Source organism: Dreissena polymorpha, chromosome 9, assembly GCF_020536995.1.
Source record: "Dreissena polymorpha isolate Duluth1 chromosome 9, UMN_Dpol_1.0, whole genome shotgun sequence".
NCBI classification, from domain to species: Eukaryota; Metazoa; Mollusca; class Bivalvia; order Myida; family Dreissenidae; genus Dreissena; species Dreissena polymorpha.
The window spans coordinates 52633841-52692501 of NC_068363.1; the positions used below are offsets into that span (position 1 = coordinate 52633841).

The window sequence follows — 58661 nt, forward strand, 5'->3', positions numbered from 1 at the left end:
AAATTACAATTTACTCATTTATACTTATGTAATTTGTAAAATTCTAAACATCTGAACAATTATATTTGACTCCTTTTCAAAGTTAATAGCATCCCTGATTTGTGTCATGTGACATTACTATTTATAATTTGTATATATTTTTTTCCTATACCCAACTCTGAACATGTTGCAGGGTTTTTTATCCCAGATTATAGGCATATGGTGGTTTTTGTAGTGATAGTGGTTTGTTTTCTGAGTTTGTTTTTCTTTTGATATACTATTGGTAACTTAATTTGTTTTTGGGTTGAAATCAAACTGTTCTGTTTTTACATGTAGTTTTCCTTACTGATTTACACCAAATCCACGGTGCCTATACCACATGACTTTTTCGGATCTGTGTTGGGAGAATAAAGCTCGACCCAGTTAACATTTTTAAGGATCTGTTTTTAATTATTTCACCATTTTTAATGCAATAAAGTAGAGAGCCCGCTCATTCTTAAGAGTTTTCTATAGGTATCATGATCTTTTTAATCAAATAAGTATTTTTCAGTAAAGTGCAACCGTGCGTTTGAACTGTTAGAAAAATGTCGGATCAGTGTGAGGGACTTCATATTACAAACGCGCGGTTGCACTTTTCTGAAAAAATACTTATTTGATTAAAAAGATTATGATACCGTAAGAAAACTCTCACGAATGAGCGGGCTCTCCACTTTATCCCATTAAAAATGGTGAAATATTAAAAAAGACATCATTAAAAATATTAATTGGGTCGCGCTTTATTCTCCTAACACAGATCTTAAAAAGTCACGTGGTATAGGCACCGTGAAATCATGTGCAATTTATTTGTCTATCTAAGTCAATAGTTCAGAGATGTTTGTAGTGCATTCACATGCAATGGTATGCTCACCCTTTTAATGTTTTCTACCATGTGTTCAAGTCTTCCATGTTTACGGATTGTTACATATTTGGGGATGAATAAAAAATAAAAATTGCTTTCCGAGTTTTATTTCCTTTTACCTTTGTGGGCTGAGAAACAAAATAAATCTATTAAAAACAGAAAATTAAGTATACAAAACACAGATATAACAAATTCAAATGTTTACAGACTGATAGGGACATAATAAAGAAAATTTCCTATTTTAAGTAATATATTTTTATCTTTCATTCAATTATAATAGCTGAGTTACATCTTAAGATCTGCCTTCATTCACTGATAACATCTAAGTTATCATTAGATCTGCCTTCATTCACTGATATCAGCCGAGTTAAATCTTTAGATCTGCCTTCATTCACTGATAACAGCCAAGCTGTTTTTTTAGATCTGCCTTCATTCACTGATAACAGCAAAGATGTATTTTTAGATCTGCCTTCATTCACTGATAACATCTAAGCTGTATTTTTAGATCTGCCTTCATTCACTGATAACAGCCAAGCTGTATCTTTAGATCTGCCTTCATTCACTGATAACAGCCAAGCTGTATCTTTAGATCTGCCTTCATTCACTGATAACAGCCAAGCTGTATCTTTAGATCTGCCTTCATTCACTGATAACAGCCAAGCTGTATCTTAAGATCTGCCTTCATTCACTGATAGCATCTAAGTGATATCTTTAGATCTGCCTTCATTCACTGAAAACAGCCAAATTATATATTTAGATCTTTCTTCATTCACTGATAACATCTACATTATAACTTTAGATCTGCCTTCATTCACCAATAACATTTATGTTATATCTTTAGATCTGCCTTCATTTACTGATAACAGCCAAGTTATTATTAAGTTCTTCCTTCATTCACTCATAACATAAATGTTATATCTTTAGATCTGCCGTCACTCGTGTATAACAGCCAAGTTATATATTAAGATCTGCCTTCATTCTCTGATAACAGCCAATTAATATCTTTAGATATGCCTTTATTCACTTATAACAGTCAAATTATATCTTTATATATGCCTTTATTCACTTATAACAGCCAAGTTATATCTAAAGTTCTGCCTTCATTTACTGATAACAGTCAAGTTTTATCTTTAACTCTTTCTGCATTCTTTGATAACAGCAAAAGATGCCTCACTACAGTTTAGTCAAACAAAACAATTGCTAGGCAAAAATAACCTTGACAATGCAGCAGCATACTTGAATGATCATCTTCTATAATTTAGCTTTTCTTTGGAATGTAATACTGCTTCTTAATACATGGATCTACAAATTTCAACAACTGTTTTTGGCAGGTGGAATTGGTAACATAATATCAAAATATTTCTTTATTTGTCCTCGGTGGAGATGTTTTCTATGTAATACAAATAGCATTATCATTTATGCACAAACAAAAAATATTTATAATCTAACATATGTGTTCATGGAATTCAAAGCATCTATATTTGGTTAAACCAATAACAAAAGTTAATGCATACAATGTGTAAAAAAATCCATCCCATTCAGTAACTAAATCATGTAAAAAACAGTAAATGTTAAAATGTGTTCACTTGTGTTCAGTTAAATTGCCAATGTGATTTTACAGGAATATACTGAAATTATATTCATACGCACAGCAAATAAAAAAGTGACTAGTTTTACGCGTAATGGACGGATAATCAAACATCCTGAATAAAAATAAAATGTTCCCAAAGAAACAATCATAAAGGTAAAATAAATTATACTTAAATATATATATATATATTATTTTACAGATACAGATTTTTAGTAATAAATAAAAGTAAAAGCCATCTGTAATATCATTAGAACTAATTCTGCTGAATAAAATTATCAAAAAGTACACATTGTAAATAAGATACGGGTGCAACCCCATCCTGCTGTTGTAACACAAAACTATTGTTAGGTTTACAAAAACTGCATCCAAATATCCAAGTGATTAGATTAAGATGATGATTAATATATTTTTGAAGTTCCATCCCTCCAGACTCTCAAATAGGGCCATACAAATCTCAATACACATAATTGAAAGGTTTTTAGATTTAAGAAATAAAATCCGCTAATTTAAATTCATATTGTGAGACAAATAATTATTGGTTTGAAAAGCTGGAAATATAAAGCAAAACCAGTAACTTTGAAATTATTAATTCCTATTTACAAACGTTAACAATCATATCACAGTTAGTTTAAGACCATAATTATGTACACCAATATATATATACACACGACAAATGTTTACCATAATTCAAATATTTTACTAGACACAACTAAACATTAATGTTACTACACCTACACCAAAGGAACATAAACAAAATTAAAGGAACTTGTTCACAGATTTTTGTATTTTGACGAAAAAAATCATAAGTTATGTTACTAATGAAACTGTAATATTTTGAATAGTTTTAAATAATTATAATAACAAGACTATTGCTAAGCAATATAGTCCCCTACCGGCTCCACCATTGTCAAACATTCGACCATTGTCAGATTTTTTTATATTTGTTGCCATAGCAACCAGAATTTTTGATGTAGGAATAAAATGAAATGACGTGCATTATGTCCATAATGCCATCTACCCATGTTTCAAGTTCCATGAAAAAATATTAAGAACTTTTAAAGGTATCGCAGGATCCAGAAAACCACCATTTTCAGCAGTAGTTCTAGTCTATTTTTTGCCATAGCAACCAGAATTTTTGGCGTAGGAACAAAATGAAATGACGTGCATAATGTCCATATTGCCATCTATCCATGTTTCAAGTTATATGAAAAAATATTAAGAACTTTCAAAGTTATCGCAGGATCAAGAAAAGTGACTGACCGACAGACAGACAGACAGACAGACAGACAGAGCGCAAACCGTAAGTCCCTTCCGGTGAAACCGGTAGGGGACAACAAGCAATTTTTTTTTTTAATTTGGATGCCCTGGGGATTAAACCCTCGCTAACTCACAAATTCGCTATCACACAACAAAGGCTTTCACATTTTAAATTTTTGTAATTCATGTTTTTGCTAAATTATCAATGAAAAGCATAACAAACTCTTTATGATTTTTAAAATACTTCTTTTTTGAATCTAAGACAATTTTTTGAAAATTGAAATTTTGAAAAACTGTTCAAAAAGTCCCTTTAATAGTGCTTAGTACTTTCTGTGCAACAAAGTATTAAAAGTTTTGTACAAACCTGTACTTATATTTGTTAGAGAACCAGATGTTAGGAAATGAAAACATGCAACACATATTTCATTGAGATCAAAGAAAAAATGGATAAAGTGTTAATAGCATTTGAATATGTTAAAATTAATGCTTACTATTATTTATTTCAGTATCAATTTCAAATTATGATTTTACAAATAACCAAAGGTGATTCTCAAAACAAACACTGTTGTAAGTTAAATGATAGGGAATCATTTTTAATTCTTTCTGTCTTGTACTACTGCGACTTAATCATACTCACTCTTTCAGTGTAAGAAATACACTGTCAGTATTATATAAAGAAACACAATAAATAAATGCTAAATTATGATTACATTAACAATATAATTTCAAGAAATTAATAGGTAAAAAATGTGATATGTTGCACTATGATGCATATTCACATGTGTATGAGTGAGCACTATTTACACCAAAAGGGTTTCACATTTACACCACAAGGTTTTCACATTTACACCACAATTAATACAGAAGAGCATCCGAGCCCCAGTCTGACTTTTACCAACAACACTGTACCCTAAAACACCTCACTCATTTATTAACTATGCCTCACATGTGAAAAAATATTAAATTTTGTCAAACAAGAGACCTGTTTTAATAATACTGGTAAATTAATGTTTATGGCACATACTTATAAATGAAAATAAATATTAAGACAGTATGATTTATTAAATATACTCAATAAGTGATAGCATAACACATCCTGTACAGAATTGTGTGATTGAATTTGTTATTTATATTGAAATCCAGTGTAATATTCACCAGAACCTTGATATCCATTAAAATTAGTGAATTAAAATATATATCCGTCAAGAAATACGCAATCAAGGGTCTGGCATTATTAAATTATCAGTCTTACATTTGCTATTTGATGTAATAGAAGTTCTCAACAGTGTTAAATTATTCAAAAAAATATTCAGTTATGACTTTGTAATATGCCTTATGTTGTATTTCAGTCTGTATGTTTCATAATAGCTGTTAATAAAGAAAGAAATTTGAGAACTAAAAATAAGTATTTTTCAAATAAACAAGAGCTGTGTTTGTGAAACACATTGACCTCTAATGCGCCTTGAAGCAGCATGGCAGCTATTTTAGAAATAAGGTTATATTTTGAATGTAAAGGTCACAGTGACCTTTGACCTAGTGACCTCAAACCATATTTGATTGTAGATCTCAATGAGATGCATGCACATGTGAAGTTTAAAGAACATAGACCTAAGAGTTTTCATTTTATGAGCAAGGTTAAAGTTTTGGGACAGACACACACATACAATGACAGACAGACAGACAGGCCTAAAACAATATACCCCCTGATCATTTGATCTGGGGGCATAAAAACAACTTTTAAAATGTTAAACAAAAACTTTTAAATGAATCATTGTGAAATGTTTGCCTGATGGTCTGAAACAAGTAAACAACAGAGATGCATACATGGCTTTTGCTTTAGTTTACAAGAAACTCATTCTCATTAAGAATCTCTACGAACTTTGTGACAATCCTTATTTATGTGATCTACTAAAACAGTCTAAATCCATAAATATTTTGTTCTTTTTTAAAAATATCTCTTCATTAAAAAAAAAAAAAAAATGCAATATTCTTTTTTAAAGAAAAAACAAATATCATCTGAGCTGTAAACCTTGCTCATACTTTGATAAATATATAAAAAAAATATGTTAAAAAAAAAAAAATGATAATTTTTTTTTTCATTTGCTTAAAGCAGTTTGCCAATAACATTTTGTTAAATGAAGATATCCACAGCACTTAAGGCATAGGTGTTTGTTAGGCATACTACAGTTCAGTGTCTATGACAGTCTGAAGCCTCGATCTCTTCTCTTCCTTGAGCGGTGGAAGCAGTCGCTCTGTGGTCACCACAGTGTCTGTGGAACGCATGCTGGCAGTGTAAGGCGCGAAGGACACACTCTCATGGCTGCCGCGCAGGTTTGAAAGGTCCAAGGGCGGTACACGGAGCTGGCGCCGGGATGCAGGCATCGACAAGGGGGTGTCATCATCCGGACTGGAGGCCTTAGAGCTCTTCCTGAGGGTGGTAGGCGTGAGAGGCAGAGCCCTAGGGGAAACATGTACAAACTTACCGTAATTTCTCTATGTTTTCTGACACTTAAAAATAAATGTGTTTTTTTCGTATCCGAAAATTTAAATACAAAAAATATTCAAAAATTACAGGTGTCCGAAAATTAAGAGACAAAAATTAAGGTGTCCGATAATCATAATTATAATGAAATAAACGCAAAAAATCAATGTACAATAATTTTCTTGTGATTCAATCTTTTTCTGCCTCAAAAAACAAGACTATTGTCAAGCAATATAAGTCCCCTACTGGCTCCACCATTGCCAGATTCCAGATTTTTTATATATATATTTGTTGCCATAGCAACCAAATTTTTTTATTTAGCAACAAAATGAAATGACATGCATAATGTCCATTTTGCCATCTATCCATGTTTCAAGTTTCATGAAAAAATATTAAGAACATTAAAAGTTATTGCAGGATCCAGAAAAACCATCATTTTCAGCAGTATTTCTAGTCTATTTGTTGCCATAGCAACCAGAATTTTTGACGTCAGAAAGAAATTAAATGACGTGCATAATGTCCATATTGCCATCTATCCATGTTTCAAGTTAAATGAAAAAATATTAAGAACTTAAAAAGTTATCGCAGGATCCAGAAAACCACCATTTTCAGCAGTATGTCTAGTCTATTTGTTGCAATAGCAACCAGAATTTTTTACTTCAGAACGAAATGAAATGACGTGCATAATGTCCATATTGCCATCTATCCATGTTTCAAGTTTCATGAAAAAATATTAAGAACTTTAAAAGTTATCGCCTGTTCCAGAAAAAACACCATTTTCAGCAGTATTTCTAGTCTATTTGTTGCCATAGCAACCAGAATTTTTGACGTAGGAACGAAATGAAATGACGTGCATAATGTCCATATTGCAATCTATCAATGTTGTAAGTTTCATGAAAATTTTTTAAGAACTTTTAAAGTTATGGCAGGATCCAGAAAAGTGTGACGGACGGACGGAGACAAAACCATAAGTCCCCTCCAGTGAAACCGGTAGGGGACTAATTAATACAAATTCACAGCTTTGCCAACTCTTGCCTGAAATGGTTTAAAACAAAAACGTAAAAGCAGAAAACATTCTGCTTCCTTAATAGTACCATCCTGTTTCGAATGCTGATAAGTGAATCAATTACTTTCTACCTATACATGGTTATTAACCCAATTACACGAATGTAATGGTCCATTTCCCTCGGGCATGAATCTTCAAGGTTTTATGGCCTTAATCCCTTTGTAAAAATCCATGATCGAAGTGTCACAAGATAAACAGGGCCGAAGTCAGTAGAAGAGTGCAATAAAATATACGGTACTAATTATTTTTGCTAAAAAAGAGTGTGTCCGAAAACTTAGTAACCGAAAACTTAGAGTAATTACGGTACTTATAAAAGGGCACTTATGAGGACATGGCTTGGTAATTTATCAGTATTAAAGGAAATCTTGAAAAACAGATAAGGTGGCCATCAAGTAAGTTGAGGGTGTGTAACATTTGACCTACCATAATTACTACAAGTTTTCAGACAGTTAAAAATAAATCAATCTTTGGTATCCAAAATTATATATTTTTAAAATACAGGTGTTTGAAAATTTTGAGACAATAAAAATATTGCATTGACCATCAGGTACGGGCCTTGGAGGTCTTCCTGAGGCTAGTTGTGGAGAAAGGCAGCACCCTGTGGTGGATGTGGTGAGATTTACTTAGTTTATTGCGCCTCATTCTGTGAAAACTGGACTAAATGCATGTGCACAAGTTCCTTCCCAGGTTAACCTGTCCAGTCCAAACTGGCTTATTAGGGACACATTTTCCACTTTTATGGTATTTTTGGTCAAAAGGACGTCTCTCCTCTGTGACAATCCAGTAGTCTCTGATTAGCCTATGCATAATGCACATGCATTAAGCCCAGTTTTCACAATATTAGACTTAATTGTAAGCTATAGGAAAAATTACGTCTTTTAACTAAAATTGGGAATTTGGTGTTTTTGTTTTTGCTTAAATTGTTGATTTTTTAAATAGAAAAAAATATATGATTTTTTCCATTGGGAATGAGTCCATTTACCGGACCTGAATTTGAATTTTAAAAACTCTGAAAGGATTAAAAAGGCATATTTTATACAAATAAATTAAAGGTGTGTGATATTAAACCTACCCAAGCTTTTCTTAGGTTAGCCTGTTTAACAATACTAAGTGCAGATGATGTAACTTACAACTGCCCTTACTTGAATCACAGGTAAGAAGAGAAATGCTGTCAAAAATATTTCTGAGAAAATGTCACACATGTTATATGGCTAGTAAGTAAAAATATCTTACATGAAAATTTTAATTTTTATCGTACAAAACAAAAACATTAGGACTGCAAGAAGAGTCATTTAAAAATGGTTTTTCTGCCTTATACAGCCAGCATAGCTCAGAACCAGCCTGCACATCCGCGCAGTCTGGTCAGGAGCTACCCTGTCTACTAAAGAGTCAGTGTAAGCACTGTGTACTCACCTGAAGTCTGTGTACTGCAAGCTGCCATCGCGTGCAAACCTGGCGTTCTCGTTCACTGTGAACAGGGTGGTGGTGTTGAGCTCATCTTCACTGAGGGCCCCATCAACATGGTCAGTGTGGCGGGGCTTCTTCTTCCGAACCTGTTCAATAAAAGCCTTGTTCTGAGAAAACTGGGCTTATTGCATGAGGGTTCGGTGTGGTCCGAGATAATAAGGGACAACAATTTCCACCTAAACTGAATTTTTGTTAAGAAAAACTTCCTATAAACCAAAAATTCCATTAAAGGGGAAAGTGGCGTCCCTAATTAGCCTGTGTGGACTGCACAGGCTATTCTTGTATGACACTTAACACACAAGCCTAAAGCCCAGTTTTCTGAGATAGAGGTTTGTATATTTAGCTCGAATTTGTTGTTGTTTTCAAAAGCATTTCAATCATATCCCAGCTGTCACTTTTCCAGCTCACAATTTTCCTGGGTCATCTGGGTGCCAGTACAAAGTGCAGATTCTGAATCTATAAATTAACAACTGTAATGGTTGAATAAGGGGTAGGAAGAGAACGGCTATAGAAAATATTTCATGACCAATGCCTTGACAAGTTCTATGACCAGGATGGGGATCAAACCTGCGCAGACCCAGCTGGCTCAGTTGGATAGTTTATGAAAATTAACATACAGGGAAATATGGCATGGTGACATGAAACTTCAGATTAAAAGCATACTGGTTCACACTAATGAACCTTACACAACAGAACACAGTACCAAACAAGAGTGCCAAACTGTCACAAGATACGACCATTTGAAGGTTTTGGACAACTTGATAACTTTACCATGACCCATATTTGAACTTTAACTACATATCATCTAGACACAAACTTCTGACCAAATTAGATGGGATGAAAACTACTTCAACAAGAAACTGTCAGAGACGGGTGATGCTCCCCAAAGGTTTTTTTTGTCACAATATTGCACTATATATTCAGATAAAAGGAAACGTCTTGAGGGGCATAACTTTGCACAAAATAATACGATGGATGGTTTAGCAACTTAAAAATTTCAAAGGGCCATAACTCTCTAAATAAATCATCTAACCAGAACCCACTAATAACACACGCTTCTCCTTGAGGTAGTTAAGCTTCCCATAAAGCTTCATTGAAGTCCAGTCAGTAGTTGGGGAAAAATAGCCCTGACAATAATTGCACTATATGTACAGTTTATAGAAAATTTCAAAGGGCCAAAACTCTGTGAAAAATAATCCGACCAGAACCGGCTGATAATATGCACATCTCCTGTTGGTAGTGAAGCTTCCTATCAAGTTTCATTGAATTCCCGTGATAAGTTGCTGAGAAATAGCTCAGACAAGAATTGCACTATAAGTACAATGGAAAATTTCAAAGGGCCATAACTCTGTGAAAAATCATTCAACCATAACCGGCTGATAATATGCACATCTCATGTTGGTAGTGAAGGTTCTCATAAAGTTTCATTGAATTCCCGTAATAAGTTGCTGAGAAATAGCCCGGACAAGAATTGCACTATATGTACAATGGAACATTTCAAAGGACCATAACTCTGTGAAAAACCATCCGACCAGAACCGGCTGATAATATGCACATCTCCTCTTGGTAGTGAAGCTTCCCATAAAGTTTCATTGAATTCCGGTCATTAGTTGCTGGAAAATAGCCCGGACAAGAATTGCACTATGTGTACAGTTAATGGAAAATTTCAAAGGGCCATAACTCTGTGAAAAATCATCCGACCAGAACTGGCTGATAATATGCACATCTCTTCTTGGTAGTAAAGCTTCCCATAAAGTTTCATTGAATTCCAGTCATTAGTTGCTGAGAAATAGCCCTGACAAGAATTGCACTATATATACAGTTAATGGAAAATTTCAAAGGGCCATAGCTCTGTGAAAAATCATCCGACCAGAACTGGCTGATAATATGCACATCTCCTCTTGGTAGTGAAGCTTCCCATAAAGTTTTATTGAATTCCGGTCATTAGTTGCTGAGAAATAGCCCGGACAAGAATTGCACTATATGTACAGTTAACGGAAAATTTCAAAGGGCCATAACTCTGTGAAAAATCATCCGACCCGAACCCGCTGATAATATGCACATCTCCTCTTGGTAGTGAAGCTTCCCATGAAGTTTCATTGAATTCCGGACATTAGTTGCTGAGAAATAGCCCGGACAAGAATTGCACTATATGTACAGTTAATGGAAAATTTCAAAGGGCCATAACTCTGTGAAAAAATCATCGGACCAGAACCCGCTGATAATATGCACATCTCCTCTTGGTAGTGAAGCTTCCCATAAAGTTTCATTAAATTCCGGTCATTAGTTGCTGAGAAATAGCCCGGACAAAAAGTGCACGGACAGACACAGGGACAGACACACGGACGGACTGACGGAAGGACGGACGGACAGACGAAGTGGCAACTATATGCTCCCCCAAAAATAAATTCTGGGGGAGCATAATAAGAGAGCGGACACCATACCTTATGCTTGAAATGCACTAAGTGACCTCGTGACCTAGTTTTTTACCCAGCATGACACATATTTGAATTTAACCAAGATATCATTAAAACACAACTTCTGACCAAATTTGGTAAAAATCGGATGAAAACTTCTTCAATTAGAGAGCATACACGATGCTAAATCCTTGAAATGCACAGAGTGACCTCCTGACCTAGTTTTTGACCCGGCAAGACCCATATTCCAACTTGATCTAGATATTGTCTAGATACAACTTCTGACCAAGTTTGGTGAAGATCGGATGAAAACTACTTCAATAAGAGAGGACACCATGCTAAATCCTTGAAATGCACTGAGTGACCCCCTGACCTAGTTTTTGACCCGTCATGACCCATATTCGAATTTGACATAGATATTGTCTAGATACAACTTCTGATTAAGTTTGGTGAAGATCGGATGAAAACAACTTCAATTAGAGAGCAGACACCATGCTAAATCCTTGAAATGCACTTAGTGACCCCATGACCAAGTTTTTGACCCAGCATGACCCATATTCGAACTTGACCTAGATATTGTCTAGATACAACTTCTGACCAAGTTTGGTGAAGATCCGATGAAAACTACTTGAATTAGAGAGCGGACACCATGCTGAATCCTTGAAATGCATTAAGTGATCCCCATGATCTAGTTTTTCACCCGGCATGACCCATATTCGAACATGACCTAGATTTTGTCTAGATACAACTTCTTGCCAAGTTTGGTGAAGATGGGATGAAAACTATTTGAATTAGAGAGTGGACACTGCTGTGGACGCAGCCGCTTGCCGCCGCCCTCCTGCAACCTGCCAAGCGTGAAACTATAATACGTCCTGTTTTGAAAAACGGGCGAATAAAAAAGGCATAAAACATAATGACTTTTACCATGCAACAAGCATTAGTGGTGATAAAGATCTATTCAAATTTGGAAAAAAATCTACTATATAGGTACAGATACAGCTGACTCATTTTATGAAGCAATATTAGAGTCTATATAGTAAACAGTAAAATTAGCCACATCATGCAGAACTGGGTTTTATGTCATATGCAATCACACTGACTGTTTAGGACCTACGCAATACAGTATAAAGTAGTGCCATGCTTTTGGTCTCCTAAGGGGATAGGTTGTCTTCTTACCAAATTGCGCCCAACCTGCAGTCTGCTCTGGAGGTACACTGGCAGCATATGTCATAAGACCCATTTTTGCATAACACATCTCAAATAAATGTCATTTCATACCTTTTTCTTTGTTGCGGATGCGGTGGAAGTAAGTGACAGCGAGTGATCATTGGGCACCTCCAGCAGAGAGTCTGCAGAGTCTGAGTGGTATTCCTGGGTAAAACCCATCCCCCGAGGGGTCATGACAGGGGCAGGAAGGATCTGTGGTACAGCAGAGAACGATGGAATGTCCACACTGGAGATTGTGTAGCCCTTGTTCTGGTACAAGCGAGGGTTGTCTGTGCAGAGACAATATTAATAAGAAATCAATGAAGATGATCTTTGAACTTGATGATCAAAAACTACAAGTGCCTAGTATCATGAACATACTTAAGTCATTAGTATTACACAAATACCACTTTTCAATGAAATCTGCCCAAATTATTCAAAGATGTGGCTCAGGACACAAAAGAGTGCTTATTTTTAGGTCAAAATGGGCAAACCCTATTATTTGCTAATGAATTGCCTGGCATTTGATGTGCATCATCCTCTTATCCATATAATTGCTCAGACCAAGTTTAAATGATATCAGTCCAAGCAGTTTCAAAATATGGCTCCTGCCACAAAAGTGTTCCAGACAGATCAAAGTACCGACAACGCCAAAACAATATACCTCTATCTATGGAAAGGAATTAGTATGTGGAGCATATCAGGGCTCCCTCGCTGGCTCAAAATTTTCTGTAGCCAAATTTACCTTTTTATAGCAGAATAAGCCCTGTATACAACTATATGTTGTGATCACTGAAGCAAAACACAATATTGTAAGGAACTTGCCAATAGTTGAGATTGACTGGGAAGTGCTGTGGGTGGTCTTCTTTTTCTTCTTCCGTAGCCGTTTCACCTCTGTCTTCTCATTGTCTGTAACCTGAATATGGATTCTGATGTCACAATGTGCAAAGTATCCATCAGTATTTCTTGATGAAAAATGGGGGAAAAAACACATTTTAAAAAATGCACCATATTTTTCCATAATATAATAAATCAAGAACATGAAGCATACATTAATTATTCACAAATATAAATAAGCGTTCTCTTTAAAAACAGGGCTCAATTCATGTGCCTAAAATATTGTACCAGATTTGCCTGTGCAGTCCACACATGCTAATCAGGGACAACACATTCCAGTTTTCTTGTATGTTTTGTTTAAAAGAAATCACTTCTTACCAACAATTCTGTTTAAGCGGAAAGGGTCATTGCTGACTGCACAGGCTTATCTGGGACAACACTTTACGCAAATGCATAAAGCCCATTTTTCCAGAGCCGGTCTCTTTTAATTTAAAGCCTTGTAATTCTGGTACAAGCATTCATTAGTGTACCAGTTTTGAGTTGTTGTTGTTGTTCTCTGAACGTATGGGGCTGGCCGAGGGGGGCGGGGTCTCCCCCTTGGACAGGTGCTCCCTCTCTGCATCCTGTAGGATCGTCTGAAAGTCATGTGGGGGCAGCGTCGTATGGCCTGCATTCTTGTTCGAGTTGGCTGATGGGTTCACTTTGTTCTGAGGATCATTGCATCAAATGTTAAAGTGAATTTAGAGCCAATTTATGTGCTTAATTAACAATACATGGGTTGGTATTGTTAATTTAGGTGAACTGAAGGATTGTTATATTGCAGTTTTTGACAAAAATAAATAAAAGTAAAATATAAAAGAAAAAAAAATTGTTTTAAAGTGTATGCTTACATCACCTTCAATGACAAACAACAAAAACATGCTCTTGTTTTGCCTTCAGTACTTAAAATCCAATTTTTTGCTAGAATATATGGCCCTTTCTTACCACAAAGGGTTCAAAGGAGAAAATTTCCTGCTAGAATATGAGGTCATTTGTACCTTAGGGCCAGGGTCAACAGGGTAAAATTTCTTTTTCTTGAATTTATTGCAAGAAAATGTGGTCATTTTTACCACAGGTCGGTCAACAGGGAATGTATTGCTAAAATGTGAATAAACAAGAAGTTTGTCATGGAGTGAATGTTGTTGAAAAAACATTAATATAAATTGTGTTGCGACAAGATCAAAATGTTTGTTATTTCTAAATTTCTGTAAACATCGAAACAACAATTTTTGTCACAGGAACACATTGAATTACACATGCATATTGCCCATTTGGCCTATTATTCACATACAGAGTTTCATCAACCAATTGTACCTTCTTTTTGAATCATCACAAGATCCAGATAAGGATGATCTGGCAGATAACTTGTAAACCTAAAATAACATCTATTTCAATGGAAAGGAATTAGCAACTAACAAATATGAGAAAACTGGCTTAAGTGCATTTGCATAAAGTGTTGTCCCAGATAAACCAGTGTTGTCTTCCCAGGGATGACACTTTACGCCTTAACACAATTTTGGTAAGAAGAAATTTCTTTCAAACGTAGAATACAATAAAAGCGGAAAGTGTCGTCCCTGATTAGCCTGTGTGGACTGCACCGGCTAATCTGGGACCACATTTTACTCACAGGCATTAAGCCCTGTTTCCAAGAACGAGGCTCAATTAAAAGCCTTCATGATTGTTGGTTTAATACCTTCTTTTTTAAACCTCTACTGGTATTGCTGTCTACTTCTTCACGGCTTTCTTTGTCCCTCTGGGCAACGATGTAGTCGTACGTGCTCAAATTGTGGTAAACTGAAGGCAAAAGATCAATTTTAAGCCTCGCTCTGGGAAAAATGCGTTTATGCGAGTGGTTGAAGCAGGGAATAATCTAGAATTTACTATCTTTGGGTCCCTGAACTCGCAGATTTTAGACCAATGAGTCCCAGGCCAAAATTAATGAGTCTACCTTGAAAAAGAATGGGTCCCAAATTTTGAAAGATACCAAGTAGTGAAGAAAATATGTCTAAATCACACTAGCTCAATAACTATACTTGCATTAAATTTTTAATAATCTCAATAACTTGTTGAAACAAAAAAAAAAACAAATTCAGAGTTATCACTATCTTTTTTGCCCTCAAATAGGCTATAACATTATCTGTTACATGAATGTAACCTGTTATAACATTTCAACTTGATTCAAATCGATGATAATATTATTGTTAACATCCGAATTGCGAGCTTGATAATATTATTGTTTACGTCCGAATTGCGAGCCGTTGACCTACCATTATTAAATTTTAGATTTGTTTGTTTTGTATTAAGCTTCAACACCTTATTTCAGAGGCATGTTTTCTGTATTATTTATGACTAAGTTACACAAAGTTAAAGCAGGTTTTCATCCGGGGACTCGAGAAAAAATCATAACACATTCTATTTAAAAGGTCGATGCGTCTATTTCCATATTTGTGCGTCATAGACCCGGGACGCATATGTAGATTATACCCTGTTGAAGTGTCATCCCAGATAAGCCTGATCAGTCCGCGCAGGCTTATCAAGGATGACACTTTCTGCTTTTATGGAATATGTCATTAAAAGGAAGTCTCTTCTCAGAAAATATCGAGTCTTGGCAGTAAGTGTCGTCCCTGATTAGCCTCTGTGGACTGCACGCGCTAATCTAGGATTACACTTTACGCACATGCATTAAGCCCTTTTTACACAGAGCGCTGCTCATATAAAGACCATATCTGAGTCATGGTTCTGATAAGAATAATGTTGACAACACACTTCAAATTAACGACTTCAGTGGAATGTATATGACATTGACGCCTGCGCGCTTCAAGAAAGAGACACACTGAGTTGTTCTATAATGTTCTATAAAAAATCAACTGTTAGCATTAGTTCAAAACTGTGTTAAAAAGTAAATCAAACATATCTTATTGAATTGAATATATATTGTGCGTTTTTATTAATCTCTAAAGATTGAAGAAAAGCCAAAATCAGCAAATTTATGAAACAGCCCTTGGAAATCTAAAAATTATGTATATATTAATATGTACGCGATTATAAAAAAACAAAAACACTTACTAAGATAGATGTGGAAACCAAAGAGATGCGTGACAAGAGCCACTGCTACAAGGCCGAGTATGAAGTAGGCCGCCAGCATGGCCAGCCACGCCTCGTGTGGAACACTCCGGTGGAGGATTTGAAAGTCTGCAGCCTTGTAGTGTAACGTGGAGTTCAGATCTACAAGCATACAAAAGAGATAGCTTGTGCCTTGCAATCTACACGGGTATATGAGCTTCCTTCTTGGACATTTTTGTTGTTTGTTTCGTATTTCAAATGCTATATTATAATCTTATCATTTTGTTTGTTTCGTATTTCAAATGCTATATTATAATCTTATCATTTTTTATATCAATTTCAAATAATGATACCAACGGGTATTCTCTGTAAATGTCCATAGTGTTGTTATTATGACCAATTGTGTACATTGATCTTTTTTTGAAAATCAGTCTGTGAATGAGTCCCTTTAATGTTAGTAAGTTTATGAAAAGCTTAGTGGTTTGGCCATGACTGTATGGGGTCCCTCTTGTCAGAAGATTAATAATAATTGTGTAAATCCTGAAAGAACAATCATATTACTCAGTAATTAAAACAATCTGTTTTGTCAGCAATTGGTAATTCATGACAATCCTATTTTAATGTAAACAGAGACTGATGCAATTCATGATGTATATTGTATGAAAATTACAAATGTACATGTTATAATGTACAGACACATTCAAGATATCGATATGTTACTGCAACTAATTGTTATTAGCTTTGAAACTATGATTCAGTGAAAATATTGCTGCAGACTTTCAAAACAACTAAAAGAAATTAAACATTTAATCAATATACAAAATTGACAATAATTGTTTTTCTATACAAATCAGAAACAAATCTTGTTAAAAAACTACAAAATACAAATCATACAATAACAAGAGATTGCCAAGCAATATGGCCCCCTACCGGTGAAACTCCACCATTGTCAGAACTTTTTTTAATTTTTTTATTTGTTGCCATAGCAACCATAATTATTGATGTAGGAACAAAATGAAATGAAGTGCATCATCTCCATATTACCATCTATCCATGTTGTAAGTTTCATGAAAAAATATAAAGAACTTTTAAAGTTATCGCAGGATCCAGAAAAGTGTGACGGACAGACTCACAGACAAACAGAGCGCAAACCATAAGTCCCCTCCGGTTTCACTGGTAGGGGACAATAAATCTAATTATATAAGTAAAGGTTGTTAATTTGTACCTCGATATGGCTGCAAAATGTCTCTATTGGTCTGATCTGTGAAGTAAGTAATGAACTCTGTGAGAGCAATGCCCGTGACCACGCCTAGGGCCACAGCAGCCGTAACCAGAGTTGCTATAAACCATCTGGAAAACAGGTCACACTTCTAGTTAGAAAAAAATGTCATATGAGCCTTGTCATGTGAAAATGGGCCTTATGCAATGTGTGACCAGCTAAGCTCCAGACCAGCCTGTGCAATTGCGCTTTCAAATCAGGTGCTACACTGTCCTCTGTAAAGTCATGCAAGGTTTTCATTAGCGGACAAGGGAGCTCCTGACCAGACTGCAGGGATGTACGGAGGACTGGTCTGGTGCTACTCTGTGGTCTGGAGCTACTATGACCCCATAAAACCCATTTTTGCATGAAGCTTCTCTATGCTTGAATAAAAGAGATTTTAAATATGTTTACCCCATCCTACATGTATTTACAATTTCTGTGACCTAGGCCTAATGAACTGTTGGCCATGAAAAAAATTCTATGCAGATAGCTTTCATCCCAAGTAACCATCAGTCAAAATAGCATAATTATTGGTGTTTTTCTAGATGCCATCTGAAAACTAAATTCTTTTTACAATCTATATACCATAGAGTTTTGACCTCTTGACCACAAAACCAAAACGCATTTTCCTTTTATCCCAAGTATCCATGAAAAAACTGCATGAGTGTAGGAGCAGAAACAAAATGGTACAAATTTCATGTTTCAAGCCACTTTGACCTTGTTGACCTGAAAATTGATAGGCATCTTTGTTACTTTCAAAGTAACTTTCTATAAATATACAGTGCAAGTTGTAAAAACAGTTTATTTAAGGATACAGTTGATACTATATGAGCCTTCCTCCTAGAAAACAGGGTACAATGCATGCGCGTAAAAAGTTGGCGCATATAAGTTGGTGGACCCTTCACAGGCTAATCTGGGATAACACTTTTCACTTTCGTGTTTTTTTAAAAGAATTTCCAGTTTAGGTAGAAAGTTTTTTATCCCACTTTTACAGCGATTTCAGTTGATTAAAGCCCCATTGATTAAATATCATCTATAATCAACGGCAGGAAATGACGTCAATATTTCGACGAAATGACGTCATAAATCCAGCGAAATTATCCAGTCGAATTAATTTTGTTTAAATAAAAAGGTTTACAAAAATAAAAAGTGGGATAAATAGAATAATAGATTAGTGTTGATTATTGATCAGGTTTATCATGCTCGGCACGAAAATGAAAAAGCACTCGCCAAGGCTAGTGCTTTTTGTTTTCTAAGCCTCGCATTATAAACCTGATCTATAATCAACACTAACCTATTATTCTCTATGTGCCTGATAAGTCTATGAAAAAAAACAAGTATTAAGCTCTGTTTTCCCAGAGCGAGGCTAATAATTATTTAGGTAAATTTCCATCTGAATTTTTTATCGCACAGCCAAGGTTCAACTTTACTGATTTGTTTTTCAATAAAAACACTCAATCTCTCACTTGGTACTTCACTTAAGTGCAAAAAACATTTATATTTGTCACTAACAGTTATATTATCATTAAAAGTAAAATTTAGTGTTAAAGAATTTATCAAGATTGATTATTGCCCAAATCTATGCATAATGGAAAAAAATCAATTGTATGTTTACAGTCATATGCACACAGAATGATATCAACATTATCAGTCCTTGAGAACAAAGGAGGAATACTTGTACAAAATATTATTAGGAACGTAATAATGTGTGGAATAGACAATAGGTTCTTTTCACCTAAGTAAAGTAAACTGCACTTACTCAACCGGCTTGAACTTTGAAAACAGGAAATTGTCTACTGCATGTTACAAAGACACATTTTATTGAATGTGTAGGCTACATGTTCTGGTTGTAGTAATTACATCAGTTTAGGGCAGTCACAATCTAACAATAATATCATAAAATGCAATTTGTTGGTGTTTTTGTTCTTTTTTTGTGTTTCTATTGTTGATAATTAATGTCATGTGTATGAATATAAACCATAATGGCTTTCATTTGCCAAAATTCGAAAGTATGGGTAGTTTTTGAAGAATGCCAGAACAAACTTTCAATTGTAGGTCAATTAACAAAATTGCTGACATTAATTTCATTAGAGCTTACTACTGGAATTCTTTAGTGCGAAAATGCAACCCAGTACCACACAGCCATTATTAGCAAATACTTGGACTAGCAAGCACTGTTCGACATTCTGTACATCACTATTGGGTATATTTATAATTATTATAATGGAATAAAATAAATGAAAATCCAGTTAAGGCAGAAAATGTTGTCCCAGATTAGTCTGTGTGAATTGCCCAGGCTAATTTGGGATGACTTTTAACGCACATGCCTCAAATCCAGTTTTCACAATGCGGCTCAATGCCTAAAATATATTCACAAATTGTTATTTCCATACAAAAACAGCTGAAAACTTGTAAGATATAAAGAAAATCTGCACATATAGTTATAATGAAAGTTTACAAAAGCTTTTCTCATATTATGAATAATAATCATTCCTGTGTTGAACATTCAAAACTAGAAATGGCGCGGCAGAGGCCGACGCGTATCCCCACGCTGCATGTTTGACCCAGGGGCGCCCCAGGGTTGGTAATGGGGCCATGCATAGTTGAGATTGACCGTATTGTCATAAGAGAAGTTCAGTATCAATTAGAAGTGAATTGGTGTAGAAATGAAGAAATCATAGTAAAAGGCAATTTTTGATGGGTGTGGCCTATGTGGGCCGGGCACCCCAGGGTTGGTAATGGGGCCATGCATAGTTGAGATTGACTGTATTGTCATAAGAGAAGTTCAGTATCAATAAGAAGTAAATCAGTGTAGAAATGAAGAAGTTATAGTAAATGGCAATTTTATGTGGGTGTGGCCTATGTGGGCGGGGCGCCCCAGGGTTGGTAATGGGGCCATGCATAGTTGAGATGGACCCTATTGTCATAAGAGAAGTTCAGTATCAATTAGAAGTGAATCGGTATAGAAATGAAGAAATTATAGTAAAAGGCAATTTTGGGTGGGTGTGGTCTATGTGGGCGGGGGCCCCAGGGTTGGTAATGGGGCCATGCATAGTTGAGATTGACCGTATTGTCATAAGAGAAGTTAAGTATCAATTTGAAGTGAATCAGTGTAGAAATGAAGAAATTATAGTAAAAAGGCATTTTTGGGTGGGTGTGGTCTATTTGGCGGGGCGCCCCAGGGTTGGTAATGGGCCCATGCATAGTTGAGATTTACCGTATTGTCAATTGAGATGTTCAGTATCAATTCGAAGTAAATCGGTGTATAAATGAAGAAGTTAATGAAAAATGACATAAAAAAATGAGTGAAAACCTCTGACCCGGCCCCACCCCAACCCCCATAACTTTTGACCCTTGACCAAGGGGTCAGATCAAAATTCCAAATAGTGCAGGGTCGCACATATGCTCATAGCTACCATGTGTGTAAGTTTCAAGGTTCTAGTGCTTATAGTGTAGGAGGAGATAGTGGCCAGGACGGACGGACAGACAGACAGACAGAGGGCGGAGATAACCACAATATCCCCACGCTTTTCAAAAAGCGTGGGGATAATAAAAATGTATTGAACTCTGAAACAAGTATGAACTTTGATACATGTAGTAGATTATGTTACAATCTTATTATCACACTATTGTGTTTACAAATAGGATAGGTCAATGACAAAGCAAACAGAGGTTTTTCAACTCGCAAATAATCATGTACCATAGCATGCTTAAATCATTTCAAAACCACTTCATATGTGAATCAATAATACTAATTACAAGAAGAGGAGATAAAAACATTCTTGTTTTTAAGATCTTTGAACTTAAAATTGGAATCACATTGTCAACTGATGGATTTTTTCCGCTGTGCCTTAACAAATGTGTGGGGTGAAAAGTCTGACTCTTACACCTTCCATAAATGGTAAGGGGCTTGAGGAAATAAAGCAAAAGAAAACCAAATCTTACATCACTATATTATTTTTGCATTTACAATATGATATTGAAAATTAATAAATTTATACCCAGTGTTTTTTATGGCAATTTCGGGGCCGATATTCGGCCCCATTCCCCTCAAAAAAAAGTATATATTTTTCCCCTATTTTGTAGAAAAAATCCCCTCCAGAAGTAAAAAAAAAAAAAAAAAATTTTTTTTTTTTTTTTTTAGAAAGAACTCTCTAATGATTAATTAATATCAAATTTATTTCATTAGCAACTAACAAAGTATATAACAAATTAATATGTTTTTGAATTATTATAAAGAGTTATATTAAATTATTTTTTCCCAAAACTGGACTTTTCATATAAATTGCCTTTTTTTCCCAAAATGGTCAGGAAAAGGCCTGATGTATCTATATTGTGTCAATATTTGTTGATAAAAGCATTCCACTTTGGTCCATTCTATTGAAAAAATTGCTCAAATTTGCCATTTTATCGATTAAAAAATCCCGATTAGACTCAATATGGCTAGGAAAACTATGATTGTGCATGAAGGCTGAAATGTCTGAAACTACTGTTGAAAAAATCATTGATATATATTTAAGAAAAGGACTGAGAAATTCAGCTGTGAATATTACATTCATACAAACATGTGTATTCATATAATAAATATCATAACATATAAAAGAGTGATTTTTTTATTATTTTCCCCTTTTTCTAAAAAAACGACGCGCTTTTCCCCTTTGGACGGGCCCCGCCACCATTCCCCTATTCGTGATAAAAAAACACGGATACCAGAGATGCAGGTTGAATCACTCCTACATTTAGACAGTTTGTTTTCATCTTTTTCCCTTCAAGCAAAAATTTTAAATAAAAAAGTTGAATTGCAGTTTTGTAGATAAGCATGGTCACATGTTTATATTCTACTTTTTTATAAAACATTAATGAAACTTTGCCACATATGCTAAATGTATGATATTTTGCAAACATGATTTGATCAAAATAAATGGGAACGTATATACAAAAATGCCCCTATCTTTGTGAATTTTTTGGCCAAATTTAGTAAAATCTTTTCTCCAAAAAATGCATTGAGACGGGAATTTTAACATCATTATAGTGGGTAAGTCTTGTGAGCAGAGGAATAGGGCTTCACTTATCATTAGGCAGGACAACTTTATAGTGTGCTGCTAAGATAACTGCCTAATGCCATTTTAAGAGATGAAACAATTGACCAGTCGCCAACTCCGCCCACATTTTGTCGATCACCCAATCAGATATCGATTTTTCACTCACCCCTCAGCAACCCTTATCTGGTCGCCGTTTTGTCCGACAAACAAAGCGTGTTGTACATATGGAATGGACGTAATTTTTAAGAGTTTACACAGATTTTATATCAAATGCATGATCATTACTGTTCGATCATTATTCAAAATTGTAGGTGCTATACATACTTTATAAAAGGTTATTATTTTATCTTTATTTCTTGAACATATGAACGAGTAATGAGAAAACAAACACAATAAATAGTTTAGCCACACCAGGTGTGTGTTCTATAAAACGTGTTATACCGTTTGATGCACAATATTATTAAGCAGTTTGGGCAACATAATAATTGCCACACGTGCTTATTAATCTCAGCGTAATTGTCGATGATTAATAAATAACAGTATGTTGCGTGGATCTCAGAATGAAGGAACATTAAGGCATTGTTAGGTACTGTACACAAGAAAAGAAAACTATTTAATTACTTAAATGATTTCCAATTATATATTTATTTTCTGTGGATCATAAACAAGGGAAATCATTATAAATTGTTAACTTAAATATTGTTTTAACTAAAGTAAAAACAACAAAAAGGTGATTTCAACGCGGCTTAGCCAGCTTAAAGCGACTTCAAGTGTAAAATGTACGGCTTATATTACAACAACAACATTTCTAATACAACATATATTGATACGGGGAGAAATGTGAAAATTGCAATTAACATATAATGGCCATCTTGTTATAAATAAGCAAATGCATAATATGCTAAATGTATTCAATTCGAATGTTCGTGAACAGCACCGTAATACCAACATTTCATTTTTTGATAGTGAAATGTAACAGGTTCGCATTAAACATAAATGTAATAAAATGCATATTTGACTATCTGTTAATGAAACCACGAAATCAGGCCTGTATTAAATTATGGTTACAATCAAAATTTAATTTATATCTAAATAAAAAAATCGGTGTCTTTTTAAAAATAACACAATAAAACAAAGATCTAAACATTTTTAATAAACAAAAAACCCATCATTATATGGATATGTCATTTGAATTTAATAAAAATATTTTCAAAATTATATATGAATAGCCACCGGGTTCACTGTCAGACGGTTGATTACAAGTTCAAAATCAATATGAAATAAATGCTAATTTTTACAACGGATTTTTCATCACCTCCCTATATAATATGTGTAAGAAACGTTTCTGATAGTCAGTCTGCCGTTAACTCATTTATTTTGATTACGCCATTTCTCTCTAAAGTTTTTATGATTGTATTAACGTTTTACAAAGCAGTTTAGTTTATTGTGCGGCTTTAATAATTTATTTTATAGAAAAGAGCATAATACATCATTACAAATATAGAATTTCCCTCACGTAATCCGCTATAATTGCGATCTGCTTGTCGGAGTTTTCTAATCACTAGACCACGTGACTATGTGGGCGGAGCGATCGATAATTTGGCGACTGGTCAATTATCATGGTCAGATTTCCAATCTTGGAGTCTCCCAATATATATTATTATGTAATTGTATCAGATTTCTTCCATTGTCTACCAATAAGCATGTAAGAAGAAATACGGTATGCGTACCACATACCAATGCACTTTCACATACATGTATAAAATGGAATTGCTAGTAGACAATTTGAGATACTGTGAAACTATTATATATCGCCAAGCATTAATTTTCGTATATTTCGTCAGTCGACCGATTGACGAATTCAAGATCCTAACGAACAATTGTCCCATATTTGAACAAATTAAGACTGAATTACCAAAGGCATGAGGCACTCAAATCCAACGTAATCCACGCATACATTCTCCGTCTGTTACTTAATCAAGATAAATCCGGTTTTGACACAAAAGGGTGTAGATTACACAGTGTACTTAACTGACGAGTGACATTGCTCTAAAACGCGAAATCAGTACAGCTGTATCGACTGCGTTGACTTTTTTTAGGTAGAATTGTAATGATAAGCACTAATTGTTAATAACTTTATTAACCATTCTGTGTATTGTGTTTTTCCGTATTGTTGCAGAAGATTATACAGCCTCCACGCACCGGATTAGATCCGGATCAAAGACAATAAACAAGATTAAAAGATGGTGATGTATATACTTACCGTATACATTCTCCGCAATGATTACAAATAAATACAGAACATTTTTTTATCCCATTTTCACCGCGACATTGACGGTATAAAACGTTGTGGAATATACTTGCTTGTATTCAACACTGTGGAATATACCTGTCGCGTGCACGGACTACTTTTTAAATGACGTCATGCGATATGCGCTAAAATTAGGTGGATATTGTTTGGTTCATTGATCGAATTATAAGGTCACCCATTAGAAGAAAATGTGCATATTTTGCAGAAAAATATATATTTATGACATATTCACCAAAAGAAATGTTGAAATAAAATATAAAATTACACGATTTTTGTTTTGTTATTTTTTTATTTATATTTACTTTACCACTGAATGATTTTTCATAAGAAACAAAGTTGACAAAACTTAAGCTTCAAAATTATACGACCTTCAACCTTTAAATCTAGTCATATGACATCATTTTTCGCCATCCGTATAATGAATCAGCTGATTGATGGCGTCATAAAATGGCATACTTATTGCGTCATTTTCCCCATTATTTTTGACAATTTATTATAAACGCGACTTATTTCACATGTTTTCTACATGTACTGTATGTCGTCATATCTGAATTGTCAATTGATCACATTTTCCTTATTTCGTGTAATGTGCATTGTTTATAACCAAAGCATATACTTTTGACATTTAACTTAAATATTAAGAATGTACAACAAGCCATACACATATCGCACAGTTCATGAATAATCTGCTATGTTTTCCTTCCTATTTAATTCACGTTAGGCATAGAGCTGTGTTAAGTATAAGATGGTTAAAATAGCACCACACTGGAATTGGGAACGTCCCATTTTGTACACGGGTATTTTCTACTCATTTATCTGTTGTGTACTGGAATGTTTTCCATTCTTTGTGTATTTATATATTAAATTATTTTCTCGTACAATAAGGGCATTTACCATAGATAAATAAAACATTGTGCAAGTTTAAACATAATTATGTTTGTATGCAGAAATCTGCAAATGCAACCGAGTTTACCAACGGCTATTATTAGATAAACTGCTCCGGTTCATTTGAACAGCAGTAATGTAGAGTACATGACGTAGCGTGTGACGAAGAAGAAAGTTTATCGCGTTCATAAACTCATTTGAATAAAGTGATAGAATGGCATAAGGGTCTTTATTTAACTATGCTAAAATAATTATTAAAGACCCTAGATGCAAAATCGTCAATTATTGAGTTAAATGGATTATTAGATGGATTTTAAATGATAATTAAAGGTAAGATAGTCTACTAGTTCAACTTCTTACGTGTTTTGATTTTTGTTTGTACTTTTGTCGTTCCCTGTTCTCGGGGAAATGATTTTAACATGGGCGCCATTGATGCATCGGATCACACACGGCATACCCATAACATTATATAAAAAAACACGTTCTGCGCGTCCTTAAATTCGTCGTCCGAAGTCAGAAAACGTATTGCCCTGTATATTTTGTCAAATAAAGTGTCAGTCGCTGCAATTGTCTGTTTACTCGTCAAAATTGTCAAGGTCTTCGATAGCTAAAGAAACTTCAGTGTACAGTTTATTTAGTATTGACAGACCTGTACAAAGTCGCGCCAGTCAAAAATCATAAAAAGCGACATTTAAAGTTATGGTAGCCAGAACTAGGTCGTCGATGGTGTACATGTATGTTGACATCGACAGCATTTTGTCAGGAGCAATCGCCGCCATATTGGATTTTGATCATTTTCTTTCGAAAATAAAATGAATTATAGTAAAGTAAAATCTTCTTTTCGCGGTCGTAATGTGTTAAAATTCGCATACTGCGTAAAATTGAATGAAGGCATATGGTGATATTTTTACTTGTTTTACATTTTGTGTGTTAATTTTTTAAAGACTATTTTGCGTACCAGAACAAATACATGTACATCACTACGCATGGTTACATTTGTTAGATTTTAAGCGCTTTTATGACTGAATTAAAATTATTGTTAAGGTTTTTAGATCTATTTATGTTAAATGTCACATAGAAAAAATCAAATGGGATAAATAGAATACTAGGATTAGCGTTGAATACAGAGAAGTTTATGTTGCTCGGCTCGAACACCGAAAGCGCTCGCCAAGGCTCGCGCTTCCGGCGTTCTAAGCCTCGCAACATTAACTTCTCTGTATTCAACGCTAACCTAGTATTCTCTATATTTGTGTTTGGTTGTTTGCGTTTAACTTCAATACAGGTTAAATTGCTTGTGATTCGTTTTATAGGCTATCAATCTTTTTAATCATTGACATCTTTTACAAGTTTTACGATACATGTTTCAAATAATTGTTACTTGTAGCAATTGAAAACGTAACAGGTAATGAGAAATTGGCAATCATGATGATTAGTTCCATCCAAACATAAAGAAATTGTTTTCAAAAATTCACTTTTATTTTTGCGCGATTTCCAGGAAATCCCTGGAAAGCACGTGTTTCGAATAAAACATTGCTTTGTATCCTATTGCATTCAATCTAATTTAAACTCACTCGTCCATTGGTTGTAACAATCAAATCTGAACTTTGCCCTATGAAACAGCTGTCCCATAATGCACTGTTAATTTTATACTTCCGAAAATTATTGTACTAAAAGTGATCAAATATTTACAATGCAAAACTCTTGAAACTTTATTGAAAACTGACCAAACTGTTTGCTTAAACTAATTTTAACAAATAATCTTCGCACCTTCTCTAATTTGCGCCGATAAAGGTAAGATTGTTTTTAGATTGGCCATGATAATAATTGAATAGGAACAATTGGCAACTGGCTTCACTGTTTCAAACCTGGGTTTCAAACACTCGTTAACGGTTATTCGGTCCCACTATTCTGCTAATCATGATAATGATACACTAATGGGGGTAAATTACTGATCACCTGATAACAAAAGACTAGTATATTGACATGTGACAAACAGGCCCCACCTCATGCAAGTGACTCTCAAGTGTCCTCACTCTTTCCCCACTACGATTTTTCACAACCACGATATATTTCGGACAAACAAATCGGATATTGACTGAAGCATTTTTTTTTCAAAGTCAGGAATTGGCGAATTTAAGTGCTGACGAAAACGTCATTTTTATAAAAATGACAAAATTACGTGCTAGCGAAAATAAATAATTTCACAGTATACATTTACTACCGTACATATTAATTCCAGTTTAAATTTGATGGTACTTTTGCAGAGGTAATATAAGACTGCAACTTCTTCTTGAGTTACCTGTAATTTTTGCCGCCTATGCAGTTGTTCAACCATTTACAGTGATGGTCGAAATTGCTGACACATTTGTTACAGACCCCACAGTGCTTTGATGTTACCTCTCTAAAATATAAATATATATAATATGAGCAAAAATTAAAGGTATAAACCTGGCATTTATGATTATAGACATATACCGGTACATGATTATAGTATCATACATGATTATACTATCTAGATATAAGACATAAAGTCTAGATTTCTTTACAAAAATATTTGTGACCAAATACACAGGGGTATGGCCTATTAGTTACACTGTGTATAAATTTCGAAGTCTGTAGTACAAGAAAAATCCATCGAATTCTACTTCCAACTGTTAAGAAACATTATGTATAATTCTGTTAAAGCATTATTGTCTAGGTCCTGATTTCCCTAAAATTCTTTACAAGGTTTAAAGAATAACCGGCTTAAGTTGCTTTTTTATAGAGACATGTTACTATTTAAAAGTTGGTGGTGGTGTTTAAAATGGTTTTGTTCTTTTTAAGTCAATATGAATCCTGCGGCCCGGCGAGTTTTCATCCTAGCAGCATGATTTGAACAAACTTAGGAGAGGGCCACTCTACCAAGTTAAACACCAAATACTAATCCCTGACCCTTGCGGTTTCAGAGATTTTAAAAGCTTTTTACTATAATTTCAGACCTACAAATAACAAGATGTGTTTGTGAAACACAATGTCCCCCTATATGATGTTTGACATTGTAGGATGACCTTGACCTTGTGAAGGATGACCTTTACCTTGACCTTTCACCACTTAAAATGTGCAGCTCCATGAGATACACGTGCATGCCAAATATCAAGTTGCTATCTTTAATATTGCAAAAGTATTAATAAAATAAGCGATTTGGGCCACATATAATTGACCTCTGACCTTGAAGGATGACCTTGACCTTTCACCACTCAAAATGTGCAGCTCCATGAGATACACATGCATGCCAAATATCAAGTTGCTATCTTCAATATTGCAAAAGTATTCATAAAATGAGCGATTTTGGCCACATATATTTGACCTCTGACCTTGAAGGATGACCTTGACCTTGACCTTTCACCACTCAAAATGTGCAGCTTCATGAGATACACATGCATGCCAAATATGAAGATGCTATCTTCAATATAGCAAAAGTTATTGCAAAATGTTATAGTTGGCGCAAACAGACAGACCAACAGACCAACAGACAGGGCAAAAACAATATGTCCCCCACAACTATTGTGGGGGACATAAAAAGGAATTTAGCCAGACTAAAACATGGCAGAGGGGGACCGGAAAATGGGCAGGGGCCAGGGAAACCTCTTCCGCGAAAAATCATTGCATGATAAACTTCGAACCTATAAATAAAAGGACTTAATTGTGCTGTTTTTATTCTTAAGAACTTATATTCAAGCTTCCATTTAGCATTTATTTCATGAGATATGTTCCTTAGAAACAAGAATTTGATGCTAATACCAAATAACTACTGTATTTACCGTTACTCACTAAAATCACCAATAACCAAAGATCATACCATTGAAGATTTGTTTAAAACTGCCCAGAAATTTAGGAGGGGAGAAGTCATTTCAACAAAAAAAAGACTAATGACTGACCAAGCAAGACAGACAGTAAGGATGGCAGAAAGTAACAAACTTACACATCTACTTGACAAATGTAGCAATGACAGTCCTCAATAACGTGTTTATGCTCCGATCTGTCAAACTTGACCTTTGGATACTTCTTCTCGAGCACCTTGTTGTCGCAAGGGTCAATGGTAACTGACGCCAGGTGGACAATCAGGTGCACTACCAAGGCCACTGCCGGCACTGCGTATGCCGCGGGCTGCCAGGAGGCGTGGAGGGCGGGTGCTAGTGAAGTGAAATGTAGCACAGCAAACACGACCAGTACAAGCCAGGCTACCACCTGAAGGACATGAGGCGGGGGAGTCCAGCCATTCTTACGACTAGGCTCCATGTTTAATGCCTCTACATCCCTCATCTGAAGTACAAACAACCACTATGACTCACAATTAACTTACGATTTATTTTGTCAGATTTTGATTATGTACATGATCAAAGTGCTACATGTAAATTGATGTTGTTGTTATTTAGCATAATTTGTCAAGTGTTGCAGTCATTTGCTTTACTTCATGTTATTACATTTTATCAAAGCAATGTAAACACTTAAAGGATTTCAAGAGATATTAAGATAAGTCATAACCCAATGAATCTTAAGTGTGGGTGCATTAGGTTAATGCAGACTATGTTTACATATTGTTTACTACTGATTTTTATTATCATGGTTAAAATAACCAACAAACACATTCTGGCACCTTGTTATTTCAGTAAGTCGTGTAACTTGTTAGTTAGTGAAACCGCTTTTTTGCATAAAAACACTTAGTTGCAAAAATCCAACTCCCAGCTTTTGACCCTCCCGATCGCTGGTAAAACAAGATTTTCATATAACTCTGCCGCCCAGATTCCAGTCACAGGACTCCCCCTGGCCCAAAAATTTCTGTAGCCAACATTTTAGCCAAATGTATTTTTTTGTAGCTAAATTTTAGATACTGTAGCCAAAGTATTATTCAAAGAGTCAACACTTTAATTCGTAACATGAGCAACACTTAACACACAAAGATCATAAATGTATCCCTAATGCTCCATTTAAAACAACTTACTTGATGCTGTGAGGTCACAGAAAAATAATATTATTCCAAGTTTCAAACATGTCAAGGGTGCTCGAAAATGTGCAAGTTTTTGCAAAGGAAAACGCAGAGTATTTGGAATTTGAAAATATGCTCATGAAAATACACGGACTATCTCCAGAAGCTCCATAAGATAGATTGAATTGTCAATTAACAACTTAGGTTTTTCCAGAGGTACTTGAACTCTTAATTTTGAGCATTTATCAACAAAAAACACACAAATTGATGTCAACATGACATTACAGAATATGTATTGTGTTTGTTACAATGTATTAGGTTGATTTAATTCGATTTTATAGACAAACATGAGACTGAATTTGTTGACACAGAATTTAGTTTTATAAGGAAGAACACTGAGCTGTACATATGTACTTGTAGTCATAAAAGCTCAGAGCATTCAAGAAGAACTACAAACACACTGACTGCTAGTCCAAATTTTTGACGCTCTTAAATATTAAGCTACTTTTTATATGGGTAATATTTGGAGCGTACAAAGGGTGAAAGACCGATTATGTGGTGGGAATTTTTTGTTCTTTGTCTATATTGTTGCGCAAGGATTTTGTGCGCAACATTCAAGCCCCAATATAAGATACTTAATAACAACGGATTGCAATAATATTTACATACCTGTGTAGATAATTCATTTCTCGATAATGTTCCGTAAAAATTATTTATTGACACTTTGAATTTTGCACGCCTGAGCAATTTAAATCCAACCACTATTCAATTTTTCAATATCTCTCGATTCCCTCGCTGTGTAGATATAAATCGATAATACGACCTCGATGTAAAGCATCTGGCTTAAAGTGGAAGAATAAACAGCGTAAAATACAGTTTGCGTTCGTCTGTTGTGGTGCAGCGCGTTACATAGTAAACCGATGTTATACTTTTCTGGATTAATTTAGCATTGTTTTTTTTCTAAATTGACAAATTGACAATTAAAAAGTTCTGAAATAAATTACATCTTTTATTTTTATACTGTACATAAATAATATTGATACAGATCGTACAGTATACCATCCTTTGTAACGTAGAATGTAAGTACATAAAACAACACAGACAGAGGTGCGAAAAAGACATGCATAAACACTTCCTGAAACTTAGAACAGTGAATAGAAACTGCACCATATCTGTTTTGAACATATGCTTATTAAATTGACAAAGTTTAGCATACTAGATCTAGTTACGTAAAAGTCGGTGTTAAAAGCTCATGTTAAATAAAATTACGCGTACACGTTACACCGTAATGCCTTCTTCTGATTGGTTCATATTTAAATCAGTTTCATGACATGGCTACAGGTCAGTAATTGTTTTGCGATTTAAGCAGACGTTTAACTGAAGAATTTATGCCTTTCTAACTTGAATCGACGATATTTGATGTAAAAATGAACTTCTGAATTAAAACTGAATGAGTTGGTAATGTTATTTTGCAATTTTACGCAAATTGATGAAAATTTAAACTTTCTGGTTTCCACCACAAAAAAGGTCCTTCAATGATGAGACGTTCCAAAGAATTTAGCCCATATAAAAAGTATCTCTATATTCTGTGTGCGTCTTATAAATGAGACTAACTGACTGCATGAGTCATTAATTTATTATACAAAATATTATAACAAAAAGACCGAAAATAGTTATTTTAATATACATTTCAAAAGGGGAACATCAATTTAAATTTAGATTAGCTTTTATATGATTCAGACATCAACCAGATCCTCTATCAGTATCAGATATATATTTGGCACATGATTTCGCGTTTGTTTTTATATCGATTTTATTCAAACGGTTAATCCATACTAGGAATGCGTGTAATAAAGGTAAAACATACCTTAACTAGTTATTGTCCATAATAATTCCATGATAAACGAGATTTGCATCTTCATTCAACGCACATAAAACGAAAATTCCGAAAACTTATCAGACACAGGGCTGCTTCCTTGTCAGACAAGAGACGCCATTTTGAATCCAAGGTGATTATGACAATAATAGTTCCGTATCATTCCGCCAGTGTACAGCCTCGGAAAAAAACTATTACGAACTTTATTTGCACAGTTATCATCCGCAATCTGCGACTTATCTAAACGGGAGACATTACATTGATTAAAATTATATACAATAGCCGCTTTTACTATTGCACTATGTAAAGTGTCTTTTTTATAATTTATATGAAAAGGGAGCTTAATCTGATATTTACCTCAAAATTTATCAAATTGAATTATCTCCCATGATCTATTGTTTTGAAAATATAACCATCAAATGATTAAAAATGGGATCTCAGATACGGTAGACATCCAAGTGTATGAAGTCTTGTAGTGCTTGGTGTTGAGCACCTAATATACTGAACTTAGGTTCGAAATGTCTTGGAAAACACTAGTCGATGATGAGGTTCAACAAGCCTTCTAATCCACTAACCATAGGTTGTGACTTAATGTTACACCAGACCATGTTAAGACTAAGCCATGAATATACATTCAGCTTAAGGTAACATAATTCAAATAGCTGCGTCAAAATGGGTCTGGTACCATAAGCAGCCAGTGGCGCCTCAGACCTGCCTGAGTGAATCCAGACCTGCCTGAGTGAATCCAGACCAGCCTCAGATCAGCCTGAGTGAACTCAGACCAGCCTGAGTGAATCCAGACCAGCCTCAGATCAGCCTGAGTGAACTCAGACCAGCCTGAGTGAATCCAGACCAGCCTCAGACCTGCCTGAGTGAATCCAGACCTGCCTGAGTGAATCCAGACCAGCCTCAGACCTGCCTGAGTGAATCCAGACCAGTTTCAGACCTGCCTGAGTGAATCCAGACCAGCCTCAGACCTGCCCGAGTGAATCAAGACCAGCTTCAGACCTGCCTGAGTGAATCCAGACCAGCTTCAGACCTGCCTGAGTGAATTCAGACCAGCCTCAGACCTGCCTGAGTGAATTCAGACCAGCCTCAGTGAATCCAGACCAGCCTCGGCATTTGTGTGACAGCATTTGCTCCTAGCTATGCCACATATTGCATAGTGCCTATTTTCCCATTCAGTGACTCAATCATCCATAAATAGAAATGTTTCGTACCTCAAGAACAAAAAAAGGCATTATCTTGATGTCTGCACAATTTGAAAACCCCATGAACTCGCTAGATACAAAAAATGGTGACCTATTACATCCACCAATGACACTAGAAAATTCATTCAAATGAAAACATTTGATAAAGCATGTGATTTTCAGTTCGTCAGCTTTGTTTAAATCTCCAGATAAGTTGGTTTTTCGAAATGTAGCCTGTTTTGGAGCAAGTCTTTTTGTACTACATAATTAAGCTTTACACTCGAGATGAGATCAAATAAGCCCCGTTCTCAGAAAACTATTATATAAAACTGTTTTAAAGGGGCCTTTTCACAGATTTTGGTATGTTTTGAAGTTTGTCATTAAATGCTTTGTATTGATAAATGTAAACATTAGATTTTAAAAGCTCCAGTAAAAAATCAAAAATAAAATTTAAAAAAGGAAAAAAAAAGTAGACCGCAGAGGGCTCGAACCAGTGACCCTTGGAATCCTGAAGCAAAAACGCATTAGCCAACTGAGCTATCCTGCCAAGCATACATAAGATGCGTATTTTATTCGTAATATAAGCAATCTTCCTAGTTTCACAAATTTAAACGACAACAACAGAACTCTCCAAATTATTCAATTGTTTCGCGTTGCAACGCTTTATAATTTATCATAACTAAACCGAAAATTTGCGAATCTGAAACAACTTTTGTCAATTTTGTCAATTTACCAAACCGTGAAAAGATCCCTTTAAAGTAAATCTTTAGATTTCCCTTATGAGCATAATAAATAATTACCCAGGGTGATTCATTGTTGATTTCCTGAGCAATAGACGTGGGATTGCTCAATAGATTACCAAAAAACAAAACACACATGTAAATTTACATTTTATTTATAGTAGTTGTAATTATTGCATAGAACAGTGACCGCAGGCCAAAAGTGAGAACAACTCAGAATGGCCATAGCAAAAATAAGGAAATACGAAGGGAAGGAAAACTAAACTAGAAATATAAACATAAATGAAATCGTTCAGAGACTAGTAAAATATAAATTATTAAATGATAATCAAGAAAAAATAAACAATAATAAAATAACAGACATAGAGAAAAGCAACACATAGGATGAGTACAGAAAAATGTACATTGTTATATTCAATATATAGGTCCATAAACATTATGGTTTTTTATTTGTTCAATTACACACTCAAAGCCAATCTAAGCAAAATAAAATATACCATATTCTTAAAAAATTAAACATGTATGTGTAATTTTTAATGTACCCACAGATGTTATTCATAATCATCCTCAACATTGATTTAGCGTTTCATTTAGGTTCATTTTGTTCATATAAATAAAATGATACCAAAAAGGCACACTACTCAGTTTTTTACCCTTCCATGGTATTTTGAAGATTCAAATATATCATAAAAGTGAAGGACTTGGGCTAAACACACGCACGCACGCACGCACGCACGCACACACACACACACACACACACACACAAATAATGGTCAGTGTTAAAAACAAGTATAGAACAAATGTCATATGGTCCATATCAAGCAAAAATGTATCTTTTTACATGGCCTGAGTAGCTCAAGGTCAGCCTGCATATATGCTCAGGAACTACATTGTTTGCTTTAAAGTAGACACATAGCTCCTGACTGCATGAATGCGCAGGCTGGCCTGGAGCTACGCTGGCCGCATATGGAATTAGAGCCATTATCTCATGACACACTCGCAACTTGTCTTCAAAGAATTATTTTAAAACAAACACATGTCTCACTTACATAAGGCACTATTTGTTACCCGATTTAAAACATGAAAGTTGTAGAACATGAAAAAATATATTTAATAAATTGGAATGTCCTGTATGCATAAAATGGCATAAACGCCAAAGATACGGTAGTACAGTTATCAAATGTACTCATATATATACAGACCTATAACTTATACAATGACTAAGAAACTACAATAGTTAATGTATAACAATTTTGTGTTGTTGTTTTCATGTGAAATAATTAGGAGTAAATAGGTTGATTTTTTTTACGTTTGTACTTGAATTTAAAGTAATTTAAATCATTTAGGAGAAACTGTAAGCAATTTAAACATACATTTTTCATAAAATTGTTATATTATTTAAATTGCTGAATAAACCTTTATAAAATTCAGTCTAATATATGGCAAAAAAACTTTATTTATTATGTTACATATTTTACAACAGTCTAACCATTAAAATCTTACTTTTTAAAAGGTTTTGGCATTGAAAGAGCTAAATATCTTTGTATCAAATAATCTAATATACATAATTAGAAGTTAAGGCACTCGTAAGTAATAAACCTATACAATTTATATATATAATATAATCTACATTTATATAATTTTTATATACATAATTTTCTAATACTAAACTGTACAATGTTGGAAGACAATGATTTGTTTAACCTAATCTACGGTAATACACTTAAAATGCAACAAGCTTGCCACTCAACTATATCTCAGTCTTACAGTTCAGAAATAATATGCCAGTACATGTATTCATGTTGTTTACCAATGATTGTATATATACATATAATGTTCTTTGTAAATAATTGAACATTGAAATATAAATGCTCTTTTATTCTTTCATTTTTGTTCAAAAAAAGGAGGAAAGTAAAATGATATGCACTGATAATAAATTACATATATATTGTTGAACAGTCTATATTGTCTATTTTTAATTCATACCTCACATAAGCTGTTGCCTTAGTATGTTGAAAGAACATTTTGACACACAAGATATTGTCATAGCAACAAGACATTCCATTTCCGTGTTTCCCAGTAGAACTACTACACTTATATGCGATCCATTTTATTTTTACACTATATACACAAAATTGCACTTTTAATACAAAATGCACACAAATACATTACACAAACAAGAGATGTGTTCGTCAGAAACACAATGCCCCCTATTGCGCCGCTTTGAAATTATATTTTTTTTACCTTTGACCTCGAAGGATGACCTTGACCTTGAACTTCCACCACTCAAAATGTGCAGCTTCACGAGAACTCCGCTTTGAAATTTTATTAAAAAAATGACCTTGAAGGGTAACCTTGACCTTGAACTTCCACCACTCTAAATGTGCAGCTTCATGAGATACATATGCATGCCAAATATAAAGTTGCTATCTTCAATATTGAAAAAGTTATGGCCAATGTTAAAGTTTTCGGACGGACAGACGCCATATATTTGACATTTGACCTTGAAGGATGACCTTCACCTTTCACCACTCAAAATGTTCAGCTCCATGAGATACACATGCATGCACAATATCAAGTTGCTATCTTCAATAGTGAAAAAGTTATGGCCAACGTTAATTTTTTTTCGGACGGACGGACAGACTGACATACACACATACTGACATACTGACTGACGGACAGTTCAACTGCTATATGCCACCCTACCGGGCGCATAAAAATGGTAGACAAGTTTATTCATGACTAATTATTCACATAATTACAAATTTAAATTTGCCAGTACTTTTTAAAGACATATGTTTTTATACAAAATATTTATCGAACACAATTTATCCTTATATAACAATGATTAACAGAGTCAACATAGAAATGTTTCATTGCACTAAATAGTTAATGATATGCAGAGAATAAAACAGGACATTAAACACATACAATATTACATATTGAAAATGTATACATGTAAATGGATTATACATAATCAAACAACACATTAATGTAAACCTTTAAACATAAATGTACAAATGTTTGTATTGATACAGTATATAAACAAGTTTTGCTATATAAATGTTATTAATATCAAATGAAAGCTTGAAGAAAACATACACAATTAATTACTTTGTTCTAAAAGCAATAAAACTAGTGTAAATTTGATCTAACTGATCAAACAATTTGAGGCACAAAACATTTATAGTTTATCACCATACTTTTTCAATTGATATTTATGGAAGACCAAAAACACGTACAGGCACTTGTGCGATCACATTTGGAAGACAAAATGTTATGATCAAGTATAATTAGTTTGTTCTAAAATTAACATATAAAATTGTAAAAATATCTTTCTTTAAAGTTACAACATTTATGGAATGGCAATCAAGTATGACTCCTATTTCTGGTCCCTTTAAGGTCTTTCTGAGATCTGTTCCATGGAGTGGTCCCTCTAGAGACATCATCCCATTCTTGCAACACTGGAATGTGGCACCACTATCAACACACAAGTCTATATCTACTTGAACACATTTGCGTCATCTAAAAAATATGAGCACTTTAAAATACTTTTCAAGCACTATAAAGTCTGTAACAGACATTAATCTGTCCATAGCAGAACCGCATACAAATATTAAGATTCAGTCATGATACTTGGTTAAGTTTATCAAAACTTTGAGCCCACAAGGTGTTGCTTTTCATGCTGGATCATGTTGGCCTTGTCATCATACTCCCGTTCGCAGTATTGGCACACATATACTTTTGTCTTCTCAACCTGCTTAGTGTCTGCGTGATCGTTCAGAGTCTTATCTACAGCTTCAACCTCACTTTTAGCAGCATCAGTGACAGTTGTTGAATCCGGTTCCCCATCCTTGCTTGTGGTGAAGTTCCCATCATTCAGGGCTTTAGAGAGGTTTCTCTTATGATACTGCCTCTTGAGCGATCGCAGCATTTCCTTGTCTACAGATGTGCTCGGGAAATGAACCTGAACGTGTTGCACAAGTTCGTCTTCATCGAAGCAACTGAATGTGCAGTACATGCATGTGTGCTTGTCTTTCATTTCATGATGCTGGTTATGGCTACCCAGTTCATCCTTTGATGGCGTGCTGTATGGGCACTTTTCACACTTATGGTCTGAATCACTACCATCACTAAAATCGCTATCGAGGTCTAGAGAATTTGCTGTTGACATATACAGCTGCGGCCCAATCACGTCTGGACTTCGCTTCACGAGTAGCTCCATTTCCTCAATGACATCGCTCTCAGAGTAGCCATCTTTGTGAACTTTGATATGTAGTGTCAACAGCGCCTGAGTGTCCGTACCAAAGTCACAGTCCTTGCACTCATGTTTACGTCCAGCCCCGTGCATCGACATATGATTCACAAGCATGTTTTTGTTCGTAGAACTATAAGGACACTTAGGACATTTGTGTTTTGTGCCACCTTCTGTCAACGATGCGAGGATTTGCTCTCGTTCCTTCTTGTGAAGCTTGATATGTTCCTTCAAAGAGGTAATGTTGTTAATGCTGTACGAGCATTCTGAGCAGCTGTACTTGGCCTGAATGCAGTGCAGTTTCTTGTGGAAGGAGAACGTGTTTGTATTCTCAGACTTGAATGGACACATTTTGCAGTAGTAGATTTTCTGACCAAAGGCATTCTTTTTGGGAGAGGTTTTGGGGTCATATGGGGAGAGTGGGATGTCCTGATACTCCACTAATGCCATTCCCACTGTAACATCATTACTGTCCCCATCTAGTACAAAGTCACGGTTCAAGAATTCAATCTCACCAGGTGCGGCAATGAAACCCTTCTCACCCGAGTGCACCCGACGATGTTGAATCAACAAGTTCAGTCTATCAGCACTCCAGTCACAATAGTCACACCTGTATTTGCGATTGATCCCATGCCACTGAATGTGGCATCGGAAACTTTTCAATGCCTGGCATCTGTATGGACATTTGTTGCACAAATACCTGCCTTTGTCATCACCCACATTCTGGCTCAGGTACATTTCCAAGAACTCGTCGCAAACTTTGGATCCAGTCTCTGCTGGGGGGTGTGCAATCTCGTTTCCAATCTTGGCCAGCAAGCTTTCATACTCTTCGTGATTCTTGTTCAGCAGCTTTGCAATCAACGGGGTCGACTCAAAACTCTTTTCCTGGAAGTGTAATTTACGATGTTGAGAAATAAGGTTGACTCGATCAAGACTGTACGAGCAAAAGTCACATTTGAATTTCTTGTCACAACCATGTAGCTTAAGATGCTTGGAATATTCTGCATTGCTGTTACTGCTGTATGGACAGTCCTGACACTTGTAATTACGGAACTGAATCTCTGAATCAAAACCAACCTCACCATTTCTATCCCGCACGTCCATATCCAGGGCCCCTCCAACTGTGTCTCTCAGCTCCTCTTCCATCAAGGCAGCTTCTTCATCATCTTCCATGTCATTATCAATGTCCATTGTATAATCTTCTTCAAGGTTTTCCATGCAGTTATCTGCTTTAAGATCATCAGGGAACTTCTCAAGTACCTTATACAGTTCACTGAATGGATCCAGTACAAACTCAAGGGCCTGATCGCTGGGTGCTTGCAGAGTGCTATGATATTGCACATGTTCTTCGAGGTCATTCGTGAAATTAGTACTGAATGAGCAATCCTGACAGGCGTATGGACCTTTGCTGATATGACACAATCGATGTTTCAGTATCTTCTCTTTCTTAAACGTGAAGAAAGGACACTGACTGCATTTAAAGCAAACTCTGCTATCACTTCTGTTCAATTGATCGACTGGGTTATTATCGTTCCAACGCTTGGCAAATTCTTGATCTTCAAAGGACCGTTCTGTGGTGAACATGGCCTCGTCAGCGGAGACAAGAGAAGTTATTGCCTTCTTGTGAAGCCTGGCGTGTTGACGAAGATGACCATACTGGTCCACCTTGTAGTCACATAGCTGACAATCAAACCTGCCCGTGCCCGAGTGCCTCTCCATGTGAATGGCTAGCTTCACTTTCTCGGTAGTTTTGTAGGGGCACTTTGGGCAGGAATGAAGTGCTGGGGCAGCGACAGCTTCCGGCTTTTTCGCAGATTTCACCAGAGTGTAATTTGGCTCCTTGGGATGAATGCTCTCCAGGTGATGTTGCATGGTTTTTGGATTGTCCACGCTATAGTCGCACTGGTGGCATCGGAATCGTCGGTTCTGGCCGTGTTGCTGAAAGTGGTTGGCAGTGTTCGCTGCGTTTGCATTGATATACATGCACTTGGGACACTTGAAGTGACGCTTCCCTTCAAGGCTGCAAATACTCAGTGGAATTCCCCGCCACACGCTTTCTTCCAGTAATACCAATTTAGGCACAATCCCCTTCTCCTGGTAAGCAAACAATACGCCACGTTCTGCATCATTGCCTTCAACATCCATGTCCAGACTTTCTCCAATCATGTCCTCAGCTTGCTCATCATTCATTTCATCTATTAAGTTATTGTTGCTGTCTTCTCCCAGGACAACATGACTGATCTTTTCCTCCGGGCTTCCCGCCCACTGTGCGCCATGTGTGCCCTTCATGTGCTGATACAGAAGATTCAGCCTGTCAATACTGTAGTCACAGAACAAACAGGTGTGCTTGCAGTTACTGCCATGCCGTTCGATGTGCCGCAAATAGGTGACCGCATTGGGAGCAGTAAATGTGCACTTTGTGCACTGAAAAGACCGAGACTTCTTCTGCTGTGTGATACTCTTTCTGGCTCTTTCTGACTGGTCCAGCTGCAGGGATTGTGGCGATGTTTGTTGCCCAGGAGATTGTTGGAAACTTGATGGCTTTGGAGCCAAAGGAACCAACTTATTCAAAAGACTCTGTGCATTTGATGTTGATGGAGCATGTTGAAATGGAAGCACGATGCTAGGCGATAGGGAGGTCACCTGATGATGGTACACCTGGTATTCTTTCTGCCTCTCTCTCACAATCTGCTCCAGCTGCATTCCCTTGCTGGGTGCCTGCCTGGCTGCGATGTCACCGGCCTCCTGGGCCTTCAGCTGGTTGGGGTGCAGACTCCGGCTGTGGTGGTACAGGGCCACCACATTGGGAAACGTCGCTGAGCACCATTCACAAGGCAGGTTCATTCCAGAACTCGGACTGGTTTTCTCATTGTTGTTCATGTTGCCGATAAGGGAATTGTTGTTAGTAGGGGACACCTGCTGCTTGACACTTTGTTCGACTGGACCATTTACTGGCGTTGTTGTTCGAGAACTGTTGGGACAAGAGAAATCCAGCACCCTGTCTGAGGCCTCCCCATCATTGTTGTTCTCCTCTAGGCTTCTGGAGTCATCACTGTTGATCTCAGCCTCTTCAAGTCTTTCAATCTCCTCGAGCTCTACACTTGTGATCTTGCTGTCAGCTTCAGAACACTCGGCCGGGTTGTAATCCGGATGCAGCCTCATGTGTTGCAGCAGTAGAGTCTTGCTGAAGACGTTGTAGTCGCAAAACATGCACAGGAATGTGTCGGTACCTCTGGGAATATGCATGGCATCATGAACATGGAGGGCTGACTTCTTGAAGCAGACATATGGGCACCTGTCACATTTGAACTGTTTGACCGGTTTCCTGCGATGCTTTAAATGCAGAGTCCTGCTGGATACCTCACTGGGTACCGGTGAGTCTTGAGATCTTCCATTGGATACCTCCTCAAAATTATGGGAACGCTTGTGATGAAGGAAAGAGGACAAGTCGTTTCCATGGTAGTCACATTTGGAACACTTATACTTTGATTCCTTCAGAGGGGAAGATGTTTCGGAAACTTCATCCACAGCATTGCTCCACCCACCATGTATCTTAAGGTGAAGGTCGTATGCTTTCTTCTTGTAGGAGTTGTACGGACATTGTGGACACATGTACAATGTGGACTGGTCCTCGTCACTATCTTCTGACAACTCTGTGAATTGCTCCATGCTATTGTCATTCTCGTTCTCCTCATCGCCACCATCTTCATCATCATCCAGTGTGATGCTAGTGTTCTGGTGACCATAGTTCTTGATATGTTTCTTCAGGTCACACTTCCAACGTGTGCTGTAACCACAGTCATTACAATTAAATGGTTTGTTCTCTGAATGAAGCAACGAATGGCGCTTCAGCTCTGTCGGACTATTCCCGATAAACTGGCATTCAAGGCAATGATGAAAACCTTGATTAACAAGGCTTCGGAACACAGGCTGCTTGGCAGGGTCACTGGACACGTCCATGGCCTCCTGGTGATCTTTGTTCCCGGACAAGATATTAAAATTATTGGCAAGACTTTTGCTGACTGTGGACATTGGCAAGTTCATAGCGGGGCTAAGGGAGCTATAGCGCTGGCCCCCTGGGAACACAGACTGGCTGAGACTGGCTTTAGGCTGATTCAGAGTCTGTGAACCATTCTGCTGACCGGAGTGACCCATTGGCAGTACCATGATGTTTGGAGGAGCCATCTTCTTCATCTTGGTCGTGTCAATGACGTCATGGACGGTGCCTCCACCACAGCGACGTAGATGTTTCACAACATCCCACTTCCACTTGCTCTTGTAGCTACAGCGTGGGCAGTGGTATGGTTTCTCGGTGGAATGATTCTTCATGTGCTGAGATATCTCAGAGGGCCATCTTGCGCGATACTCACAAACTGTGCACTTGTATGGAAGCACCACCTCCCCTTTAGCGTCTTTCTTGTCGGATAATTTGTCTTTGCTTGGTGTGAGTTCTTCATGTTTTATGTTGCCAGAATTCAGTCTTTCTTTGAGTGCTTCATGAACAATTCGTTTAGGAGTTTGGTTATCATAGTCTTCAATATCATGATTTTCAACCTTGACCCTCTTCACAGGATCAGAGAAAGCGCCCCTGGCTTGCATGAGCAGATGCGAATGCAATTCTAGTTGACCCATTTCTTTTCTGTCTCTAGCCTGCCTTTCTAAATACTCCCTCAAGTAATGTTCAGCATCCCAGCTCTCAGACTCTGATAGGCGCCTTTTATTGCCTGCAGAATAAACTTCTTCGTCATTGTAGTTAGATGACATTGCACTCATGTCCATCAAGTTGGCTTGCGATTTACCCATTGCTATCATGTCTGGGGGAGGTGTAGCAGGTGAATTGCTGGCCATCACACCACCGCCCTCACGCCTCTTGTATGGGTTTGGAAGGGTGCTATGACTTTTCTCAAAATGCTTCACAAGGTCCCATTTCCACTTGTACGTTGAGCCACAGACCATGCATACGAAGGGTCTTTCTTCAGAGTGCGAAACAGCGTGCTTCTGCAATTCTGCTGGCCACTTGGCTACAAAACTGCACATGCTGCATTTCAACTGCTTTGGTTCGTTTGACATTAGTTCCTGAGAAGACAGACCTGAGATGGAGTCCAGAGGCATTTTTAGCAGATGGTATGTTTGCTGAAGGCCATGGGGAATCTTCTGGATTGCTTCTTTGTGCTCTTGTATCTTCTCTGAATGATAATCCATGAAGTGTTTGTTTAGTTCATCAATTCCAGTAAAATGAGAACCACATTCTGCACACTTGAAGGCTCTTTTGTTTAAGTGAAGAGCCATGTGAGAGCTGTAGTCAGCCAGAGTTTTTGCAATGTAGTTACACTTGCCACACCTCAATGTTGATGCCTCAATGCTGTCATTCATCTCTTGGCCATGTTTCATGGCAGCTGCTATCTGACTGTTGGCCTGTGATACCATCAGTGATATAGGCATCTCAGTAAGGCTGTCACTCTCGCTGTTTGTATCTGGCCACGATGGTTCCGACTTTCCACTGGCCTCGGAAGATTTCTTAGAGAAATCCAGAGGCTCAGATTGCTGATTTTGTTGCATCGGTTTTGGTAGCAGTTTCTGCTGCTGAAACACTTCATGAGGCATAAACTGTTTTTGGGACTGATTGCCCCCACTCTGCACTTGCATGGAATTGACCACATGTCTCATCTCATGATGTGAGTCTGCTGCTCTAGACCTTGGGGTCATATGGTTTGTATGGTTAGAACGGTTCACCGGACTGAACAGGGGGCCGCTGTTGACAGTGGTGCCTGCAATAAATGGCCCAATCTGCCTTGGCATCACAACATTGGACAAGGTTGGTGTTTGATGGATTTGGGGTTCGTCTTTCACCCTACCGGATTCGCTGTGATTGGAAGTGGGCGTTGCTCTGTGAGCCTTCATCTGATTGGCTGGACTGGCAGTGGCTGCCCCATAAACTACATTGGGAGCGGCCGGTGGTGGTCCTCCAAACTTTGTCTTGTATCTACAGTACAATGTATAGTTCTGCAGAGTGGCTGGAGGTTTAGTGAGGTCTGGAATTTCACCACAGTGCTTCTCTTTCCAATGTTTATTCAGCGATTTCCGCCATTTATAAACATTTCCACATTTTGAACACGCATATTTAACACCAACTTCGTCCATGACTTCGTAATATTTCAATGGATCAACCTCTTGTCGAATTCTCTTCTTCTTTGCCTCCATGGGTGTTGAACCGGCTGTTAAATTATGGCCGTCATGAGCAGACAAAGCAACCATTTCCTCTTCATCATCTTCATCAGCCTCTATCCCATCATCCATATCTTCCTCTCCGTTCATGAGCTCCATGTTTATGCTAGTCATTCCATTGTTCTCTGCCGTCCCTTTCAACTCTCCTTCTGCGAATTTATTTTCCAAATCAGATTCATCCGGACCATCTTTTCCACTGAAATGAAGTTTGCGATGTCTTGGTAATTTCTGCTTGTACTTGGTAGCATAGTCACAAATGTCACATTCATATATAACAATACCCGAGTTATGAACATCAACATGGTGGCGCAGATATGCTTTAGCACTGTTGGAGGTAAAGTCACAGTTTTCACAGAGGTAGTTTCTGTTTTGAATATTACCACTTCGACTAGGTACATGATCATCGGGACTATCTGCTTCATTATCGCTGCCATCAGCAATCACAAGACGATCTTCATCGTCGTGCTCATCATCTCTGCTATCCGTAAGGGCTTCTTCAAAATGTCTGTTGACTTTGTCCATTGTGTTGTTTTTTGATTTCTCAGAGCCAAAAGATTTTCGAGGCGCTAGTGCCAAGCTGCTTAACAACTCTGGAGAAATCTGGTCACTGGTCATGTCTGTTGTTTGTTCAAGTTTGGTAATGTTTTCACTTTTAGGATATGTGTCTACTGCATTGGCAGCGCTTGCTGAACGATCTTCACTGGTAACCTCCATTTGTTCTTCCATTGATGCAATCTTCTCACAAGCAGCTGAGGATTTTCTTCTCAAACTATTCTTTCGCGTCACTGTTTTGCAATTATCCTCACTATTTTCCTCTGCATGCGCATGGAGACGATGATTGGAGAATGCCCTGACGTCACGTGTGGTGAACTTGCACTGTTTGCAGATTCTTGCTCGGCCAGCTCGCTGAATGCCCCCTTCAGTTAGGGAGACCTCCTCATCTGGCTTGCAGGGACCATCAGACATTGTGCAAGAATAGCTGGTTTAGCCTGAAAATAGTAAAAAACTGGTTTTGAGCTGCCATAAAATTGTTGCTGTTGTTTTAAGTTCTTCAAAATTGTTAAATGGCAGGTTAATAGTTAATAGTTAGATATGCGGTGTATGTTATGAAAAATAAACAAATAATGTAAAGAAATAGTATCAATATATAACCTATGTAATTATGAACATGTTTGTCAATGCTGCATATATATATTCTACTCTTTGATAATTCATTGAATAAAAAACATCCAAAATAATTCCTATGCATGGGAAACAACTATATGTTTCTTAAATCATTTCCATAAACACAGTAAGCTCCCTTGCATTGCATTACGCACTGTTCAACTACCAGTACTTCATTTAAAGGAAGGATTTCCATATAACATCTGATTTTCCCTACTTAAGCTTGACCATTATCTGAAATACACTGAACTTTGTACACACTGTTGTTAAATGTACTTATTTATAAGCAAGGCTAGTGAACATAAAATTAGATTGTTGTTTTTTAATTCTGGTAAAAAGTTTTTAAGAATTATTCATAAATATTTAAAAAAATATTTGTTCAGTTGCAAATAGTATGTTGATGAGGTTGTAATAAATATTCATGAAGTTGTAGAATTTTATTTTATTTACTCCTGAAGGACATAAATATTCAAGAGTAGTTGAGAGATATTCTAAATAAGTTCTTCTTACCATTATTATGTAAACTCCAATAAATAGCATCATAACAAGTTTCCGAGTTGAAAGTGTCGACAAATAAATTAAAAAATTAAGTGAAGATAAAGTCCAATTTCACATATATCAGTCCACTCAACCCTGTACTGTCACTAATATTCATACTCAATACACCATTAAATTTGACATGTTCAAGTGTATTATCAATCAAGCTACTCCATAAAATGTATTCAGTTAACACCCAGTCAGTAACTACACTGCTTTAATTCCCATCACAAGTTCTATCTATCTCTCTCAGCTGCAATATCACTGGACCGGCCCAATCAGCTCTCACCAAACTTATAATCATATCATCGATAAAACAATGTATCCTCCAATATCACTGCTAGGCAGCTTGAGTGTGAGTGAGAGCAACCAATCAGATTCTAGTTTTTAGTGCAGTAGACAGCCTTTTAGAGAACTGTCAACCTCTGACCAATCATATAGCTCCATTTTACAGATCCCTGTCGCCTGTTGATACTACCATAGTTTGACATCACCAATTTCTCAAGTTAATTGATTTTACCTGTTGCCTCTGGCCAGTAGATTTGAAATTGCCAAAGATTTCAGAGCATGTTTAATGGAAGATGATTTCCTCGTAACAGTCGAAAAATTACAGGAGTGTCAACTTGTTTACAGTACAGTACCGTCTTAGTCACCTGAAGTCATCCCGGCTATCATACATCAGTGACGATATATTTGATGTTTTTCGGTTCTTAGGCTGTGAGTTTTATGTGAAATCAATAGACTGGAACTAGGTTCTTCACTTAATAATAAATTTGTCACCGACAGCCTTTGATGCGAAGAAAAACAGTCACAATTTTTTGTATTTGTATCTACGGTAAATAGATCTTAATGGCACTCATTCCTTTTAAACATCAGAAAGGTAATTACCAATACATTTGTATATCTAACAGAGTGAGTTGATGGGGGTAAACTAGGAATCAATCAAGTCTTTCAAGATTATATCAACTACAAAAACAACATAAAATATATACTTATATAATAGGATATTGCTGAAAAGATCATTACGTTCGCAATTACAGAGATCAGATCAGCTAACAAGGCAAAGTTTAAAACTGTTAAAAACAATTTATAAGAAAACCTGTAATATACATACCAAAATTAATCCTTTTAAAGGCATTATTAAACATTTCCATGAAGTAAAAGAGTGTAACCCTCTCAACACCCTTAAAACCACTATCAACAGTTGAAGTATTTGTTCCTTTTTCACTGATTACCTGTCAATAAGAAATCACTATGGCCTTTCAACTTTGTAGAACATAGAACAGTTTACCAGAACAGAAAGAAATGTCCCCTGAAGGTAAAAATATTAACAACAAGCGACATCAGTGTGTTTCTTCAGTGATGGATTCAGTTCTGCTTGGTTTAGCATGAAATACACATCTCTCTCAGTATGGTTTCACAGCAATAAATGCATGGCGACAACAAAATTCCATCTTTTTTGTACCAGATATGGAGTGCAAAAAATATTGTTAACATAATTATGTAAACTGAGAATTTTAAAATAAGGAAAATAAACATTTGATGCAGGTAGATAAAAAAGTTACTGCAATAAGTAACTAATGAATGTCTAAAAGCACTTGTGGAATGTGATGTCAAACTACCAGACAAGGAACATTAAGATTACATTATGAAGCCAACATAAAAACAGGGTTATTTGCTTCCCATTTGGATGCATAATGCAGGAAACCTAAAAAGTCATCAAATTCTTTAACCCTTAAAGTCCCTTTGCATGCTGGGATATTTGTCGTCTGCTAAATTGGTGTCTGCTGAATTTCTAAAATAATCATTTTCATCACTTTTTTTTAAAGACCACTATCAGAATACCAAACAGTTTGGATCCTGATCAGACGCCACGTTTTGTGGCGTCTGATCAGGATAACAACTGTTTGCAAAGGCCTTTAAAATTCGGTTCCAGCGCTTAAAGGGTTAACTATCCTATTTCATTCATAGCAGTCACTTACTGAGGAATTGTCTTATGGTACTGCATACAAATCTGTGAGCTTCGTTCGGGAAAAGGAGGGTTTGATGCATGTGCGTAAAAAGTCATCCCAGATTAGCCTGTGCAGTCTATACAGGCTTAGGTCAGGAAAGACAATTTCTGCCTGCACTGAATTTTCGCTTAGAAGAGACCTCTGAGGCAACACTCTACGCACATGCATTTAGAAGAGACATCTGAGGCAACACTCTACGCACATGCATTTAGAAGAGACCTCTGAGGCAACACTCTACGCACATGCATTTAGAAGAGACCTCTGAGGCAACACTCTACACACATGCATTTAGAAGAGACCTCTGAGGCAACACTCTATGCACATGCATTTAGAAGAGACCTCTGAGGCAACACTCTACACACATGCATTTAGAAGAGACATCTGAGGCAACACTCTACACACATGCATTTAGAAGAGACCTCTGAGGCAACACTCTACGCACATGCATTTAGAAGAGACCTCTGAGGCAACACTCTACGCACATGCATTTAGAAGAGACCTCTGAGGCAACACTCTACGCACATGCATTTAGAAGAGACCTCTGAGGCAACACTCTACGCACATGCATTTAGAAGAGACCTCTGAGGCAACACTCTACGCACATGCATTTAGAAGAGACCTCTGAGGCAACACTCTACACACATGCATTTAGAAGAGACATCTGAGGCAACACTCTACGCACATGCATTTAGAAGAGACCTCTGAGGCAACACTCTACACACATGCATTTAGAAGAGACCTCTGAGGCAACACTCTATGCACATGCATTTAGAAGAGACCTCTGAGGCAACACTCTACACACATGCATTTAGAAGAGACATCTGAGGCAACACTCTACACACATGCATTTAGAAGAGACCTCTGAGGCAACACTCTACGCACATGCATTTAGAAGAGACCTCTGAGGCAACACTCTACACACATGCATTTAGAAGAGACATCTGAGGCAACACTCTACACACATGCATTTAGAAGAGACATCTGAGGCAACACTCTACACACATGCATTTAGAAGAGACATCTGAGGCAACACTCTACACACATGCATTTAGAAGAGACCTCTGAGGCAACACTCTACACACATGCATTTAGAAGAGACCTCTGAGGCAACACTCTACACACATGCATTTAGAAGAGACCTCTGAGGCAACACTCTACACACATGCATTTAGAAGAGACCTCTGAGGCAACACTCTACACACATGCATTTGGAAGAGACCTCTGAGGCAACACTCTACGCACATGCATTTAGAAGAGACCTCTGAGGCAACACTCTACACACATGCATTTAGAAGAGACCTCTGAGGCAACACTCTACGCACATGCATTTAGAAGAGACCTCTGAGGCAACACTCTATGCACATGCATTTAGAAGAGACCTCTGAGGCAACACTCTACACACATGCATTTAGAAGAGACATCTGAGGCAACACTCTACACACATGCATTTAGAAGAGACCTCTGAGGCAACACTCTACGCACATGCATTTAGAAGAGACCTCTGAGGCAACACTCTACACACATGCATTTAGAAGAGACCTCTGAGGCAACACTCTACGCACATGCATTTAGAAGAGACTCTGAGGCAACACTCTACACACATGCATTTAGAAGAGACCTCTGAGGCAACACTCTACACACATGCATTTAGAAGAGACCTCTGAGGCAACACTCTACACACATGCATTTAGAAGAGACCTCTGAGGCAACACTCTACACACATGCATTTAGAAGAGACCTCTGAGGCAACACTCTACGCACATGCATTTAGAAGAGACCTCTGAGGCAACACTCTACACACATGCATTTAGAAGAGACCTCTGAGGCAACACTCTACACACATGCATTTAGAAGAGACCTCTGAGGCAACACTCTACCACACATGCATTTAGAAGAGACCTCTGAGGCAACACTCTACACACATGCATTTAGAAGAGACCTCTGAGGCAACACTCTACACACATGCATTTAGAAGAGACCTCTGAGGCAACACTCTACGCACATGCATTTAGAAGAGACATCTGAGGCAACACTCTATGCACATGCATTAGAAGAGACATCTGAGGCAACACTCTACACACATGCATACAGAAGAGACATCTGAGGCAACACTCTACACACATGCATATAGAAGAGACATCTGAGGCAACACTCTACGCACATGCATTTAGAAGAGACATCTGAGGCAACACTCTACACACATGCATTTAGAAGAGACCTCTGAGGCAACACTCTACGCACATGCATTTAGAAGAGACATCTGAGGCAACACTCTACACACATGCATTTAGAAGAGACCTCTGAGGCAACACTCTACGCACATGCATTTAGAAGAGACCTCTGAGGCAACACTCTACACACATGCATTATAGAAGAGACATCTGAGGCAACACTCTACGCACATGCATTTAGAAGAGACATCTGAGGCAACACTCTACACACATGCATTTAGAAGAGACCTCTGAGGCAACACTCTACACACATGCATTTAGAAGAGACCTCTGAGGCAACACTCTACGCACATGCATTTAGAAGAGACCTCTGAGGCAACACTCTACACACATGCATTTAGAAGAGACCTCTGAGGCAACACTCTACACACATGCATTTAGAAGAGACCTCTGAGGCAACACTCTACGCACATGCATTTAGAAGAGACCTCTGAGGCAACACTCTACACACATGCATTTAGAAGAGACCTCTGAGGCAACACTCTACACACATGCATTTAGAAGAGACCTCTGAGGCAACACTCTACGCACATGCATTTAGAAGAGACATCTGAGGCAACACTCTATGCACATGCATTTAGAAGAGACCTCTGAGGCAACACTCTATGCACATGCATTTAGAAGAGACCTCTGAGGCAACACTCTACACACATGCATTTAGAAGAGACCTCTGAGGCAACACTCTACACACATGCATTTAGAAGAGACATCTGAGGCAACACTCTACACACATGCATTTAGAAGAGACCTCTGAGGCAACACTCTACGCACATGCATTTAGAAGAGACCTCTGAGGCAACACTCTACACACATGCATTTAGAAGAGACCTCTGAGGCAACACTCTACACACATGCATTTAGAAGAGACCTCTGAGGCAACACTCTACACACATGCATATAGAAGAGACATCTGAGGCAACACTCTACACACATGCATTTAGAAGAGACCTCTGAGGCAACACTCTACACACATGCATTTAGAAGAGACCTCTGAGGCAACACTCTACGCACATGCATTTAGAAGAGACCTCTGAGGCAACACTCTACACACATGCATTTAGAAGAGACCTCTGAGGCAACACTCTACACACATGCATTTAGAAGAGACCTCTGAGGCAACACTCTACACACATGCATTTAGAAGAGACCTCTGAGGCAACACTCTACACACATGCATTTAGAAGAGACCTCTGAGGCAACACTCTACACACATGCATTTAGAAGAGACCTCTGAGGCAACACTCTACGCACATGCATTTAGAAGAGACCTCTGAGGCAACACTCTATGCACATGCATTTAGAAGAGACCTCTGAGGCAACACTCTATGCACATGCATTTAGAAGAGACCTCTGAGGCAACACTCTATGCACATGCATTTAGAAGAGACCTCTGAGGCAACACTCTACGCACATGCATTTAGAAGAGACCTCTGAGGCAACACTCTACGCACATGCATTTAGAAGAGACCTCTGAGGCAACACTCTACACACATGCATTTAGAAGAGACCTCTGAGGCAACACTCTATGCACATGCATTTAGAAGAGACCTCTGAGGCAACACTCTACACACATGCATACAGAAGAGACATCTGAGGCAACACTCTACGCACATGCATTTAGAAGAGACCTCTGAGGCAACACTCTACACACATGCATTTAGAAGAGACCTCTGAGGCAACACTCTACGCACATGCATTTAGAAGAGACCTCTGAGGCAACACTCTACACACATGCATTTAGAAGAGACCTCTGAGGCAACACTCTACGCACATGCATTTAGAAGAGACCTCTGAGGCAACACTCTACGCACATGCATTTAGAAGAGACCTCTGAGGCAACACTCTACACACATGCATTTAGAAGAGACCTCTGAGGCAACACTCTACACACATGCATTTAGAAGAGACCTCTGAGGCAACACTCTACGCACATGCATTTAGAAGAGACCTCTGAGGCAACACTCTACACACATGCATTTAGAAGAGACCTCTGAGGCAACACTCTACGCACATGCATTTAGAAGAGACCTCTGAGGCAACACTCTACGCACATGGCATTTAGAAGAGACCTCTGAGGCAACACTCTACACACATGCATTTAGAAGAGACCTCTGAGGCAACACTCTACGCACATGCATTTAGAAGAGACCTCTGAGGCAACACTCTACGCACATGCATTTAGAAGAGACCTCTGAGGCAAACACTCTATGCACATGCATTTAGAAGAGACCTCTGAGGCAACACTTACGCACATGCATTTAGAAGAGACCTCTGAGGCAACACTCTCACACACATGCATTTAGAAGAGACCTCTGAGGAACACTCATACACATTGCATTTGAAGAGACCTCTGAGGCAACACTCTACCGCACATGCATTTAGAAGAGACCTCTGAGGCAACACTCCTACACAACATGCATTTAGAAGAGACCTCTGATGCAAACACTCTACGCACATGCATTTAGAAGAGACCTCTGAGGCAAACACTCTACACACATGCATTTAGAAGAGAACTCGAGGCAACACTCTACGCACATGCATTAGAAGAGACATCTGAGGCAACACTCTACACAATGCATTTAGAAGAGACCTCTGAGGCAACACTCTACACAACTGCATTTAGAAGAGACCTCTGAGGCAACACTCTACGCACATGCATTTAGAAGAGACCTCTGAGGCAACACTCTACACACATGCATTAGAAGAGACCTCTGAGGCAACACTCTACACACATGCATTTAGAAGAGACCTCTGAGGCAACACTCTATGCACATGCATTTAGAAGAGACATCTGAGGCAACACTCTACACACATGCATTTAGAAGAGACATCTGAGGCAACACTCTACACACATGCATTTAGAAGAGACCTCTGAGGCAACACTCTACGCACATGCATTTAGAAAGAGACCTCTGAGGCAACACTCTACACACATGCATTTAGAAGAGACCTCTGAGGCAACACTCTACACACATGCATTTAGAAGAGACCTCTGAGGCAACACTCTATGCACATGCATTTAGCCCAGTTTTCCCAGAACAAGGCTCCCAAGAAAGCAAAAAATGCTTGAAAAATCTTCTTTTATTTTCAGCTATTACTTAAGGATGAATCGTCCTATAGCTACAGCATAAAAACTTGGGATTAATCTCCTGGTTCCTGTCCTATCAAAGATCATAAGACATGTTTAAGTACAGACATAATTTTGTAGTAAACAAACACACAAACATTTATGATCTGTATGATCCAAAAATAAAGAACTGTCATCATGTGAAACAAATACCAGGAAAATAAATAAAATTTGTGGCATTAAGTAAACATAAATGTGTGAGATAAGCATTTAAGCTCTTTCGAAAATTGAAATGTTCTATGAATAAGCTGTATACAGTTTAAGTAACCAGGTGCCTGTGCTACAACATCAGATCCAAGCTTAATCAATCACACATACCATACATATGCTTTTAAAAAACCTATTTGTTTCGACTCAATGGCTCCAAAATTGAGAGAATCTTTGCCATCAATTTGGGAAACATTAGCGCTAGGCTGAGATAAAGCTGAAGATTTTAAAGCCTGAATCGCTGCAGGCCTATATCCTTATACAGGAATCCCTCACACACTCTCGCAAATCACAAGTTTTATCTGTATTATGTGCTCTGAGGCATGCAAATACATCGGAAGAGAATAAACTAACAGAGTTGTGACAGAAGATTACTTTTCTGCGCCCCCAATATGGAAATCAGACATACCTTAATTGATTTCGTACCATCTTCCAACATTTTTTTGTGAAAGACTGATTAAGATAAAAAGCATCAAAGATTTCTTCAAAGAATCATACTGTAAATCACACAACTCCAAAACGAAAAGCTATTAGATTGCACTTATATTTCAATTCACACCTACATATGCAAGCTCAAAGTCCTTGACACCAAACAGTAGTTTTTGGAAAATATTTTATCAGCCACATTATTTGGGTAGATAAAATCTTCTAGGGATGAGGTAACACACTAGAGTTCAGCCTCACTGTGCCTACAATCAGTTATCTCTGTGAATCCACATTGTTAAAGTCATGTACAGACATTGTTGACTTCAATATTATCTACTAGTATATAATATCAATCTTTAAGTTGATAATGTTCCATACAAGGTCAGTCCAACTGGTAGATTATTTCATGAATATGAGTACTGTTACGCTCTGGAAAAACCCGTTTAAACTCTTGTGCGTGAAGTCTCGTCCCAGAAACATTAACCCTTTATCACTAATAGATGCGTATTTTGACGTATTTGTAGTCCCTCAGAAAGTTAACTTTAATTTAAGACCTTTCTAACTAGATTCAAGTTTTAAAGGCTTCATTTCCAAACCATAAATACTGATGAGCACCAAACAGCATAAAACCTTAACAGACATCGAGTCACTCTCAGACTTCTCTCGATTTATGCTGTTTGCATATAGCCATTTTCACTTTGCTTCTGAGCGGGAAAGATTTAACCCTTTGCATGCTGGGAAATTTGTCGTCTGCTAAAATGTCGTCTGCTAAATTTATAAAATTAGCATTTTCTTTGATTTTTTTCAAAAATACTATCAGAATAGCAAACAGTTTGGATCCTGATGAGACACCACGTTCTGTGGCGTCTCATCTGGATCCAAACTGTTTGCAAAGGCCTTAAAAATTCGGTTCATTGTAAGGGTTAAACAGGGTTAGTTCCACATTTATGTGAGGGAATATTTATTTAATGATTTATTTCTCAAACATTGGGTCCACTTGAGTAGGACAGGCCAGGAAACCAGACCTTATAGACTAAGAAGACTCAGGTACCAGTGTCAACAAACTTCAAACTCGCCTTATGTCACTGCAAACACACAACTACACTGATACGTATTTACTCAGTAAATCTTAATGAAGGTTTGTCAGAAATGTTCATGGAATATTAAATACTGAACAAGACTCCATGGGATTGATGTTTTGGCACAAAACTAACAAGCCCACACAATATTCTTGGATAGATTTGTTGACATAATTATGTAACATGTATTTGATTCTTCAAAAAGTGCTAGTGATTCATTATGAAGCTCGAATGAAGTCTTCAAATAAATAAGATTTCTAAATTTGTGCCTTTCATGTAAGCCATCTTTATTCACAACAAGCGCTCCATGAAATCTATTGGAATTCTGCTTCAAATGCTCTGGCCATCCCTTTAATGCACATTCAAACATTTTGGCACTTAAATCTGTGTCAGAAAGCTTTGCCCCATTGCTATTCATGTTAGAATTAAACCCAGGCCTTTGTAGGAAGAATTATTCTGCCTGAATGCCTTTTTGGTGGAGAAAGCACAATACATCTTTTGAAAAGGCTCAACATTTTGTTTGTGGCAACTTGGTTTTCAAGTTTTCCATTTCAAGCCTCGAAGACCAAACACAGCTAAAAGAGCTATGTAAATCTGAAGGTGGAATTTATGATCAGAGAGAAATGAAAAATTATCTGGAGTCATAAAACTGGTGTTTATTTCAGGTACACCAGGGTGTACAAAGAGTATATCATTATTACTTTTTGATTGGTTGAGCAGGAAATTGATATGAGCCTTGCTCTGCGAAAACAGGGCTTAATGCATGTGCGCAGTGTTGTCCCAGACTAGCCTGTGCTAATCAGGGACGACACTTTCCACCTAGACTGGATTTTTGTATAGAAGAGACTTTCTTTAAAGGAAAAATCAAATTGTCATCCATAATGTAAGGCGACACTTAACACACATGCATTAAGGGCCGTTTTCCCAGAGCAATGTTCATTTGTATAAAACAGGTTTCTCTTAATCCTCAGTAACAATAAGTGATGTTGCTGATGCAAAAATGTAAAATTGTGAACACCTGAATGCCTACAAGGCTTCTTATAGCAAAAAAACACTTATTAATTGGGTTGGTCGACAGTGTTCTTACTTAATATCATTTAATTCCACTTAAATTAAAGATTAAAATGATAACAAAAAATGATAAAGTGATATGTACTGGAATGCACTGGTATTAAACAAATGCAAAATGTCTAAATTGTTTTAAGACCAAAAATAAAGCTTTCAATCCCTATTATACTGTTGACTTTAAATCATATATGATGATACCAGTGGTATGGTGCCATCAAAATCTGTTTTGTATAGAACCAAAAATGGTCCTTTTTTACAATTATTACCATACAATGTCACAAAACAATATCAAAACTCACATTTGTACTTTTATTAAAGAGGCTCTCACTATGGAACCGTTTCCTGCTTAAATGCTAAACTTCCCCCCTGACCGAGAGTGGAAGATGTCCAATATTGTCCCTGTCACACCCCCAGGCCCCCTGCCTGTCCAGCCTGGCCTCTATCTTCATTGTAAATCTTAACTACCTGTCTGGAATTCCATTATTCTGTCAACCTTGCACTGCAATAAATAGCAGGCTAGGGCTAAAGATGGCTGCCAAATACCTGAGGTGATCACTGGGGAAAGGGGGAAGGGGTAAAGTGGCTTCTTCATTATCATTGGAATACCTCTTTCATGGTTGAGTCAAGTAATCCCCCCCCTTGTCCATTCCAAGGGCTTAAGCCCAATGAATAACAGTGGATGTGATATTACAAATTAAATATTTTCTTTGCATAGTTTATGCAGGTTTTAAGTTAGCATTCACAGTCTTTAATTAAAAGAATAGAAGAGTTGTTGGAAATACTAGATCTGATTTTTTAAATTTAATCTCTTCCACCTAATTTACATAATAATGTTTCTTTCAAGTTCATGTTACTTGATAATTAATGATCATGTTCTTGGAAACACGACACAAAAAGGAATTAATTTCTCCTTGCTGCCATAGCTCAGTGAGAAAATGTTAAGATATTTCATAAGATTTCTAATCCCAGCCCACCCTATGGCATTAAAATGTGACAGCCAGCACAGGTAAGTCTTGGTTATGCCTCAGTTGTGCGCAAGCCATTATGGGACAGTCCCACTGCTTGCAACAGACAGGTAGCCACAATTAAACCCACAGACTGTCAAAGCATTGTAGTCACCACTGCTTTAAAGTCTCTATCTTTTTATCTCGACGGTAATTGCTTATGTTGGAAATGAATCAATGCCCTTTGGCTATTGCTTTTTCTCTATTGTTTCTCTTTTATTGTCACAAATGGAGCGTTTTTGTGATGATCATGCTGTTTACATCAGATATGAATGTATTAGCACTCACTTAGGTTATTTTGAAACATCTTCCAAAAAGAAATATTTTATTATTCTCTGTTACTAACTACCATTCTTTAATCAAGCCACGGTATCTATGACAAATTCAGCAAAACCTATGAAAGGAAGATAAATAAAGTCCAAAATTCTACACTAGTCAGGATTAATCAGAAGTTAATCAACAAACTTCAAAAAATAAAATTCCATTAAACTGAAAGATAAGACATGTAGGAGTTAAAACTATTGAAGTAGAGTTTTGTGGAAATCGATTTAAAGATTCTTTAACTTTCAGATTTAAAAGGGCAAAAGGAAGTCCTTGTGGTGAATAAATTATGTTAGAAAGATAACAGACTTCCAGCGTTGTAGAGTTTACTTTTTGTGGGATGACAAGCTCAGGAAGCATTCCAAATATGTCTTCAACTATCCTTAGGGTGTGGCCACAAACACAGAATATTCACTGTCGCGGCAAATGTTT

General features: G+C 37.0%; 2 protein-coding genes across 3 annotated transcripts; both read right to left on the bottom strand.

The window, feature by feature from the left end:
• Positions 1-968: 968 nt before the first annotated feature.
• On the bottom strand, positions 969-32950 carry LOC127844801 (palmitoyltransferase ZDHHC1-like). The gene is made up of 11 exons (XM_052375300.1): positions 32635-32950; positions 29763-30103; positions 28101-28202; positions 17528-17652; positions 16306-16464; positions 14933-15033; positions 13731-13907; positions 13189-13279; positions 12436-12653; positions 8687-8826; positions 969-6183 (listed from the first exon to the last, which is right to left on the bottom strand). Exons 2-11 carry the CDS (start codon positions 30101-30103, stop codon positions 5907-5909), a joined length of 1731 nt encoding a protein of 576 aa, XP_052231260.1. The 5' UTR covers positions 32635-32950; the 3' UTR covers positions 969-5906.
• Positions 32951-34712: 1762 nt separating this feature from the next.
• Positions 34713-54906, bottom strand: LOC127844033 (zinc finger protein 142-like). Of its 2 annotated transcripts, none has more exons than XM_052373979.1 (2): positions 54741-54906; positions 34713-46042 (listed from the first exon to the last, which is right to left on the bottom strand). In XM_052373979.1, the coding sequence occupies exon 2, from the start codon at positions 46017-46019 to the stop codon at positions 38223-38225; it is 7797 nt and encodes a 2598-aa protein (XP_052229939.1). In that variant the 5' UTR covers positions 46020-46042; positions 54741-54906; the 3' UTR covers positions 34713-38222. The 2 variants fall into 2 exon arrangements, with proteins under 2 accessions (XP_052229939.1, XP_052229938.1); XM_052373978.1 differs by lacking the exon at positions 54741-54906 and adding an exon at positions 46728-47073.
• Between the last annotated feature and the right edge of the window lie 3755 nt (positions 54907-58661).

Excerpts from the sequence above, each read along its gene's own strand:
- LOC127844801 (XM_052375300.1), bottom strand. The coding sequence starts at position 30,103 with ATGAGGGATGTAGAGGCATTAAACATGGAGCCTAGTCGTAAGAATGGC. Across the intron at positions 13,908-14,932 it reads GTAGAGGTTTAAAAAAGAAG|AACAAAGTGAACCCATCAGC; the intron begins GTATTAAACCAA and ends AATGATCCTCAG. Across the intron at positions 12,654-13,188 it reads CCAGTCAATCTCAACTATTG|ACAACCCTCGCTTGTACCAG; the intron begins GCAAGTTCCTTA and ends GTCTCTGCACAG.
- LOC127844033 (XM_052373979.1), bottom strand. The coding sequence starts at position 46,019 with ATGTCTGATGGTCCCTGCAAGCCAGATGAGGAGGTCTCCCTAACTGAA.